Here is a 72,089-nt window from a genome sequence, read left to right on the forward strand (position 1 = left end):
AGAACCATTCTTTATGGAGATGGATACTTCGGAGGTCGGAGTAGGAGCTGTATTTTCTCAGGGGCCCAAAACTCTGCACAAACTGCAGCCATGTGCATTTTTTTCTAGAAAATTTCTGTTAAAAGTAATTATGATGTTAGTAATCGTGTTGATCAATATTAAATTAGTATTTGAGGAATGGAGATATTTTTTCGAGGCACCGGTTCATATTTTGGATTTGGGTGTTACCTTTTAAGTCATGTGGCAAGGGTCATTAGAGTGTCGATACTGACTTTTAGGATTCCTAGTTTCAATAAGTGGCACTAGAGTTCTAGTCCTCTTCCTCTCTGAAGAGAAAATTTGCATATTTCCCAGAGAAGCATTGCAAGGCTTAAAAGTCTCCTCACCTTGGCATGTCAGGCTTGACATGTCACTTTTCGCAAGGAGAAAAGTTACCCCTTGGATTAAAGTTATGTGAGAAACCTATATTTCCAACCTTGATGCCAGAGTAGGCATGCAGGATTCAGTGCTGAATTCCCATTCCTACCAGTTGCAATACATCTCAGACATGTTGGACAAAGCAGAAAGAGGAAGGTGAAATAACATTGGGGAGCAGGGGCTCACTGATATTGTGTAAAAAAGGCAACTTGATGGTAAACTCAGAGCCATTTTCAAATCTACACTTGGGACTAGGGTTGAGCGACTTTTACTTTTATAGGATCGGGTCGGGTTTCACGAAACCCGACTTTTTCAAAAGTCGGGTCGAGTGAAATCGGCCGATCCTATAAAAAAGTCGGGGTCGGGGTCGGCCGAAACTCGAAACCCAATGCAGTGCATTGGGTTTCCAATGGTTCCCAGGGTCTGAAGGAGAGGAAACTCTCCTTCAGGCCCTGCGATCCATATTTAAGTGTAAAATAAAAAATTTAAATAAAAAATATCGCTATACTCACCCTCGGACGCACCCTGGTACTAACCGGGAACCTTCCTTCCTTCGAATCAGCGCTTGCAGGACCTTGCGGTGACGTCGTGGCTTGTGATTGGTCGCGCGACCGCCCATGTAGTATACCTAATAGGAATATACTCACCCTCGGACGCGCCCTGCTTCTTTCTGGCAGCCTTCCTTCCTTCGAATCAGCGCTTGCAGGACCTTGCGGTGACGTCGCGGCTTGTGATTGGTCGCGCGAGCGGTCACATGGGCAGTCGCGCGACCAATCACAAGCCGTGACGTCACCGCAAGGTCCTGCAAGCGCTGATTCGAAGGAAGAAAGGCTGCCGGTTAGTACCAGGGCGCGTCAGAGGGTAAGTATAGCAATATTTTTTATTTTTATTCTTTATTTTACACTTAAATCTGAATTCCGATACCAATTCCCGATATCTTAAACATATCAGGAATCGGTATCGGAATTCCGATTCCAGATTCAGAAGATCGCCGACTTCATGGCCGACCCCACACAGGGGTCGGGTCGGGTTTCATGAAACCCGACTTTGCCAAAAGTCGGCGACTTCTGAAAATAGCAAAGAAGAAAAAAAGCCAGCTCATCGAGTAGCCACCGCAGGAGCACGGAACCCAACGCTGATCCACGCGGTCATCATATGGAGGAAAGAAAAAATCGTTCCAGCTCCAAATAGTAAAATCCAAATTCTAACTTTATTTCGCCAATGTAAAAACAACGGTGGACATATGCTCTACATGTGCATATCAGGACACGAGCGACGCGTTTCGATCCTACACGGATCTTTATCAAAGCTGCATGTGAAATGGTCATCAATCAATATATAGACCCTATACACCAATAGCATTCAAATGAACGGTCACATGACCGTGTAGAAGGTCCTTCACATATACACATAATAGTGGCAAAACAAAAATGATGAAAACACACTGTGATAAAACAAATCTGTGATAAAAAACATAACAACAACAAATATAAACACATTCTAATAATGAAACATTAATTCGTTACGTCTATTCAAACCTGTAGGAGACCGAGTGTTGAGATGGTAAATGCAAAAGGCCTCACGAGTATGAGGCAACGAATAGTGTCTCCACCCCGTAGAGGCTTATTAACACGTTCAATCCCGTATGCCCGAAAAAATTTGGTGCTACGAGCATGAGCAATCACAAAATGTTTGGAAGCCGCTGATAAGGTACGTGTAGATTCACCCGTATAACCTATATCATAAAGATGTTCATTGATACGAATTTTCAACTTTCGTGAAGTACAACCAACATAAGAGAGCTGACATGCAATGCAATCGATTTTATAAATAACACATTTGGTATTGCAGTTAATATACTGCTTGATATTAAAACATTGCGTGTTATTGTGATTAGAAATTTTTTAGTGATAATAGCATGTGCGCATGTTTTACAGTTATTAGTACCGCACTTGAAAAAACCATTGCACTCTAACCATGTTTTATTTCTTTTCTTATCCGTGCAAAATAAACTCGGTGAGACTCTGTTGCCTATAGACGGTGCTTTTCTTGCAACAACGTTAACACCAGTTTTCAAAATTTCTGCTAAATTTACATCCTCATATATGGGAAGGAATTTATTTATGATCCCTTTAATTTGATAAAATTGTTGGCTGAATTGAAAGCACACATAGGGCTTTCTATATGTAGGAGATGTCGGTGTTAATATTTTCTTTTCCTTCCGTGCAATGAGATCTTCACGATTTTTGTTATCAAGAATCTTTTTAGCTCTTTTAAGCGTCCAATCTGGATAGTTGCGATGTTTCAATTTGCTAGAAACCAAATCTATCTCCGCATTTAAATCACGCTGATCGCTACAATTACGTTTGATTCTAACAAACTCACCAACCGGCACAGACCGGATGGTGTGTCTGGGGTGGCCGCTACTAGCATGTAGTACAGTATTTCCACTTAATGATTTATGGTATGTGCTAGTGGAAATGAAACAATTACTTATACCCTTTAATTTTAAATCCAAAAAATTGAATATGAACCGGATCTTGCCTATATGTAAAACAAATATTGTATTGGTTAGAATTTAAATATTCGATAAATTTCGGTATGGCAGATACATCGGACCCCCAAATCATAAGTAGGTCATCAATATATCTACCATACCATATCAAACATGACAGAAAAGGATTTGATGCTGAAAAAATAAATTCGTACTCCCAAAAGGCCATAACGAGGTTGGCTAGAGACGGTGAAAATTTAGCGCCCATAGCCACGCCTGATTTTTGCAAAAAAAAATTACCATTGAAAGAAAAAAATTATGTGTCATCAGAAAAAAAATTGCCTGTAAAATGAAATTTTTCAAATCAAACGAATAATTACTGAAATGATCCAAGTGAAATTGAATAGCACACATAGCCAATTTATGTGGAATACATGTGTATAATGAAATGACATCGCAACATAGCCATGAATAGTTGGGCAACCATAATTTGTCGGAAAAGACCTTTAGTACCTCTTTGGAATCTCTCAGATAGCCAGGAATTCTACGTACCAGAGGCTGCAATACTGAGTCCACCCATTCACACAGGTGCTCATTCGCTGAGCCAATGCCTGAAACTATTGGCCTCATGGGTGGAATCACATCGCTCTTATGGACTTCGGGGAGACCATGAAGGATTGGGCACACAGGATTGTCTACAATCATATACTCCTTTTGTTTCACAGATAATACACCAATGCCATGCCCTTCCTCAATAATTTTGTCCACCTTTTCTTTAAACTTAACCGAAGGGTCACAACTCAGTTTGTCATACACTAGTGTATCAGAAAGCAATTCCATGATTTTAGAACAATAATCTGTAGAATTTAATACAACCACCAATCCACCTTTATCTGACATTTTTATCACAAGATCATCCATTTCTTTAAGTTCATGCAGCGCTTTACGTTGTCTATGAGAGAAATTGCCAGACTGGCAATTTCGATTGACAGAAGTAAGATTGTCACTCAACTTTTTTAGTTCTCTCTCCACAATCTCCTGAAATCTATCCATGCAGTCAGATCTAGCATGGACAGGATAAAAATATGGATTTTTCGTTATAAAACCAGGGGAATGATCTGTAATAACATTATCAACCCGATTTTCCATATCAAGAGACTGTAAAGAAACTAAAGCGACTTGCTCTGAAAAATTCATACCCAAGAACTCATTAACCAAACCTGTGTCACGGCAGATATGCTCATCAGGATTAATACCATCTGTATTGTCCGTATTATTCAAAAAATGTTTTTTCACAGTAAGGTTTCGGACGAACTTGTTGATATCTAAGATGGTAGAAAATAAGTCGAAGTTCTGATTGGGCACAAAATTGAGACCCAAAGAAAGAACCTCTAGTTGATCTTGTGTCAGAGTCCTTGATGATAAATTCAAAACATTGTTATTAGCCGTGGTATTTATTTGAACAGACGTTTCTTCCGACGAGTCACAATTCCATACGCTTCTGTGGTGCTTCCTGCCACCACGCCTTTTGCGTTTTTTGAGTGACAGAAAAACTTTTTTTTAGCTCCAAACACAGATTCTCCCGATGACACATCTGACAGGCTGGGATTGTTGTCCGATGACTAATTGATAATGTTATAACAGATCATTCCCCTGGTTTTATAACGAAACATCCATATTTTTATCCTGTCCATGCTAGATCTGACTGCATGGATAGATTTCAGGAGATTGTGGAGAGAGAACTAAAAAAGTTGAGTGACAATCTTACTTCTGTCAATCGAAATTGCCAGTCTGGCAATTTCTCTCATAGACAACGTAAAGCGCTGCATGAACTTAAAGAAATGGATGATCTTGTGATAAAAATGTCAGATAAAGGTGGATTGGTGGTTGTATTAAATTCTACAGATTATTGTTCTAAAATCATGGAATTGCTTTCTGATACACTAGTGTATGACAAACTGAGTTGTGACCCTTCGGTTAAGTTTAAAGAAAAGGTGGACAAAATTATTGAGGAAGGGCATGGCATTGGTGTATTATCTGTGAAACAAAAGGAGTATATGATTGTAGACGATCCTGTGTGCCCAATCCTTCATGGTCTCCCCAAAGTCCATAAGAGCGATGTGATTCCACCCATGAGGCCAATAGTTTCAGGCATTGGCTCAGCGAATGAGCACCTGTGTGAATGGGTGGACTCAGTATTGCAGCCTCTGGTACGTAGAATTCCTGGCTATCTGAGAGATTCCAAAGAGGTACTAAAGGTCTTTTCCGACAAATTATGGTTGCCCAACTATTCATGGCTATGTTGCGATGTCATTTCATTATACACATATATTCCACATAAATTGGCTATGTGTGCTATTCAATTTCACTTGGATCATTTCAGTAATTATTCGTTTGATTTGAAAAATTTCATTTTAGAGGAAATTTTTTTTCTGATGACACATAATTTTTTTTCTTTCAATGGTAATTTTTTTTTGCAAAAATCAGGCGTGGCTATGGGCGCTAAATTTTCACCGTCTCTAGCCAACCTCGTTATGGCCTTTTGGGAGTACAAATTTATTTTTTCAGCATCAAATCCTTTTCTGTCATGTTTGATATGGTATGGTAGATATATTGATGACCTACTTATGATTTGGGGGTCCGATGTATCTGCCATACCGAAATTTATCGAATATTTAAATTCTAACCAATACAATATTCGTTTTACATATAGGCAAGATCCGGTTCATATTCAATTTTTGGATTTAAAATTAAAGGGTATAAGTAATTGTTTCATTTCCACTAGCACATACCATAAATCGTTAAGTGGAAATACTGTACTACATGCTAGTAGCGGCCACCCCAGACACACCATCCGGTCTGTGCCGGTTGGTGAGTTTGTTAGAATCAAACGTAATTGTAGCGATCAGCGTGATTTAAATGCGGAGATAGATTTGGTTTCTAGCAAATTGAAACGTCGCAACTATCCAGATTGGACGCTTATAAGAGCTAAAAAGATTCTTGATAACAAAAATCGTGAAGATCTCATTGCACGGAAGGAAAAGAAAATATTAACACCGACATCTCCTACATATAGAAAGCCCTATGTGTGCTTTCAATTCAGCCAACAATTTTATCAAATTAAAGGGATCATAAATAAATTCCTTCCCATATTATATGAGGATGTAAATTTAGCAGAAATTTTGAAAACTGGTGTTAACGTTGTTGCAAGAAAAGCACCGTCTATAGGCAACAGAGTCTCACCGAGTTTATTTTGCACGGATAAGAAAAGAAATAAAACATGGTTAGAGTGCAATGGTTTTTTCAAGTGCGGTACTAATAACTGTAAAACATGCGCACATGCTATTATCACTAAAAAAATTTCTAATCACAATAACACGCAATGTTTTAATATCAAGCAGTATATTAACTGCAATACCAAATGTGTTATTTATAAAATCGATTGCATTGTATGTCAGCTCTCTTATGTTGGTTGTACTTCACGAAAGTTGAAAATTCGTATCAATGAACATCTTTATGATATATGTTATACGGGTGAATCTACACGTACCTTATCAGCGGCTTCCAAACATTTTGTGATTGCTCATGCTCGCAGCACCAAATTTTTTCGGGCATACAGGATTGAACGTGTTAATAAGCCTCTACGGGATGGAGACACTATTCGTTACCTCCATACTCGTGAGGCCTTTTGGATTTACCATCTCAACACTCGGTCTCCTACAGGTTTGAATAGACACAGGAAAACATGGGCTACTTGCACAGTGAACAAGTCTGTATGATCATGTTCACACACCACCAAGAAACCTGAAGACACAAAAGAGAATAGTAAAACCAAAAACACTCAGTTTGAAAAAATGTTGCAGTAATCCGCAAGTGCTAGTAAAAGATGTAAAAAACAGGGTATTTGGTTGATACGTTTTTTGCAAAAAATGTATACTAAGCTGCTCTACCAATCTTCACGGTATACCCTTATCAGAGCAGTCCTAACTAATGTATGCAATCCCTATCTGATGTATTTAAAAACCTGATCATCTGTATATAACTTGTTCACTGTGCAAGTAGCCCATGTGTTCCTGTTTCCATAATTGTTCTCTTGTGTCTACAAGACTGGGGAGTTCCACCACTCCTCTTGGGCTATCTGCACAAAAGCTGTTCTACCCTGTATGCACACATGGATTTTTCCTCTCTGAACCCTGTTCACACAGGTTATATACAGATGATCAGGTTTTTAAATACATCAGATAGGGATTGCATACATTAGTTAGGACTGCTCTGATAAGGGTATACCGTGAAGATTGGTAGAGCAGCTTAGTATACATTTTTTGCAAAAAACGTATCAACCAAATACCCTGTTTTTTACATCTTTTACTAGCACTTGCGGATTACTGCAACATTTTTTCAAACTGAGTGTTTTTGGTTTTACTATTCTCTTTTGTGTCTTCAGGTTTCTTGGTGGTGTGTGAACATGATCATACAGACTTGTTCACTGTGCAAGTAGCCCATGTGTTCCTGTTTCCATAATTGTTCTCTTGTGTCTACAAGACTGGGGAGTTCCACCACTCCTCTTGGGCTATCTGCACAAAAGCTGTTCTACCCTGTATGCACACATGGATTTTTCCTCTCTGAACCCTGTTCACACAGGTTATATACAGATGATCAGGTTTTTAAATACATCAGATAGGGATTGCATACATTAGTTAGGACTGCTCTGATAAGGGTATACCGTGAAGATTGGTAGAGCAGCTTAGTATACATTTTTTGCAAAAAACGTATCAACCAAATACCCTGTTTTTTACATCTTTTACTAGCACTTGCGGATTACTGCAACATTTTTTCAAACTGAGTGTTTTTGGTTTTACTATTCTCTTTTGTGTCTTCAGGTTTCTTGGTGGTGTGTGAACATGATCATACAGACTTGTTCACTGTGCAAGTAGCCCATGTGTTCCTGTTTCCATAATTGTTCTCTTGTGACTACAAGACTGGGGAGTTCCACCACTCCTCTTGGGCTATCTGCACAAAAGCTGTTCTACCCTGTATGCACACATGGATTTTTCCTCTCTGAACCCTGTTCACACAGGTTATATACAGATGATCAGGTTTTTAAATACATCAGATAGGGATTGCATACATTAGTTAGGACTGCTCTGATAAGGGTATACCGTGAAGATTGGTAGAGCAGCTTAGTATACAATTTTTGCAAAAAACGTATCAACCAAATACCCTGTTTTTTACATCTTTTACTAGCACTTGCGGATTACTGCAACATTTTTTCAAACTGAGTGTTTTTGGTTTTACTATTCTCTTTTGTGTCTTCAGGTTTCTTGGTGGTGTGTGAACATGATCATACAGACTTGTTCACTGTGCAAGTAGCCCATGTGTTCCTGTTTCCATAATTGTTCTCTTGTGTCTACAAGACTGGGGAGTTCCACCACTCCTCTTGGGCTATCTGCACAAAAGCTGTTCTACCCTGTATGCACACATGGATTTTTCCTCTCTGAACCCTGTTCACACAGGTTATATACAGATGATCAGGTTTTTAAATACATCAGATAGGGATTGCATACATTAGTTAGGACTGCTCTGATAAGGGTATACCGTGAAGATTGGTAGAGCAGCTTAGTATACATTTTTTGCAAAAAACGTATCAACCAAATACCCTGTTTTTTACATCTTTTACTAGCACTTGCGGATTACTGCAACATTTTTTCAAACTGAGTGTTTTTGGTTTTACTATTCTCTTTTGTGTCTTCAGGTTTCTTGGTGGTGTGTGAACATGATCATACAGACTTGTTCACTGTGCAAGTAGCCCATGTGTTCCTGTTTCCATAATTGTTCTCTTGTGTCTACAAGACTGGGGAGTTCCACCACTCCTCTTGGGCTATCTGCACAAAAGCTGTTCTACCCTGTATGCACACATGGATTTTTCCTCTCTGAACCCTGTTCACACAGGTTATATACAGATGATCAGGTTTTTAAATACATCAGATAGGGATTGCATACATTAGTTAGGACTGCTCTGATAAGGGTATACCGTGAAGATTGGTAGAGCAGCTTAGTATACATTTTTTGCAAAAAACGTATCAACCAAATACCCTGTTTTTTACATCTTTTACTAGCACTTGCGGATTACTGCAACATTTTTTCAAACTGAGTGTTTTTGGTTTTACTATTCTCTTTTGTGTCTTCAGGTTTCTTGGTGGTGTGTGAACATGATCATACAGACTTGTTCACTGTGCAAGTAGCCCATGTGTTCCTGTTTCCATAATTGTTCTCTTGTGTCTACAAGACTGGGGAGTTCCACCACTCCTCTTGGGCTATCTGCACAAAAGCTGTTCTACCCTGTATGCACACATGGATTTTTCCTCTCTGAACCCTGTTCACACAGGTTATATACAGATGATCAGGTTTTTAAATACATCAGATAGGGATTGCATACATTAGTTAGGACTGCTCTGATAAGGGTATACCGTGAAGATTGGTAGAGCAGCTTAGTATACATTTTTTGCAAAAAACGTATCAACCAAATACCCTGTTTTTTACATCTTTTACTAGCACTTGCGGATTACTGCAACATTTTTTCAAACTGAGTGTTTTTGGTTTTACTATTCTCTTTTGTGTCTTCAGGTTTCTTGGTGGTGTGTGAACATGATCATACAGACTTGTTCACTGTGCAAGTAGCCCATGTGTTCCTGTTTCCATAATTGTTCTCTTGTGTCTACAAGACTGGGGAGTTCCACCACTCCTCTTGGGCTATCTGCACAAAAGCTGTTCTACCCTGTATGCACACATGGATTTTTCCTCTCTGAACCCTGTTCACACAGGTTATATACAGATGATCAGGTTTTTAAATACATCAGATAGGGATTGCATACATTAGTTAGGACTGCTCTGATAAGGGTATACCGTGAAGATTGGTAGAGCAGCTTAGTATACATTTTTTGCAAAAAACGTATCAACCAAATACCCTGTTTTTTACATCTTTTACTAGCACTTGCGGATTACTGCAACATTTTTTCAAACTGAGTGTTTTTGGTTTTACTATTCTCTTTTGTGTCTTCAGGTTTCTTGGTGGTGTGTGAACATGATCATACAGACTTGTTCACTGTGCAAGTAGCCCATGTGTTCCTGTTTCCATAATTGTTCTCTTGTGTCTACAAGACTGGGGAGTTCCACCACTCCTCTTGGGCTATCTGCACAAAAGCTGTTCTACCCTGTATGCACACATGGATTTTTCCTCTCTGAACCCTGTTCACACAGGTTATATACAGATGATCAGGTTTTTAAATACATCAGATAGGGATTGCATACATTAGTTAGGACTGCTCTGATAAGGGTATACCGTGAAGATTGGTAGAGCAGCTTAGTATACATTTTTTGCAAAAAACGTATCAACCAAATACCCTGTTTTTTACATCTTTTACTAGCACTTGCGGATTACTGCAACATTTTTTCAAACTGAGTGTTTTTGGTTTTACTATTCTCTTTTGTGTCTTCAGGTTTCTTGGTGGTGTGTGAACATGATCATACAGACTTGTTCACTGTGCAAGTAGCCCATGTGTTCCTGTTTCCATAATTGTTCTCTTGTGTCTACAAGACTGGGGAGTTCCACCACTCCTCTTGGGCTATCTGCACAAAAGCTGTTCTACCCTGTATGCACACATGGATTTTTCCTCTCTGAACCCTGTTCACACAGGTTATATACAGATGATCAGGTTTTTAAATACATCAGATAGGGATTGCATACATTAGTTAGGACTGCTCTGATAAGGGTATACCGTGAAGATTGGTAGAGCAGCTTAGTATACATTTTTTGCAAAAAACGTATCAACCAAATACCCTGTTTTTTACATCTTTTACTAGCACTTGCGGATTACTGCAACATTTTTTCAAACTGAGTGTTTTTGGTTTTACTATTCTCTTTTGTGTCTTCAGGTTTCTTGGTGGTGTGTGAACATGATCATACAGACTTGTTCACTGTGCAAGTAGCCCATGTGTTCCTGTTTCCATAATTGTTCTCTTGTGTCTACAAGACTGGGGAGTTCCACCACTCCTCTTGGGCTATCTGCACAAAAGCTGTTCTACCCTGTATGCACACATGGATTTTTCCTCTCTGAACCCTGTTCACACAGGTTATATACAGATGATCAGGTTTTTAAATACATCAGATAGGGATTGCATACATTAGTTAGGACTGCTCTGATAAGGGTATACCGTGAAGATTGGTAGAGCAGCTTAGTATACATTTTTTGCAAAAAACGTATCAACCAAATACCCTGTTTTTTACATCTTTTACTAGCACTTGCGGATTACTGCAACATTTTTTCAAACTGAGTGTTTTTGGTTTTACTATTCTCTTTTGTGTCTTCAGGTTTCTTGGTGGTGTGTGAACATGATCATACAGACTTGTTCACTGTGCAAGTAGCCCATGTGTTCCTGTTTCCATAATTGTTCTCTTGTGTCTACAAGACTGGGGAGTTCCACCACTCCTCTTGGGCTATCTGCACAAAAGCTGTTCTACCCTGTATGCACACATGGATTTTTCCTCTCTGAACCCTGTTCACACAGGTTATATACAGATGATCAGGTTTTTAAATACATCAGATAGGGATTGCATACATTAGTTAGGACTGCTCTGATAAGGGTATACCGTGAAGATTGGTAGAGCAGCTTAGTATACATTTTTTGCAAAAAACGTATCAACCAAATACCCTGTTTTTTACATCTTTTACTAGCACTTGCGGATTACTGCAACATTTTTTCAAACTGAGTGTTTTTGGTTTTACTATTCTCTTTTGTGTCTTCAGGTTTCTTGGTGGTGTGTGAACATGATCATACAGACTTGTTCACTGTGCAAGTAGCCCATGTGTTCCTGTTTCCATAATTGTTCTCTTGTGTCTACAAGACTGGGGAGTTCCACCACTCCTCTTGGGCTATCTGCACAAAAGCTGTTCTACCCTGTATGCACACATGGATTTTTCCTCTCTGAACCCTGTTCACACAGGTTATATACAGATGATCAGGTTTTTAAATACATCAGATAGGGATTGCATACATTAGTTAGGACTGCTCTGATAAGGGTATACCGTGAAGATTGGTAGAGCAGCTTAGTATACATTTTTTGCAAAAAACGTATCAACCAAATACCCTGTTTTTTACATCTTTTACTAGCACTTGCGGATTACTGCAACATTTTTTCAAACTGAGTGTTTTTGGTTTTACTATTCTCTTTTGTGTCTTCAGGTTTGAATAGACGTAACGAGTTAATGTTTCATTATTAGAATGTGTTTATATTTGTTGTTGTTATGTTTTTTATCACAGATTTGTTTTATCACAGTGTGTTTTCATCATTTTTGTTTTGCCACTATTATGTGTATATGTGAAGGACCTTCTACACGGTCATGTGACCGTTCATTTGAATGCTATTGGTGTATAGACTTCTGAAAATGGCCGACCCGTTTCGCTCAAGCCTACTTGGGACAACTGATACATCATTGGAACTAGGTCATTTATCTTTAAAATCACAATTTACTTCTGGATACCCTCATTCTGGCTCCCCCTTGGGACTCACAAACCTTGATCTATAATAACTAGTGTGCTCCAGAAATATATTGCTCTCTGTGGCCTCCATATTATAGTCAAAGTAACTAAATGTTGCTGCTGAAGGCGTCCATAGTGTTCTACTCCCTAACCATTAGATGCTAGGTATGTACATTGTGGTAATGTCCAACTATCAACCACATTCCTTCAGACGGAACCTGAAAACCCACCTCTTCAGGAAAGCTTACAGCCTGCACTGACCTCGCTGCCTCCACACCACTACTGGATCTACGCCTCGCCAACTCCGGAGCTGCTGCAACCCCCCAACCTACGGTCTCCTTCCCCACCATCCTGTAGAATGTAAGCCCGCAAGGGCAGGGTCCTCTCCCCTCTATATAAGCCTGTTTTCTATTAGTTTGTTTACTGTAAGTGATATCTGAAATTTGTATGTAACCCCTTCTCATGTACAGCACCATGGAATCAATAGTGCAATATAAATAAATAATGATAATGTCTTTCTTACCTTTCTTGGAGTCTTGAAGACCTAATATTCAGAGAAGACGGGGGGTTTGCACCTCTTGAACGATCATAAGAGAGAATTTGCTAGTCTGAATTATTTCAATTACTCCCTATTTATGTACCACAATGTATATACAGTATACTAGCTTAACAATTACAGACATGTATAAAACACATATTTCAGAGGACATGTTAGTTTAGGTTATTGATGCTTTTATTTTGGTATTGTGAAATTACACTTCATATTACATTTGTTGGCCAGGAATATGTACTAAATTAACTAATCCCATAATCACATCCCAGATTAAAAGATTTCACTGGAAATACATTTACCAGGGTAGCATGCAACAATTCGTCATAGAACATGGTTGTACATGCAAACGACTGTACCTAGTAGCAAAACTCATTTGGAAAGTGACTTTTACAAGTATGTGTGACAAAATAAATGCCTTCCAAATCATTCATCTTAATGGTTTTTTAGAGTAAAAATGTAATGAAAGGCAAACTTTTAAGTCTGTTACCATAGTGACAATGTTTTTCATAATCACATACTTCATTTTCCAGAAATGTCAACTTGGGAGAAATACTGAAACATTACGGAATATGTGCAAATATTGCATGTTTTTTTGAAGTGACCATGGCTTACAGGGAACCTGTCAGGTGAGATTTCCTTATCTAAGATAGGTCACTTGACTGATGACCTGCTATGCAAATTCTTAGGCTGAGTGGGATGTCAATCAAATGATCAGCGGGCATGATTGGAGCACAGATGGGACTGCTCAGTGCTACACCCGCCCCAATGACTATAGAAGATCAGGCGCAGTGTGATTATAATTGCGCAGTTAGTGCGAACGGCCATCATTTCCCAGCCAGTGATTCGGTGCCGGAAATTTCCCTTTCTGCAAGTTTCATCAAAATACACAGCCCTACTCGTTTTCTTGGGAATGGTGTCTGATCTCCCTGATGCTTCATTCACAGGGACTGCAACACGGAGGGTGCAGACCTCTATTTTCAAGATATGTGCTAATACCAGAGTTTGCACCCAAAGATCAAAATACCTGTTGTTAGAACTGTGTCACTTTAGCCAGTCTATAACTGAGACAAGACAGCAAATTTCTAGTAATGGGTGGTGCATGATCAGGATGGAGATGACCACTGCTCATCGAAATGCATCAAAAAGACTGGGAATGCATTTAGTAGGCGGTGGACTTCGAAACTCTTCATTTTCACAGCATCATTCTATCCGTGCCTGATGAAGGGCAATATGAAACCTGAAAACGTTACTTAAAATAACCTTAACTCAGTAGTGGCATTAAATTGATCAAAGAATAAAGTGTGATGAAAATTACTTGAGACAAACCAAAGTGCCACATAGTATAGAGATTTCCCTTTCAGTCATTCCTTATGGTCAGTTCACAGATCTTTAATGGATCTCAGTGGAAAATCAGATGAGATCATTAATCTTTCTTCATTCCATAATAGATAATTTATAGTAAAGGACACTAGACATTCATCTTCCTCTGATCCTTATAAGCTGAATAGCAGCCTAAGAACTTTAACCTGATGTGTGAGTGTGTTTGGAATTTTGGAGTTCTTCAGAATTTTGTGGTTGTCTCTCTATGTAATTACAAGGGTTTTCCAACAATCTGTAAGTATCCTGAAACAACTGAAAAAGAAGGGCTTAGCCATGAATAACATATTGATAACTTATCCATTGGGTAAGTCATCAATATGAGATTGGTCAGGATCTGACATCTAGCACCCCCAAAATCAGCTAATATCTGCTCTAGCAGATCTAATACAGGTTGAATTCAAAATGGTTGGAAAGGGGTTAAAAAACGAAAACACATCCAGTCCTCACCAGCCTTCATCAGTTCAGTCACTTGGCCATCTTCAGCATCTTCAGTGCCTGCCTTCTTTGGTGTCTCATGCACTGACTAGGCAACACCACGCAATATGCAATGTCATGAAATTAATTGTGTGACATCATAATGGTGTGGCTTAGTCTTTGCAGAAGATGCCAATGATGATGAATGCTGGAAGATGCCAGAGATTATCTGGTGAAGATGGTACAGGTGACCAGACAGAAAAATACTCGAGTAGTGCAATGCAGTAAAGGTAGGTGCGTATACACGTTTATTATAATGTATAATCTAGGGAAAGCTTAAAGCAGAAGTTGGGAACTTTTATCTTGCCAAAGGCTATCTGGATATTTTAAACATTATTGAGGACTGTACAAAATAACCAACTTGAAAATTATCCTGCTTTAGTTGGTCAAACAATTAATATTTAACTCCCCTGTAATGTGATGGCGGGAGCTACTTCTCTTTGGTGCAGCTGTTATGTTAGAGTTTGAGAGTCTTACCCCCCAGTGTATGAGGATTACCCCGTTACAGACTCCAGACATCCAAAACTCCTTCCTCCTACAAATACAAGATCTCTTGCGAGAGAAAGTAATTTCTAGAGTACCCCATCAGGAGATACAGTAAGTAGAGGCCATTACTCTCGCCTGTTTCTCATAAGAAAAGCCTCCGTGAAATGCAGGGTCATTATAAACTTAAAACCCCTAAACCAGTTCATCAAATACCGGAGGTTCAAGATGGAGTCGATCAAGACAGCAATCCCTCTAATTGGAAAAAACTGGGTGATGGCTACAATAGACCTGAGGGACACTTACTACCACGTTCCGATCCATCCGGATCACAGGAAGTTCCTCAGGTTCGCAGTCGCCCACAACCAAGGGATCCCCCATTTCCAATTCAACACACTACCATTCGGCGTCTCCTCGGCACCGAGGTGTCGTTCCTTATTTGGACGGCTTCCTCATAGTTGCGCCATCGACATCTCGGTTGAACCAGGATGTATCAAAAACCCTGGAGATCCTCGAATCTCTAGGCTGGATCCCAAACCTTCAAAAATCAGGCCCCCACCCTTCCCCAAGGAATAAATTTCTGGGGATCCTCCTAGACTCGGAATAAAGGACATCCTTCCTTCCCGAGGATAGTCAACACGACCTTCGCCAGAGAATCTCAAAGTTCAAACAGCTGAGATCACCAACATTGAGGGAATCCATTCTGGGATCGCTGACCTCATGTATCCAGGCAGTATCCTGGACTCAAGCGCACACTCGAACCCTCCAATACCACGTTCTTCTATACTCTCGAAGGTACCACAACGTGCTGTCCAGAAGAATTCCGCTTCCCAGACATGTGAAGTCGGCTCTCTCCTGGTGGCTGAATTGCCAAAACCTGCGGAGGGGGTGAGCTGGGATCAGCTCCCCCTAAAGATTCTTTGTACAGATGCCAGCTGAAGGGGTTGGGGAGCTGTGGTGGAGGAAACATATCTTCAGGGATTATGGCCCCTGAACATATGATCCAGATCTTCGAACTTGAGGGAGCTAAAGGCAGTGGAGAAAGCACTGATAGCTGCCTCACCTCTTATTCAAAATCATCATGTTCGAGTCTACTCCGACAACGTAACGACAGTAGCCTACCTTCGACATCAAGGGGGCACGAAGTATGCCAGCCTAAAACTAATCGCGGAAAGAATATTTTTCTGGGCAGAGAAACACCTGTTGTCTATCTCGGCAACACATCTCAAGGGTTCAGACAATGCTCATGTTCATCCCGGAGAATGGTGCCTGAACCAAGCGGTCTTCCTATCCTTGACTGCGAGATGGGGAGCCCAGATGTCGATTTGTTTGCAAATACTTAGAATGCAAAAACAAAAACTTTTTTCTCTCTCAGTCCGGCGTATGGAGCTCAGGGGTAGATGCTTTCGGCCTTCCATGGAATTTCAACCTGGCCTATACCTTCCCGCTTATCCTTATGTTGGTGGAAACACTGCAGAAGATCCGATTGGACCAGGTCACAACGATCCTAATTGCTCCAATGTGGGCAGGGCACAGCAGGTACAGCGCACTTATGGACATGGCTTTGGAGGGTCCCTTACTTCTACCCCAGACCTCCGACCTACTTTACCAGGGTCCCCTACCTTACTCAGGCTTGAACAGACTGAACCTAGCAGCTTGGTTACTGAAGCCAGCATCCTAAAAGCCAAAGGTCTCTCGGACAGGGAAATCCAAGCGCTCCAAAAGAGCAGGAAACGAATGACGAATGCCATGTATGGAAAAAGTTATCTTGGTGCCTTCCCAATGTCCCTGATCCTTTTCACCCCAACATTGCTCAGATCCTGAACTTCCTCCAGAAGGGTTTGGAGCTAGGTCTCTCCCCAAGCACTCTGAAAGTTCAGATTTCTGCTCTTAGTTCTTTTTTACACCAAGACCTGGCGAGCCACCGCTGGATTAAATGATTTATAACCTCTGTGTTAGGTGTCGAGTTCCCGCCTCTGCACAGGGGGAATCTCGAACCATCTCTGCTGCGGTCTCCCATTCTTCTCCAGCCACAGTGGAGTCTGCTCAGCGGAGATGTCGTTCCCAGCGTCTTGCTCAGTCTCACACTGTGCATAGGATTACTGCTGCTTTGCCTGCTTCTGCCATTTAAGCCAGTGCTGGGCAGCGGCGAGCAGATGCTTTTGGGATCTAAGTCCTGCTTTTTCCCTTCTGAGCATGCCCAGGGTGAGATCTCCCATTGGAGATCGAGGGTCACATGCTCAGATGCTGCAGCGGTTCCCATTGGTCCTTTATTGGAAGGTCCTGAACGTGCTGCAGCTATATAAGCTGCGCATGACCGCACGGCCATGCGCTAGTGTACATTTGTAAACGTGTGTGTGTTGTGAGTGAAAGTCGTTCATTAAAATCCCCTCCCTATTGGATGACTGTTCGCGGAAGGTGGGTGATTGCTATCTAGCGCCCGACTTAGCTACCAGCACGTTACACACCATACAGCGTCTAATTGCTGTGACCACAAGTGCGGCGCCATGCTCTTTCACAACGCTTTCCTGACCCAAGCCTGGGTGGTTAGTGGCGTCCGCCAGTGTGGCACCGCATGCACTCTCGTGCATCTTTTATTATTACTTTGGTTACACTGACACCCCATTAGCGGTGTCGAGCGCAAGTAGTCTAGTCGGACTCGGATCCCAAGTCTTGGGACTGAGCTTGGTGACTCCTTGCTTGCGCTCTTGTGTGCAGTACCGCGGCCCTGTGACTTAACAGGGTTCGCTTCCTTCACACAGGGTGAAGTTAACCCGTGTGTGTATTCACATTGTACCGCCATATAGTCCGTCATTACTTGGCAGCAGGTTCCATCTCTGCATGGTGGACCCCGGGCTGCGAACGCACCTTAATCTATCTTATTATTTGGTGCGTTCCGCTTGCCCTAACATTACACTAGCGCCAGGGCCTGGCTAGTAATGACGGACATACAGTAATCCTTGTGGTATATCCAGCAGCTGGAGGGTAGGTTGGCAGCTCTCGAGAGCTCAACCTCAGCTGTGGATGTTACCGCAGTTGCTGTACAGGCTGCTAGCGTGGCTGCAGCAACATTGTCCACTGCCACCTCTGTTCCGACATTATCCCGCCTCCCGCTGCCAGAAAATTTTTCTGGAGATAGCAAATCTTGTAGGGGATTCGTGAGTCAGTGCTCTATTCACCTCGAGCTCCTGGCTGCACGTTTTCCCACAGAGCGGGCTAAGGTGAGATTTATTGTCTCTCTCTTGTCAGACAGTTGGAATGGGCTACGCCGCTGTGGGAGCATGGTGATCATGTGGTGCAGAGTGCTCCTCTGTTTCTGAGCACTCTCAGTCACCCATGATACTGCGCTCCAACTGCTGGCATTAACTCAGGGTGAGTTCTTGGTCAGCCATTTTGCCGTCCACTTCCGCACTTTAGCTTCTGAGCTGGAGTGGTCGGATAAAGCCCTTATCCCCATATTTTGGAAGGGGCTGGCTGATCACGTGAAGGACGCTCTGGCCACTAGGGAGATTCCTGCCACACTGGGGGAGTTAATAACTATCTCTACTCGTATTGACCTCTGTTTTAATGAGCGGAGGTTAGAACGAGCCCAGTGTAGGCAGAGGTTTCGGCTGGCTCCTTCCTTCGCCAAACCTCTGGAATCTCCGGTCCTGGTTCCTGAGTCACATGAGGCCATGGAAGTGTCACGAGGGGATCTAAGTCCCGGACCGCTTGTGCACTCAAGGTCTGTCATGTTTGCCAGCAGTCAGGACATCTTGCCACCAGATGTCCCCAGCGGTCGAGGAAACGTCAGCGTCTAGTGGTAGTGGGTGGAGGTACACTAGACACGGCGATGTTTTCCTCCAAATTGTCCTTTAAGGGGACAATTATTATAGGCTCATTCTCCCACTCGGTAGAGCTCTGCGTGGATTCTGGGGCGGAGGGCAATTTTATGTCTTCTGCTTTCGCCCAACGTCACGCAATAGCCCAGGTTATGCTAGCTCAACCAGTAATGGTACGAGTGGTGAATGGGTCGACACTGCCCTCACAGATAACACACCAGACCATCCCTTTTACTCTGTCCATGTCGCCATCCCATCAGGAGATTATATCTCTGCTCGTCATTCCTGAGGGAATTGATGAGGTCCTGTTGGGAATACCTTGGCTACGGTACCATTCTCCTCATATCGAGTGGTCCTCAGGCAGAATTCTGGGATGGGGTGAATCTTGTGGGGGTAGGTGTCTGAGGGAGTGCGTTCAGGTTGCTACTACAGAGGTACCCGCAGATCTTTCCTCTCTCCCCAAGCAATACTGGTCTTATGCAGACGTGTTCTCCAAAAAGGCGGCGGAGACCCTTCCGCTCCATCGCCCCTATGACTATCCTATTGATCTCTTGCCTGGTGCTGAGCCTCCCCGGGGGCGAGTCTATCCGTAATCTCTCCCGGAGACGGAGACAATGTCACAGTACATCCAGGAAAATCTGGCTAGAGGATTCATTAGGAAGTCAGTGTCACCTGCTGGGGCAGCGTTCTTCTTCGTGCAGAAGAAGAATGGGGAATTGCGTCCATGCATAGACTACAGGGGTCTTAACGCCATCACCGTTAAGAATAAGTATCCTTTGCCCTTGATATCTGAGCTCTTCGATAGGCTTCGGGGAGCAAGGGTATTTACTGAATTAGATCTGCGGGGTGCTTACAACCTGATTCGCATCCGTGAGGGGGACGAATGGAAGACAGCTTTTAACACCAGGAATGGGCACTATGAATATCTGGTGATGTCCTTCTGGCTCAGTAATGCCCCAGCCGTCTTCCAAGACTTTGTGAACAACTGTTGTGAATTCCGCTCTTGGGCTCCCTCCGGTGGTTGTAAGTGGCACTTTTGTGAGTTCTGCTCTTGGGCTCCCTCCGGTGGTTTTAAGTGGTATGGCTGCTCCTTGGATTTAGCAGCCTGCAGCTGCTTCCACTGATTGTCTTTCTGCTCGGCTATTTATGCCTGGCTCTTCCCTTCAGCCAGTGCCACTTGTCAATGGTTCCTGGTTGGATTCACATCTCTCTTGGATTTCCCTGATATCCTGACCAGTTCAGCAAAGATAAGTCCTTTCCCTCTCCACTCACAGTCATTACTTGTGGGGGGCTAGCTATCCTTTGGGGATTTTCTCTGAGGCAAGATAGTTTTCCTGTTTCTATCTTTAGGGGTAGTTAGTTCTCAGGCTGTGACGAGGTGCCTAGGGAGTGACAGGAGCATCCCACGGCTACTTCTAGTGTTGTGTTGAGCTTAGGGACTGCGGTCAGTACAGGTACCACCTCCTTCAGAGCTCGTCCCATGTTGCTCCTAAACCACCAGTTCATAACAGTACAAGTAGCCAAAAATAAATTAAATGCATCTCAAAAGAAGGAAAAAAAAATTCTGAGCCATTTTTTTTCTGTGCTCTGTTTTGTCTTTTTTTTTCTCTTGATCTCTGCGTGGTTCAGGATTTATGCTCTGGCATGGATGTTCAGGGTTTGTTTTCTCGTGTGGATCAACTTGCTGCAAGAGTACAGAGTATCCAAGATTATGTTGTCCAGACTCCGGCTTTGGAGCCTAGAATTCCTACTCCTGATTTGTTTTTTGGGGACAGATCCAAGTTTTTGAACTTTAAAAATAACTGCAAATTGTTTTTTGCTTTGAAACCCCGTTCTTCTGGTGATCCCATTCAGCACGTTAAAATCATCATATCCTTGCTGCGTGGTGACCCTCAGGACTGGGCATTCTCCCTAGAATCAGGGGATCCGGCATTGCTGAATGTAGACGCATTTTTTCAAGCGCTCGGATTATTGTATGACTAACCTAATTCTGTGGATCATGCAGAAAAAAACCCTGTTGGCCCTGTGTCAAGGTCAGGAAGCGGCAGAATTATACTGCCAGAAATTTAGGAAATGGTCTGTGCTCACTAAATGGAATGAGGATGTTCTGGCTGCTATTTTCAGAAAAGGTCTTTCTGATGCCCTTAAAGATGTTATGGTGGGCTTCCCTACGCCTGCTGGTTTGGCTAATGGCCAAAACAGACATTGAGGGTTCGCTCCAGTTACTACCTGTGCCTCCGAAGAGTGTCCTCCCATTGGGCTGCTTCTGTGAAGGAGCATACTACATAGATCGCTGTTTGCCCCTGGGGTGCCCCATATTCTTCTCACTATTTGAGGCGTTTAGTTGCTTCCTTGCTCGAATGTATCATCATGGACATTTGTAAGGCGGCACATATTATCCATTACCTCGATGACTTCTTATGCCTGGGCCCAAAAGATTCGCCACAGTGTGAAAACACGCGGTAGTCCACCTGTGAGAAGAAGAGAGCTGGAGGGAGAGTGGACACCCCAGAGCCGAGGGGTTAGATTGAGAAAGAAAGAAGGTGGTGTAGCTTGCTTCATGGGTGGGGTACTCTGCTGAGTGGCAGAAATTGCTACTTGGCCCAAAAGGATTTCCGGAGCCAAATGCCGTTAAAAAATAGTACTTAGGTAAACAGGCGGTGTAGCTTGCTTCATGGGTGGGGTACTGTGCTGAGTAGCACAAAATGCTATTAGGTACAAAACGATTTCCTGGGCTAGATGCAGTTAAAAATTAGTAATTAGATTAACAGGCGATGTAGCTTGCTTCATGGGTAGGGAACGCTGCTGAGTAGCACTAAATTCTACTAGGCCCAAAAGGATTTCCTGGGCTAGATGCTGTTACAAAATAGTAGTTAGGTAAACAGGCGGTGTAGCTTGCTTCATGGGTGGAGTACGCTGCTGAGTAGCACCAAATTCTACTAGGCTCAAAAGGATTTCCTGGATTAGATGGCATTACAAAATAGTACTTAGGTAAACAGGCGGTGTAGCTTGCTTCATGGGTGGGGTACGCTGCTGAGTAGCACCAAATTCTACTAGACCCAAAAGGATTTCCTGGGCCAGATGCCGTTAAAAAATAGTACTTAGGTAAACAGGTGGTGTAGCTTGCTTCATGGGTGGGGTACTGTACTGAGTAGCACAAAATGCTATTAGGTACAAAACGATTTTCCTTGGCTAGATGCAGTTAAAAATTAGTAATTAGATCAACAGGCGGTGTAGCTTGCTTCATGGGTGGGGTACGCTGCTGAGTAGCACTAAATTCTACTAGGCCCAAAAGGATTTCCTGGGCTAGATGCCGTTACAAAATAGTAGTTAGGTAAACAGGCGGTATAGCTTGCTTCATGGGTGAAGTATGCTGCTGAGTAGCACCAAATTCTACTATGCCCAAAAGGATTTCCTGGGCCAGATGGCGTTACAAAATAGTAGTTAGCTAAACAGGCAGTGTAGCTTGCTTCATGGGTGGGGTACGCTGCTGAGTTGCACCAAATTCTACTAGGCCTAAAAGGATTTCCTGGGCTAGATGCAGTTAAAAAATAATACTTAGGTAAACAGGCGGTGTAGCTTACTTCATGGGTGGGGTACGCTGCTGAGTAGCACCAAATTCTACTAGGCCCAAAAGGATTTCCTGGGCTAGATGGCGATACAAAATAGTAGTTAATTAAACAGGCAGTGTAGCTTGCTTCATGGGTGGGGTACGCTGCTGAGTTGCACCAAATTCTACTAGGCCTAAAAGGATTTCCTGGGCTAGATGCAGTTAAAAAATAATACTTAGGTAAACAGGCGGTGTAGCTTACTTCATGGGTGGGGTACGCTGCTGAGTAGCACCAAATTCTACTAGGCCCAAAAGGATTTCCTGGGCTAGATGGCGATACAAAATAGTAGTTAATTAAACAGGCAGTGTAGCTTGCTTCATGGGTGGGGTACGCTGCTGAGTTGCACCAAATTCTACTAGGCCCAAAAGGATTTCCTGGGCCAGATGGCGTTACAAAATAGTACGTAGTTAAACAGGCGGTGTAGCTTGCTTCATGGGTGGGGTACTGTGCTGAGTAGCACAAAATGCTATTAGGTACAAAATGATTTCCTGGGCTAGATGCAGTTAAAAATTAGTAATTAGATCAAAAGGCGGTGTAGCTTGCTTCATGGGTGGGGTACTCTGCTGAGTAGCACTAAATTCTACTAGGCCCAAAAGGATTTCCTGGGCTAGATGCCATTACAAAATAGTAGTTAGGTAAACAGGCGGTGTAGCTTGCTTCATGGGTGGAGTACGCTGCTGAGTAGCACCAAATTCTACTGCCGTTAAAAATAGTACTTAGGTTAACAGGCGGTGGGTGGCTGGGCTACTCTGCTGACTAGCAGACACTGAAGCTTTGGAGAAGACCTCTGAATCCCAGGCCATAGTATGAGTAAACAACTCTGCAGACGACCCCACCCACCTGGAATTCACGATGGCAACGTCTTGTAAAACTCAGCAAGGGGACTAAATAAAAGAGTCTCCATTTTTTCCAAAAATTCAGCCACAGACACCCCTTAAGTGGCATCAATTTGGCCAGAGTTTTTAGAACGGTTGGTGAGGTGATTTTCAAAAATCATCAAGCTTTTATTCTCCCCAAGATGACACAGGGGTAGAAAAGTCCTTGCAGATCCAGGATTTGTTCATCTTGATGAACGTTAGTCTGTCTACATTGTCACTCGACAGCCGCGTGCGCTTATCTGTCAGCACACCACCAGCAGCGCTGAACACACGTTCAGAGAGAATGCTGGCTGCGGAGCACAACAAGATCTCCAAGGCGTGAGTGGCGAGCTCAGGCCATTTTTCAAGATTGGAAGTCCAAAATTAGCAAAATGAGTGAAAATAGAGATACACAGGCGGTGTAGTTAGTTTCACAGGCGTGCTACTCTGCTGACGTGCAGACACTGCTCCTAGGCCCAAAACTATTAACTGGATTAGATGCAGTGAAAATAGAGATACACAGGCGGTATAGTTTGTTTCACAGGCGGGCTACTCTGCTGATGTGCAGACACTGCTCCTAGGCCCCAAACTATTAACTGGATTAGATGCAGTGAAAATTGAGATACACAGGCGGTGTAGTTAGTTTCACAGGCGGGCTACTCTGCTGACGTGCAGACACTGCTCCTAGGCCCAAAACTATTAACTGGGTTAGATGCAGTAAAAATTGAGATACACAGGCTGTGTAGCTAGCTTCACAGGCTGGCTACTCAGATGACTATCAGACAATGCTACTAGCCCAAAAAGATTGGCTGAGCTAGATTACACCAAATGCTGTGACAAACACTTGCACAGCACTGGCACAGACCTGCCTGGCAAACAGTGCTATGAACTGCTGTAACCTACCCTGAAAAGGGCTGATATTACAACTAGTCCCGACTCTTCCCGACTCCCTAAACCTATCTCTCTGACAATTCGCTCCAAAAAAACACTCTTACTCTGTATAGCGCCCACAGCAGCAGCAGTGCTGTCTAACACTAAGCTGCAATATCATCGGCCATGGCTGGAAACACTAATGTGCCCCCACCCCACCGATCGCCCCCCCAGCCCTCCGATCTGTCCGGTACACTGCTCCGGCTCCCCTCCGTCCTGTCCTCCGCTCCCCCCGTGCCCTTGTCCGCCCCCCCCCCCCGTGCTCCAATCACCCCCCCGTGCTCCAATCACCCCCCTGCACTCCGATCCACCCCCCGTGCTCCGTTCCACCCCCCGTGCTCCGTTCCACCACCCCCGTGCTCTGTTCCACCCCCCTGTGCTCCGTTCCACGCCTCCCGCGCTCCAGTCCACCCCCCCATGCTCCGATCCCCCCCGTGCTCCCCCCAACCCCATCATACTTACCGATCCTGCCGGGGTCCGTCCATCTTCTCCCTGGGCGCCGCCATCTTCCAAAATGGCGGGCGCAGTGCGCCCGCCGAATCTGCCAGCCGGCAGATTCGTTTCAAAGTGCATTTTGATCACTGAGATAGATTATATCTCAGGGATCAAAATAAAAAAAATAATAAATGACCCCCCCCCCTTTGTCACCCCCATAGGTAGGGACAATAAAAAAATAAAGAATTTTTTTTTCCCACTAATGTTAGAATAGGGTTAGGGTTAGGGGTAGGGTTAGGGTTAGGGCTAGGGTTAGGGGTAGGGTTAGGGGTAGGGGTAGGGTTAGGGTTAGGGCTAGGGGTAGGGGTAGGGTTAGGGCTAGGGTTAGGGGTAGGGGTAGGGTTAGGGATTCGGTATGTGCACACGTATTCTGGTCCTCTGCGGATTTTTCCGCAGCGGATTTGATAAATCCTCAGTGCTAAACCGCTGCGGATTTATGGCGGATTTACCGCGTTTTTTCTGCGCATTTCACTGCGGTTTTACAACTGCGATTTTCTATTTGAGCAGTTGTAAAACCGCGGCGGAATCCGCACAAAGAAGTGACATGCTGCGGAATGTAAACCGCTGCGTTTCCGTGCAGTTTTTCCGCAGCATGTGTACAGCGATTTTTGTTTCCCATAGGTTTACATTGAACTGTAAACTCATGGGAAACTGCTGCGGATCTGCAGCGTTTTCCGCAGTGTGTGCACATACCTTTAGAATTAGGCTATGTGCACACGGTGCGGATTTGACTGCGGATCCGCAGCGGATTGGCCGCTGCGGATTCGCAGCAGTGTTCCATCAGGTTTACAGTACCATGTAAACCTATGGAAAACCAAATCCGCTGTGCCCATGGTGCGGAAAATACCACGCGGAAACGCTGCGTTGTATTTTCCGCAGCATGTCAATTCTTTGTGCGGATTCCGCAGCGTTTTACACCTATTCCTCAATAGGAATCCGCAGGTGAAATCCGCACAAAAAACACTGGAAATCCGCGGAAAATCCGCAGGTAAAACGCAGTGCCTTTTACACGCGGATTTTTCAAAAATGATGCTGAAAAATCTCACACAAATCCGCAACTTGGGCACATAGCCTTAGGGTTAGGGTTGGAATTAGGGTTGTGATTAGGGTTATGGCTACAGTTGGGATTAGGGTTAGGGGTGTGGGGGGGTTAGTGTTGGAGGTAGAATTGAGGGGTTTCCACTGTTTAGGCACATCAGGGGTCTCCAAACGCAACATGGCGCCACCATTGATTTCAGCCAATCTCGTATTCAAAAAGTCAAATGGTGCTCCCTCAATTCCGAGCCCCGACGTGTGCCCAAACAGTGGTTTACCCCCACATATGGGGTACCAGCATACTCAGGATAAACTGCACAACAATTATTGGGGTCCAATTTCTCCTGTTACCCTTGTGAAAATAAAAAAAATGCTTGCTAAAACATCATTTTTGAGGAAACAAAAATTATTTTTTATTTTCACGGCTCTGTGTTGAAAACGTCTGTGAAGCACTTGGGGGTTCAAAGTGCTCACCACATATCTAGATAAGTTCCTTGGGGGGTCTAGTTTCTAAAATGGGGTCACTTGTGGGGGGTTTCTACTGTTTAGGCACACCAGGGGCTCTGCAAACGCAACGTGACGCCCGCAGAGCATTCCATCAAAGTTTGCATTTCAAAAGTCACTACTTCCCTTCTGAGCCCCGACGTGTGCCCAAACAGTGGTTTACCTCCACACATGGGGTATCAGCGTACTCAGGAGAAACTGGACAACAACTTTTGGGGTCCAATTTCTCCTGTAACCCTTGGGAAAATAAAAAATTCTGGGCTAAATAATTATTTTTGAGGAAAGAAAACGTATTTATTATTTTCACAGCTCTGCATTATAAACTTCTGTGAAGCACTTGGGGGTTCAAAGTGCTCACCACACATCTAGATAAGTTCCTTTCGGGGACTAGTTTCCAAAATGGGGTCACTTGTGGGGGGTTTCTACTGTTTAGCCACATCAGGGGCTCTGCAAACGCAACGTGATGCCCACAGAGCATTCCATCAAAGTCTGCATTTCAAAACGTCACTACTTCACTTCCGAGCCCCACCATGTGTCCAAACAGTGGTTTACCCCCACATATGGGGTATCAGCGTACTCAGGAGAAACTGGACAACAACTTTTGGGGTCAAATTTCTCCTGTTACCCTTGGGAAAATAAAAAATTGCAGGCTAAAATATCATTTTTGAGAAAATAATTATTTTTTTTTATTTTCATGGCTCTGCGTTATAAACTTCTTTGAAGCACTTGGGGGTTCAAAGTCCTCACCACACATCTAGATTAGTTCCTTTGGGTGTCTAGGTTCCAAAATGCGGTCATTTCTGGGGGATCTCCAATGTTTAGGCACACAGGGTGTTAGGGCTAGCGGAACGCACCGAGTAGAAATAGATATTTATTATAAATGGTGCGTTCGCAGCCCGGGGTCCACCGTGCAGGGAGAACCTGCTGCTAGTGAATGGTGGCACTGTTTGGCAGTATAGACTAGCTCTGTTACCTCACAGAGCAGCCGCGAGAGGAAAGCACTGCGCCCTGTTAGCCTCACAGGAGCACAAGCTTACTGCCAAGCTGATAGCAGTCTGTGGTTATACAACATGCAATCTCCTCACCGGAGAAGCCGGTATTCTAGGGGCTTATTTCAGCCGGGTCTCTGAACACTCTCATACAATCTCCTCACCGGAGGTGCCGGTATTCTAAGGGCTTATTTCAGCCGGGTCCCTGAACACACTTATGCATAACCACACTGGCGCAAAGCACATATGACTTGATACTAGCGCATGGCCGTGCGGCCATGCGAGCCTTAAATAGTTGCAGCATGTTTAGGACCTTACAAAGAAGGACCAATGGAGTGCTGCAGCACCTGAGCATGTGACCCTGGATCTCCACTGAGAGATCTCGCCCTGGGCATGCTCAGAGTGCAAAGCAGGATTTAGTCCTAGCAGCTACAAGGACCTTAGCTGCAGTATCTGATCATGTGACCCTCGATCTCCACTGAGAGATCTTACTCAGGGCATGCTCAGAATGTGAAAAGCAGGACTTAGCCCCAGAAGCGTCCGCTCGCTGCTGCCCAGCACTGACTTCAATGGGAGAAGCAGGAAACGCAGCAGTAAGTCTTAGCACAGAGTCAGACTGAGCGAGACGCTGGGATCGACGTCTCCGCTGAGCAGGCTCCACTGCGGTAGGAGAAGAATGGGAGACCGCAGCGGAGATGGCCCGAGATTCCCCCTGTGCAGAGGCAGGAACTCGACCCCTAACATTACCCCCCCTCCTAGGGCCCCCCCTCCTTGGGCCTCGCTACGTTCGAAGGCAGCAATGAGCTGAGGAGCCCGAATGTGCTCAACAGGCTCCCAGGACCTATCCTCAGGGCCGTAACCCTTCCAGTCCACCAAATAAAATTTTTTGCCACGTACCACCTTGCACCCCAAAATAGCGTTTACCTCGTAATCGTCCGTAGACGTACCCGATGTCCCAGCAGATGACTCTGAAAACCGGGACATACAGTTAGGGCCAGAAATATTTGGACAGTGACACAAGTTTTGTTATTTTAGCTGTTTACAAAAACATGTTCAGAAATACAATTATATATATAATATGGGCTGAAAGTGCACACTCCCAGCTGCAATATGATAGTTTCCACATCCAAATCGGAGAAAGGGTTTAGGAATCATAGCTCTGTAATGCATAGCGTCCTCTTTTTCAAGGGACCAAAAGAAATTGGACAATGGACTCTAAGGGCTGCAATTAACTCTGAAGGCGTCTCCCTCGTTAACCTGTAATCAATGAAGTAGTTAAAAGGTCAGGGGTGGATTCCAGGTGTGTGGTTTTGCATTTGGAAGCTGTTGCTGTGAGCAGACAACATGCGGTCAAAGGAACTCTCAATTGAGGTGAAGCAGAACATCCTGAGGCTGAAAAAAAAAAGAAAAAATCCATCAGAGAGATAGCAGACATGCTTGGAGTAGCAAAATCAACAGTTGGGTACATTCTGAGAAAAAAGGAATTGACTGGTGAGCTTGGGAACTCAAAATGGCCTGGGCGTCCACGGATGACAACAGTGGTGGATGATCGCCGCATACTTAATTTGGTGAAGAAGAACCCGTTCACAACATCAACTGAAGTCCAGAACACTCTCAGTGAAGTAGGTGTATCTGTCTCTAAGTCAACAGTAAAGAGAAGACTCCATGACAGTAAATACAAAGGGTTCACATCTAGATGCAAACCATTCATCAATACCAAAAATAGACAGGCCAGAGTTAAATTTGCAGATAAACACCTCAAGAAGCCAGCTCAGTTCTGGAAAAGTATTCTATGGACAGATGAGACAAAGATCAACCTGTACCAGAATGATGGGAAGAAAAAAGTTTGGAGAAGAAAGGGAACGGCACATGATCCAAGGCACACCACATCCTCTGTAAAACATGGTGGAGGCAACGTGATGGCATGGGCATGCATGGCTTTCAATGGCACTGGGTCACTTGTGTTTATTGATGACATAAGAGCAGACAAGAGTAGCCGGATGAATTCTGAAGTGTACCGGGATATACTTTCAGCCCAGATTCAGCCAAATGCTGCAAAGTTGATTGGACGGCGCTTCATAGTACAGATGGACAATGACCCCAAGCATACAGCCAAAGCTACCCAGGAGTTCATGAGTGCCAAAAAGTGGAACATTCTGCAATGGCCAAGTCAATCTCCAGATCTAAACCCAATTGAGCATGCATTTCACTTGCTCAAATCCAGACTTAAGACGGAAAGACCCACAAACAAGCAAGACCTGAAGGCTGTGGCTGTAAAGGCCTGGCAAAGCATTAAGAAGGAGGAAACCCAGCGTTTGGTGATGTCCATGGGTTCCAGACTTAAGGCAGTGATTGCCTCCAAAGGATTTGCAACAAAATATTGAAAATAAAAATATTTTGTTTGGGTTATGTTTATTTGTCCAATTACTTTTGACCTCCTAAAATGTGGAGTGTTTGTAAAGAAATGTGTACAATTCCTACATTTTCTATCAGATATTTTTGTTCAACCCTTCAAATTAAACGTTACAATCTGCACTTGAATTCTGTTGTAGAGGTTTCATTTCAAATCCAATGTGGTGGCATGCAGAGCCCAACTCGCGAAAATTGTGTCACTGTCCAAATATTTCTGGCCCTAACTGTATACACGGGTTTCAAGAGAGACACATGAAAGGTGTCGGTGATACCCAGGCGTGGCGGAAGGGCTAAACGATAGACCACAGGATTAACCTGTTCGAGGACCCTGAATGGACCCAAGTAGCGAGGAGCAAACTTAGTGGACTCAACTCGCAGCCTGGTGTTACGGGCGGAGAGCCACACCAAGTCGCCAGGAGCAAAGGTCGGAGCGGGGCGCCGATGTGCATCGGCGGAGGACCTCATTCTCTCCTTGGAGGCCCGAATGGCATCCTGAGTGCGGTCCCAAATATCCCGTGCCTCCACAGCCCAGTCTGCCACCCTGAAGTCGGCGGAAGACACGGTCATAGGCACAGGTACCCGCGGATGCTGACCATAGTTGAGGAGGAATGGCGTTTGTCCAGTGGAGTCAGCTACGGCATTGTTCAGTGCAAACTCTGCCCATGATAGCAAGGATGCCCAGTCATCCTGCCTGGCTGAAACAAAATGTCGCAGGTATGTGACCAAGGTCTGGTTGGCCCTCTCTACCAACCCATTCGTCTCGGGATGATATGCGGAAGAGAGATTCAACTCAATGCTGAGAAGACGACAAAGCTCTCTCCAGAACCGAGACGCAAACTGGGGACCCCGGTCACTGACAATTTTGTCTGGCATACCATGTAGGCGGAAGATGTGTTTTATGAACAACGCTGCCAAGGCCCGTGCAGAAGGTAACCGTGGTAGCGGCACCAAATGCACCATTTTTGATAAATGATCGGTGATGACCCAAATGATGGTACAGCCGCGAGACTTGGGTAAACCCACAACAAAGTCCATCCCGACCATCTCCCAGGGCCTATCTGCCACCGGCAAGGGATAGAGTAACCCAGCTGGCCTTTGACGAGGAGATTTATTTTTGGCGCAGGAGACACACGCTTGAATATAATCTCTGACATCCCGGACCATATGTGGCCACCAGTACGTCCTCGCCAGTAGCTCAGATGTCCTCTTTGTCCCAAAGTGTCCACCCCCCTGGACGAATGAGTCCAAGAGAGAACCTCCGGTCGCAAATTAATGGGCACAAAAGTCTTGCCGGGAGGCACAGACTCAAGCGAAACCGGCGCTACGGTTCTCAGGCTCTCTGAAGGGACAATAAGCCGAGGCTCCCCCTCCTCCTCCTCAGATGACACAACAGAGCGAGAGAGAGCGTCTGCACGAATGTTCTTCTCCCCAGCGAGATAATGAAGGGTGAAGTGGAACCGGGAGAAGAACAAGGACCATCTGGCCTGGCGAGAATTTAGCCGCTGGGCTGTTTGCAGGTATAACAAATTTTTGTGGTCCGTGAAGACCTGAAAGGGAAAACGAGCCCCCTCCTAGAGATGTCTCCACTCCGAGAAAGCCAGCTTCATCGCTAGCAACTCCCTGTCACAAATGGAATAATTCCTCTCCGCAGGTGTGAAGGTCTTGGAGGAGAAGAAGCACGGATGCTTCCGACCTTGAGCATCCTTTTGGAAGAGGACTGCTCCTGCACCAACGGAAGAGGCATCCACCTCCATTATGAACGGCTTATCAACATCGGGACGATGCAAGATGGGAGCGCTAGCAAAACGGGATTTAACAGAAGAAAAGGCCCTGGAGACCTCTTCAGACCACAATTTGGGATTCGCTCCCTTCTTGTTGAGGGCTACCAAGGGAGCTACCAAAGTTGAGAAGTGGGGAATAAACTGGCGGTAATAATTAATGAACCCCATAAAGCGCTGCACCGCTTTAAGAGAATGGGGTTCTTGCCAGTCCATCACAGCCTGTAGTTTGGCAGGATCCATAGCCAGACCCTGGGCGGAGATGATATAGCCCAGGAAAGGTAAAGACTCCTGCTCAAACATACACTTCTCCAACTTTGCGTAGAGAGAATTTGCCCGTAAGAGGTCGAAGACTCTGCCAACATCTCTCCGGTGGGAGTCAATATCTGGAGAAAAGATGAGAATATCATCCAGATAGACTACGACCGAGGTGGAAAGCATATCCCGGAAGATGTCGTTGACAAAGTCTTGGAAAACGGCTGGGGCATTACAGAGCCCAAAGGGCATCACCAGATACTCATAGTGCCCATCTCTGGTGTTAAACGCCGTCTTCCATTCGTCCCCCTCACGGATGCGAATCAGGTTATAAGCACCCCGCAGATCCAATTTGGTAAATACCTTAGCTCCCCTTAGCCTATCAAAAAGCTCAGAAATCAGGGGCAGCGGATACTTATTTTTAACGGTGATGGCGTTAAGACCCCTGTAATCTATGCAAGGACGTAATTCTCCATTCTTCTTCTGCACGAAGAAGAACCCTGCCCCTGCTGGTGACACTGACTTCCTAATGAACCCTCTTGCCAAATTCTCCTGGATGTATTGGGACATGGCCTCCGTTTCCGGAAGAGAGAGGGGATAGACACGTCCCCGAGGAGGTTCTGCTCCAGGCAAGAGATCTATAGGACAGTCATAGGGGCGGTGAGGTGGAAGGGTCTCCGCAGCCTTTTTGGAGAAGACATCTGCATAGGACCAATAGTATTTGGGGAGAGAAGAGAGATCTGCGGGTATCTCAGTGGTGGAAACCTGAACGCACTCTTTCACACATCTGCCCTTAAAAGATTCACTCCAACCCAATATCCTTCCAGAGGACCACTCAATATGTGGGGAGTGGAAACGGAGCCAGGGTATTCCCAGCAGAATCTCATCCATTCCCTCGGGAAGGACAAGAAGGGATACTATCTCCTGGTGGGATGGGGACATAGCTAGCGTGAAAGGGACAGTCTGGTGTGTGATCTGAGATGGAAGTGTTGACCCGTTCACTACTCTGACAGTCACCGGTTTGGCGAGCATCACCAGAGGTATTGCATGGCGCAGAGCAAAAGCCGAGGACATGAAATTCCCCTCAGCTCCGGAGTCCACACAAAGCTCGACTGTCAGAGAGTGAGAGCCTAATATGATTGTCCCCTTGAAGGACAGCTTGGAGGAAAAAGCCGCTGTGTCTAGAGAACCTCCTCCAAGGGTCACTAGACACGGTCGTTTACCCAACCGCCGTGGACATTTATTGGCATAATGTCCCTCTTGTTGGCAATTTCTGCAAACCATGGGTACTCGAGCGGTCCGAGACTTAGGTCCCGCTCGAGAGACCTCCATGGCCTCATGGGAGTCGGACGCCTGAACGGAAGATTCTAGAGGTCTGGCAAAGGTGGGAGCCAGCCGAAACCTCTGCCTACACTGGGCCCGCTCCAACCTCCGCTCGTTAAAACGGAGGTCGATGCGGGTAGATAGAGAAATAAGCTCCTCCAGTGTGGCGGGAATCTCCCTGGTGGCCAAGGCGTCCTTCACATGGTCTGCCAGTCCTCTCCAGAACACCGGAATAAGGACTTTATCCGGCCACTCCAGCTCCAAGACCAGAGTCCGGAATTGAACGGCGAACTGGCTGACCATGGATGAACCCTGGGTTGTAGCCAACAATTGGAGCGCGGTATCGTGGGTGACACGAGGTCCCAAAAAGACCTGTTTCAGAGCGTCCAAGAAGAGAGGAGCACTCTGTACCACACGATCATTGCGCTCCCATAGCGGCGTTGCCCACTCCAACGCCCTGCCCGATAAAAGGGATAAAATAAATCCCACTTTCGCCCGTTCCGTAGGAAAACGTGCAGCCAGAAGCTCAAGATGTATGGAGCACTGACCCACGAATCCCCGACATTGTTTACTGTCACCAGCAAACTTGTCTGGAAGCGGGAGACGGGATAAAGTCACTGCTATTCACTGATATTCACTGCTAGTGAATGGTGGCACTGTTTGGCGGTATAGACTAGCTCTGTTACCTCACAGAGCAGCTGCGAGAGGAAAGCACTGCGCCCTGTTAGCCTCACAGGAGCACAAGCTTACTGCCAAGCTGATAGCAGTCTGTGGTTATACAACATGCAATCTCCTCACCGGAGAAGCCGGTATTCTAGGGGCTTATTTCAGCCGGGTCCCTGAACACTCTCATACAATCTCCTCACCGGAGGTGCCGGTATTCTAAGGGCTTATTTCAGCCGGGTCCCTGAACACACTTATGCATAACCACACTGGCGCAAAGCACATATGACTTGATACTAGCGCATGGCCGTGCGGCCATGCGAGCCTTAAATAGTTGCAGCATGTTTAGGACCTTACAAAGAAGGACCAATGGAGTGCTGCAGCACCTGAGCATGTGACCCTGGATCTCCACTGAGAGATCTCGCCCTGGGCATGCTCAGAGTGCAAAGCAGGATTTAGTCCTAGCAGCTACAAGGACCTTAGCTGCAGTATTTGATCATGTGACCCTCGATCTCCACTGAGAGATCTTACTCAGGGCATGCTCAGAATGTGAAAAGCAGGACTTAGCCCCAGAAGCGTCCGCTCGCTGCTGCCCAGCACTGACTTCAATGGGAGAAGCAGGAAACGCAGCAGTAAGTCTTAGCACAGAGTCAGACTGAGCGAGACGCTGGGATCGACGTCTCCGCTGAGCAGGCTCCACTGCGGTAGGAGAAGAATGGGAGGCCGCAGCGGAGATGGCCCGAGATTCCCCATGTGCAGAGGCAGGAACTCGACCCCTAACACAGGGGCTCTCCAAACGTGACATGGTGTCCGCTAATGATTGGAGCTAATTTTCCATTTAAAAAGCCAAATGACGTGCCTTCCCTTCCGAGCCCTGCCATGTGCCCAAACAGTGGTTTACCCCCACATATGGGGTATCAGCACACTCAGGACAAACTGGAAAACAACATTTGGGGTCCAATTTCTCCTATTACCCTTGGCAAAATAGGAAATTCCAGGCTAAAAAATCATTTTTGAGGAAAGAAAAATTATTTTTTATTTTCATGGCTCTGCGTTATAAACTTCTGTGAAGCACCTGGGGGTTTAAAGTGCTCAATATGCATCTAGATAAGTTCCTTGGGGGGTCTAGTTTCCAAAATGGGGTCACTTGTGGGGGTGCTCCAATGTTTAGGCACACAGGGGCTCTCCAAACGCGACATGGTGTCCGCTAACAATTGGAGCTAATTTTCCATTCAAAAAGTCAAATGGCGCGCCTTCCCTTCCGAGCCCTGCCGTGTGCCCAAACAGTGGTTTACCCCCACATATGAGGTATCGGCGTACTCGGGAGAAATTGCCCAACAAATTTTATGATCCATTTTATCCTATTGCCCATGTGAAAATGAAAAAATTGAGGCAAAAATAATTTTTTGGTGAAAAAAAAGTACTTTTTCATTTTTACAGATCAATTTGTGAAGCACCTGAGGGTTTAAAGTGCTCACTAGGCATCTAGATAAGTTCCTCGGGGGGTCTAGTTTCCAAAATGGGGTCATTTGTGGGGGAGCGCCAATGTTTAGGCACACAGGGGCTCTCCAAACGCGACACGGTGTCCGCTAACGATGGAGATAATTTTTCATTCAAAAAGTCAAATGGCGCTCCTTGCCTTCCGAGCCTTACCATGTGCCCAAACAGTGGTTTACCCCCACATGTGAGGTATTGGTGTACTCAGGAGAAATTGACCAACAAATTTTAGGATCCATTTTATCCTGTTTCCCATGTGAAAATGAAAAAATTGAGGCTAAAAGAATTTTTTTGTGAAAAAAAAGTACTTTTTCATTTTTACGGATCAATTTGTGAAGCACCTGGGGGTTCAAAGTGCTCACTATGCATCTAGATAACTTCCTTGGGGTGTCTAGTTTCCAAAATGGGGTCACTTGTGGGGGAGCTCCAATTTTTAGGCACACGGGGGCTCTCCAAACGTGACATGGTGTCCGCTAAAGAGGAGCCAATTTTTCATTCAAAAAGTCAAATGGCGCTCCTTCCCTTCCAAGCCCTGCCGTGCGCCCAAACAATGGTTTACCCCCACATATAAGGTATCAGCGTACTCAGGACAAATTGGACAACAACTTTCGTGGTTCAGTTTCTCCTTTTACCTTTGGGAAAATAAAAAAATTGTTGCTAAAAGATAATTTTTGTGACTAAAAAGTTAAATGTTCATTTTTTCCTTCCATGTTGCTTCTGCTGCTGTGAAGCACCTGAAGGGTTAATAAACTTCTTGAATGTGGTTTTGAGTACCTTGAGGGGTGCAGTTTTTAGAATGGTGTCACGTTTGGGTATTTTCAGCCATATAGACCCCTCAAACTGACTTCAAATGTGAGGTGGTCCCTAAAAAAAATGGTTTTGTAAATTTCGTTGTAAAAATGAGAAATCGCTGGTCAAATTTTAACCCTTATAACTTCCTAGCAAAAAAAAATTTTGTTTCCAAAATTGTGCTGATGTAAAGTAAACATGTGGGAAATGTTATTTATTAACTATTTTATGTCACATAACTCTCTGGTTTAACAGAATAAAAATTCAGAATGTGAAAATTGCGAAATTTTCAAAATTTTCGCCAAATTTCCGTTTTTATCACAAATAAACGCAGAATTTATTGACCTAAATTTACCACTAACATGAAGCCCAATATGTCACGAAAAAACAATCTCAGAACCGCTAGGATCCGTTGAAGCATTCCTGAGTTTTTACCTCATAAAGGGACACTGGTCAGAATTGCAAAAAACGGCAAGGTCTTTAAGGTCAAAATAGGCTGGGTCATGAAGGGGTTAACAATGATAAACAGTTTAATGTGCAAATCAAGCTAGGCTTTTGGTGAATGAACAGTTATCGAACAGAAAGTCGAACAGCCGAATTTTAAGCAAATTGTTCGGGTTCGTCGAACGACTCGAACACCGCCCAAAACAGCTCGAATTTGAAATTGGCGAACAGTTCGACTCGAACACTGCTCATCTCTAATTGTAAGCCCAAGATTTAATCCTTCAAAACACCCAGCTGCTTCTCATTTAAGAAACTGAACATACATTATGGTTCCAAAGTTTAGGGTCACCCAGACCCAGACAATATTGTGTCTTCCATAAAAACTCATACTTTTATTAATCAAATGAGTTGCCAAATGAATTGAAAATCTAGTCCATACATTGACAAGGTTCGAAAAAAAGATTTTTATTTGAAATAATCATTTTCTCTTTCAAACTTTGCTGTCGTCAAAGAATGCTCCATTTGCAGAAATTACAGCATTGCAGACCTTTGGCATTCTAGCAGTTAATTTGCTGAGGTAATCTGGAGAAATTTTACCCCATGCTTCCAGAAGCCCCTCCCTCAAGTTGGTTTGGCTTGATGAGCACTTTTTGCGTACCATACGGTCAAGCTGCTCCCACAACAGCTCAATGGGGTTGAAATCTGGTGACTGCACTGGCCGCTCCATTACAGATAGAATATCAGCTGCCTGTTTCTTCCCTAAATAGTTCTTGCATAATTTGGAGGTGTGCTTTGGGTCACTGTCCTGTTGTAAGATGAAATTGGGTCCAAGCAAGCGCTGTCCACAGGGTATGGCATGGCATTGCAAAATGGAGTGATAGCCTTCCTTATTCAAAATCCCTTTTACCTTGAACAAATCTCCCACTTTAACAGCACCAAGCAATCCCAGACCATCACATTATCTCCACCATGCTTGACAGATGGCGTCAGGCACTCTTCCAGCATCTTTTCAGTTGTTCTGCGTCTCACAAATGTTCTTATGTGTGATCCAAACACCTCAAACTTGGATTCGTCTGTCCATAACACTTTTATCCAATCTTCCGCTGTTCAATGTCTGTGTTCTTTTGCCCATATTATTTTTTTCCTTTTATTAGCCAGTCTCAGATATGGCTTTTTCTTTGCCACTCTGCCCTGAAGGCCAGCATCCCGGAGTTGCCTCTTCACTGTGGACATTGACACTAGCGTTTTACGTTTACTATTTAATGAAGCTGCCAGTTGAGGACCTGTGAGGCGTTGATTTCTCAAACTACAGACTCTAATGTACTTGTCTTGTTGCTCAGTTGTGCAGCGGGGCCTCCCCCTTCTCCTTCTACTCTGGTTAGAGCATGTTTGTGCTCTCCTCTGAAGGGAGTGGTACACACCGTTGTAGGAAATCTTCAGTTTCTTGGCAATTTCTCACATGGAATAGCCTTCGTTTGCATGAACAAGAATAGACTGTCGAGTTTCCCATGAAAGTTCTTTTTTTCTGGCCATTTTGAGAGTTTAATGAAACTAACAAATGTAATGCTCCAGATTCTCAACTAGCTCAAAGGAAGGTCAGGTTTATAGGTTCTCTAATCAGCCAAACTGTTTTCAGCTGTGCTAACATACTTTTACAAGGGTTTTCAAAGGTATTCCAACTATCCATTAGCCCTCTTACACACTTAGCAAACAAAAAGTACCATAAGAACACTGGAGTGATGGTTGTTGGAAATGAGCCTCTCTACACCTATAAAGATTTTGCATTACAAAACAGACATTTGCAGCTAGAATAGTCATTTACCACATTAACAATGTATAGAGTGTATATCTGATTTACCTTTCTGAGCAGATGTACAGAGTCTATACGTAGTGACTGATGAAGACCTCAATATAATTAGCCTCCTATAGCTTGTGATGGCAATAAATACATCATGGATAGTTTGGTAAAATATACTCCAATAAAAAATGATTGACAATGATTATTAACAGCAAAACAGGTCATCCAATTTCCAAATTGACTCAATTGGCAACTGAAATATAATGCCAAGATAAACTTGTTGTTTTGGATTATACATATAATTTAATGCACCGGGTAATTTCTGTGTGCGTAGGCAGAGAAATTGCCTGGGGTATGACATTGTCATAAGCCATTTAAAACCATTTGTGCAAATTACGTTTGTGATACAGGTTAACAAAAGACCAGGCTTTGCAAAGTAAAGAAAAATTACAGGTCACCGTGACTAATCATTTTGAGACTCATCAAAGCTGGGAACTGAGTGGAGCTGCATAGCAGTATTACTCATAGGTTCCTGTAGGAAGAGATAAGCTGTGAAGTGTTGTAATTATTCTTGTCTATCAAGCGTCAGACGGTGCTTAGCAGATCATAATTCGAAACCAGCTTAACAACATATTCATCCAATTCTTCCATTTATAACAAACAAGTACATACATTGATGAACTGATAAATAAGCACTTATCTTCTAGATGCACTTGTTTAATTAAAATAAAAAACATAGAAGGGAAACTTCATTATTTTTAAGAACATACTTTTTTCATGTTCATTACTGAAGTTGGCTCTTTGAAAGGTATGGTAATTTGTACACTTATCAAGAACAATTTGTTTAAATTGTCTTTGAGAAGTAATAAGTACTATTTAAGGGCTAAATTGCCTCTCTTATTTAGCGTATTTCCATGATAAAAACGACCTGCTAACGGAATAAAATGGCATGTCAGTTAGGACCCATGCAAAAGAAATGCCAGTATAGACAATGTATATTGGGGTATAGAGTCCATGATATCATATATAGTACATCTGTGAGGGTCTGTATTCTCCTCTAGAAAAAATTGCCTCTAGAAAAGAATGGATGTGTTTTATAGTATCTGATGAACCCCTGTTAGCCATGTTACAACATGTTATGACATGCACCACAGTGGCACAGGGAGAAGTCATCAGAGCTGGAATCCTCAGACTGGAGTGAAGAGTGACAGCGAAGGGGACAAGAAGAGGTATTGAGGATTACATAGCAAGTCGCAGTAGTGGTACAACACATGAGCCGTGAGGTGAATAAATATATATATATATATACATATATATTCACCTCACGGCTCATGCCGTAGAAGGCTAGGCAAATTGTAACATATATATATATATATATGTATACATACATATATATATTTATATATATATATATATATGTTACAATTTGCCTAGCCTTATACGGGCCACAGAAGGCTGCCATTTTGCTGACTTTATGTCAAGTGAGTTGGAAAAAAAACATTTTCTGGAGAAAGCAAATTTTTATAAAATTAAAAGAGAAATAAATTCCACTGGAATAAATTTGCTAATTTCTTAGACTATTTGAGACTCTGATGGTAAAAACTAACAGTGACCAAACTGATGAAACTCTGACCAGAATCACTGATCAAAATGAGACAGTTTTTCTCGTACAAGAAAATTCACCGATGTCTGTGAAGAGGGGGCCAGGGCTGGTTTGCTGTTGGCCAGAACTGAGTTCTCTTTGTCCTGAAACCTTTCTTCTAAACAGGAGACTGATTGGTGTGTGTTGTGCAATGGATTTTGTTCTTTACTCACTTGTCATTCGGGAATCCTTGTTACCTACCCATCCATGGATCCGGATCCGGCTACAGACAAGATAGTAGACATTGGGTCCAGTTTAAAAGATTCAGCTTCACTGTGCAATTCCGTTACACATGACTTCAGCATACAGATTCACATCAGTTCCTTCTTGCCACAACGTCTTCAGTCACCCCGCTACATCTGAATGAGCCCTAAGACTTGGAAAGTAACTACCACTCCACAAAAAAGACCCTGTGAGCTGCAGAGTGATCATGTGAGCCAAAACAGGACCAGAACCAGGAAAGATGGCAATCAGCAAGTAATTTAATACCCTCATACACAGTAATACATAATTAGGACAGATTACAAAATAAACATTTTGATGAGACTTCTTTAAATGCAAGGTGATAAGATGATCACACCAGTCTGATCCCATTCATTTGCTGTAAGCTATAGCATAACGGCAGGCTTTGAATTCTACCGCAGTTCTACGACAGAGGAAGTAACGCAATACATAATTTCCTTTAAAATCAATGGCCTGTTTATGTAACGCAGAGCAGGTAGTATTCCTAAAAGATTAGGGTGCTGAGTGGGGAATCTCTTCCATTGATTTAGACTTCCCTATATGAACAGTTGTTATAGTCATATGGTATGTGGAGAGCATTCCCCTTTAAACTGATTCCACAATTACCCTTTTAATTAACAATCTATATATATATATATATTTGCAGAAACTGTAGCTAATCTTGGCTCCACACTGTCTCCAGAAGAAAGAAGACACAAATGCATCTCCTGTTTCCTGCAAATACTATTGATTACTATGCTGGGATGTTTTATTATCAATCATTAGTGTGATCAGATAATTGGAAACAACAGAACATTGTATGAGGACATTTGCATAACCTTTATAAAATATGAATACTGTGCCCAAGTAATTAGTAAGCAGTAGCCCTTATATAATATGAAGACATTTCATGCGTAATGGAAAAAAGGAACACTGATGTGCAAAGTTCTGTAACCGAAATAATGTTTTCTTATTGTACGATATACAAAATGAAGACTATTATATGTAGAGACATCAAACAGGCCGTGCTATGTGCAAACTGTAGAGCTGTGTGCCAAGAGGTCCAATGAACTACATATGCTACAATACTGGCTCCATTAAAGCACCACTCCAGCAATTTTTTATGGTAGCGCTGGAGTGGTGCTTCTAATTTGAGGTCCCTGAAACTAATCTTAGGCTATGTGCACACGTTGTGGATTAGGCTTAGGAATTTCAGGTGCAGATTCTGCCTTTCCTGCGGTTCCGCAGCGTTTTTTGTGCGGTTCCGCAGCATTTTTTGAGCGTTTTGGATGCGGTTTTCCTGCGGATTTGCTGCGGTTTTTACCCCTGCGGTTTTCTATAATGGAATGGGAACAAAATGCTGCAGATTCACAAAAAAGAAGTGACATGCTACTTTTTTTAAACCTCAGCGTTTCCGCAGCGGATTTTTCGCAAAAGTGTGCACAGCATTTTTTTTTCTCATTGATTTACATTGTACTGTACATCAATTGCGGATCTGCAGCGTTTCTGCACCTCAAAAAATGCTGCGGATCCGCAGACAATCCGCAACGTGTGCACATACCCTTATAGTTACTCTCCTCCGTCTTCACCTTGTATCAGCTACGCTACAGTCAGTCTTCATAACTGGAGGTCACTTTTCAATGTAAATCTATGACAGCCTTGTTCTGGCTCTCATATACTTACGTTGAGGGTATGTGCACAAGTTCAGGTTTTTTCCGTGTTTTTTCGCGATAAAAATGCGATAAAGCCGCATTAGAAACCGCAGACATATGCATCCTATCATTGAGAATGCATTCTGCAATTTTTCTGCACATGATGCGCTTTTTTCCACGTAAAAAAAGCAGCATGTTCATTAATTTTGCGTTTTTTTCACTTTTTTCCCTGCTATTCTATGCATTTGGGAAAAACGCACAAAAAACACACCATAAACGCATCAAAAACGCGTCAAAACGCATGAAAAACGCGAAAAAAACCGCATGTGGATTTCTGGCAAAAATGTCAGGTTTTTGTCAGGAAAATTTCTGCCTGAAATCCTGACGTGTGCACAAACCATGAGAGTTCATCATGATTATCTCTGATATCCGGTCAGTCAAAAGTTGCGGTCATAAGATGGCGTCTTGGAACTGGAGATGGTGAAGAAGGCGACTGGTAAGTATAAGACTGGGGGCAGAGAACTTAGATTTGAAGCACCACACCTGCGCTGCAATGAAAAAAACGCTGGATTGGTGCTTTAACTAGCAAAGGAGCTATCACTTTTGGATATTGTGCAAAATAGGAAATTTACAGATGTACACTAAAGGCCCCGAAAAACAGCCTTGTTACAGCTCTATAGGAAACAAACAAGATATAATACGACAGTGTACATGATGCCTAAGTGATAGTAACATTTAAGTGATTAAATCCAATATGTATAATATATTATATCAGAAAAGTGCAACATAAGCAATTCTCTAATATAATGGTATAAAAATCATATCTTAACTTATTACAGCTTTAAGAAAAAGTATTCACCTAATTTATTCTGTTCTTGCACTTCGGTACCCTTACACTGTTTCTCATTTTAAAGCAGAATTTTGAGTCAATGACAGCCTAATTACAGTGTCATTGAAAATAATTGCCTGATTTATTCTATTTTTAAAGTTTGACACACTGACAAGAATTGTTTCGGATTTCTAAGCTGAATCTCATGTCAACAACTGCCTGAAAAAGAACTTATAAAAAATGTGTTTAATGATCATTTAATTTATTAATGAAAAAAATGCTTTCAAACATCAACTAGTTCTAGGCGAAAAAGTAATTGCCACCCTAAATTTAACACTGAAATACCTGGGTAGTCGAGTAGGATGCTATTAGTAATGTTTTCAAACACAATAACTGTAACCAGTTGCTTTCCTCAATTGGAGAACCATTTTTCAAATCGACAAAGGGTATGTTTCCACAGTCAGGAAACGCTGCAGACTGGACGCTGCATACAGCCGCAGTGTCCAATCCGCAGTGGCCAGATGTTACAGCATAGTGGAGTGGATTTTATGAAATCCCATCTTCACCATGCGTTCAAGGACACAGGTGGCAGACCTGCGTAACTGGACGTACGGCGCGTCTTTATAGACCGCAGCATATCTATTTATCTTGTGGAGACGCTCAGTTTCTGCAAGATAAATTACACAGTCTATGTATAGGATGTGGTGATTCTGCATGCTTTCAATGAAAACATGCGGAATCACCACGCGTACAAATGCCGGCAGCGCTTTGGACGGAGCACTTATCTGCTTGGTCCAAAGCACTGCCATTCCGGACCATGGACACGTACACGTACACTGAGGCTGACGTGTCTTTATAGACATCCTTTAAACCTTTTCAGGACTCGGACATCTGTTGTTTTTTGTACTTTTGCGTTTTCCTTTTGATTTTCCAAGAACTCTGATGTTTTTATTCTTCCATTCGTACTGAAACCAGGAAAAAAAAATTAAGTGGGGAGAAATTATTTTGTTTTACAGCATTTACTTTTCTGAAAAAAATATACTGGCAACGCGATTCTTCACGTCATTATGATTATGGCAATCACAAACTTATGAAGTTTTTGTACTTAAATTTTACAAGCATACATGCTAAACATGTTTGTTTTTCTTTTTTTTCTTTTTTTTGTTAATGGGATAGCTTTGAATAAAACTTGTACATGTTTTTATTGTAATATATTTTAAAAACATTTATTAATTTAATTTTAGCTTCTAGTCCTCAGGAACTTGAACCAGTGATCCCTTTACTATACAGTGGGTGCGGAAAATATTTAGACCCTTTAAAAAATGTTCACTCTTTGTTTCATTGCAACTATTGGGTAAATTCAAAAAAAGTTCATTTTTTTCTCATTAACCCCTCTCTGACCTTAGACATACTATCCCATCGAGGTGACCTGGGCCTATCTAACCCTCGATGGGATAGTACGTCAGAGCGATCGGCCGCGCTCACGGGGGGAGCGCGGCCGATCGTGGCCGGGTGTCAGCTGACTATCGCAGCTGACATCCGGCACTATGTGCCAGGAGGGGTCACGGACCGCCCCCGGCACATTAACCCCTGGCACACTGCGATCAAACATGATCGCAGTGTTCCGGTGGTATAGGGAAGCATCACGCAGGGAGGGAGCTCCCTGCGGGCTTCCCTGAGACCCCCGGAGCAATGCGATGTGATCGCGTTGCTCCGAGGGTCTCCTACCTTCCTCCCTGCAGCAGGCCCAGATCCAAAGTGGCCGCGGGGCTGCATCCGATTCCTGCAGGGAGGTAGCTTCACAGCGCCTGCTCAGAGCAGGCGTCGGGAAGCCTCCAGGAATGCACGATAGATCGCTGATCTGACACAGTGCACAGCAAAGTGTCAGATCAGCGATCTTACACTATCACATGATGTAACCCCCCCCGGGGCAATGTTATAGTGTAAAAAAAATATTCACATGTGTAAAAAAAAAATTTAAAAAAATTCCTAAATAAAATATATATATATTGTTCCTATAAATACATTTCTTTATCTAAATAATAGAAAAAAAACAATAAAAGTACACATATTTAGTATCGCCGCGTCCGTAACGACCTGACATATAAAACTGTCCCACTATTTAACCCCTTCACTTAACACCATAAAAAAAAAAACAAAAAAAACGAGGCAAAAAACGTTTATTATCATACCACCGAACAAAGTGGAATAACACGCGATCAAAAAGACGGAAATAAATAACCATGGTACCGCTGAAAACGTCATCTTGTCCCGCAAAAAACAAGCTGCCATACCTCATCATCAGTGAAAAAATAAAAAAGTTATAGTCCTCAGAATAAAGTGATGCAAAAATAATTATTTTTTCTATAAAATAGTTTTTATCGTATAAAAGCACCAAAACATAAAAAAATGATATAAATGAGGTATCGCTGTAATCGTACTGACCCGAAGAATAAAACTGCTTTATTCATTTTACCAAATGCGGAATGGTATAAACGCTTCCACCAAAAGAAATTCATGAATAGCTGGTTTTTGGTCATTCTGCCTCACAAAAATCGGAACAAAAGCGATCAAAAAATGTCACGTGCCCGAAAATGTTACCAATAAAAACGTCAACTCGTCCCACAAAACACAAGACCTTACATGACTCTGTGGACCAAAATATGGAAAAATTATAGCTCTCAAAATGTGGTAACGCCAAAAATATTTTTTGCAAAAAAAGGGTCTTTCAGTGTGTGACGGCTTCAATCATAAAAATCCACTAAAAAACCTGCACTAAAAGTAAATCACACCCCCATCATCACCCCCTTAGTTAGGGATTAATTAAAAAAATGTATTTATTTCCATTTTCCCATTAGGGTTAGGGCTAAGGTTAGGGCTAGGGTTAGGGCTAGGGTTGGGGCTAGGGTTAAGGCTACAGTTAGGGTTGGGGCTAATGTTAGGGTTAGGGTTGGGGCTAAAGTTAGGGTTAGGGTTTGGATTACATTTATGGTTGGGAATAGGGTTGGTATTAGGGTTAGGGGTGTATCAAGGTTAGGGGTGTGGTTAGGGTTACCGTTAAGATTAGGGTTAGGGATGTGTTTGGAATAGGGTTTCAGTTATAATTGGGGAGTTTCCACTGCTTAGGCACATCAGGGGCTCTCCAAACGCGACATGGCGTCCGATCTCAATTCCAGCCAATTCTGCGTTGAAAAAGTAAAACAGTGCTCTTTCCCTTCTGAGCTCTGCCATGCGCTCAAATGGTGGTTCCCCCCCCACATATGGGGTATCAGCATACTCAGGACACATTGGACAACAACTTTTGGGGTTCAATTTATCCTGTTACCCTTGAGAAAATACAAAACTAGGGGCTAAAAAATAATTTTTGTGATAAAAAAAAGATTTTTATTTTCACAGCTCTGCATTATAAACTGTAGTGAAACACTTGGGGGTTTAAAGTTCTCACAACACATCTAAATAAGTTACTTGGGGGGTCTAGTTTCCAATATGGGGTCACTTGTGGGGGGTTTCTACTGTTTAGGTACATTATATGCTCTGCAAATGCAATGTGACGCCTGCAGACCAATCCATCTAAGTCTGCATTCCAAATGGCACTCCTTTCCTTCTGAGCTTTGCCATGCGCCCAAATGGTGGTTTCCCCTCACATATGGGGCATCAGTGTACTCAGGACAAATTGGACAACAACTTTTGGGGTCCAATTTATCCTGTTACCCTTGAGAAAATACAAAACTGGGGGCTAAAAAATAATTTTTGTGGAAAATTTTTTTTTTATTTTCACGGCTCTGCGTTATAAACTGTAGTGAAACACTTGGGGGTTCAAAGCTCTCACAACACATCTAGATGAGTTCCTTAGGGGGTCTACATTCCAAAATGGTGTCACTTGTGGGGGGTTTCAATGTTTAGGCACATCAGGGGCTCTCCAAACGCAACATGGTGTCCCATCTCAATTCCAGTCAATTTTTCATTGAAAAGTCAAATGGCGCTCCTTCGCTTCCGAGCTCTGCCATGCACCCAAACAGTGTTTTACCCCCATATATGGGGTATCGGCGTACTCAGGACAAATTGTACAACAACTTTTGGAGGGTCCATTTTCTCCTGTTACCCTTGGTAAAATAAAACAAATTGGAGCTGAAGTAAATTTTTTGTGAAAAAAAGTTAAATGTTCATTTTTATTTAAACATTCCAAAAATTCCTGTGAAACACCTGAAGGGTTAATAAACTTCTTGAATGTGGTTTTCAGCACCTTGGGGGGTGTAGTTTTTAGAATGGTGTCAAACTTGGTTATTTTCTATCATATAGATCCCTCAAAATGACTTCAAATGAGATGTGGTCCCTAAAAAAAAATGGTGTTGTAAAAATGAGAAATTGCTGGTCAACTTTTAACCCTTATAACTCCCTAACAAAAAAAAATTTGGTTCCAAAATTGTGCTGATGTAAAGTAGATATGTGGGAAATGTTACTTTTTATTAATATATATATTACTTAAGTATTTTGTGTGACATATCTGTGATTTAATTGCATAAAAATTAAAGGTTGAAAAATTGCAAATTTTCAAAATTTTCACCAAATTTCCATTTTTTAACAAATAAACGCAGGTAATATCAAAGAAATTTTACCACTAACATGAAGTACAATATGCCATGAGAAAACATTGTCAGAATCCCCAGGATCCATTGAAGCGTTCCAGAGTTATAACCTCATAAAGTGACAGTGGTCAGAATTGTAAAAATTGGCCTGGTCATTAACGTGCAAACCACCCTTGGGGGTAAAGGGGTTAATGAACACTCTGCACCCCGTCTTGACTGAAAAAAATTGAAATTTAGAAATTTTTGCAAATTTATTACAATAGAAAAAACGAAATATCACATGGTCTTCAGACGCTTTGCTCAGACACCCATATTTAAGTCACATGATGTACAGTTCCTTGTGATCCTCCTTGAGATGATTCTACTCCTTCATTATAGTCCAGCTGTGTTTAATTAAACTAATAGGACTTGATTTGGAAAGGTACACACCTGTCTATATAAGACCTCACAGTGCATGTCAGACCAAATGAGAATTATGAGGTTGAAGGAACTAGCCAAGGAGCTGAGAGACAGAATTGTGGCAAGGCACAGATATGGCCAAGGTTACAACAGACTTTCTGCAGTACTCAAGGTTCCTAAGAGCACAGTGGCCTCGATAATCCTTAAATGAAAGAAGTTTGGGACCACCAGAAGTCTTCCTAGATTTGGCAGTCCAACCAAACTGAACAATTATGGGAGAAGAGCTTTGGTGAGAGAGGTAAAGAAGAACCCCAAGATCACCATGGCTGAGTTCCAGAGATAGAGTAGGGAGATGGGAGAAAGTATGGCAAAGTGGCCCAAATGAAGCCTCTCCTCAGTGCAAGACATATGAAAGCCCGCATAGAGTTTGTTAAAAACAAATGAAGGACTTCCAGACTATTAGAAATAAAATTCTCTGGTCTGATGAGACAAAGATAGACCTTTTTGGTGATAATTCTAAGCGGTATGTGTGGAGAAAGCAAGGCACTGCTCATCACCTGCCCAATACAATTCCAACAGTGAAACATGGTGAGCAGCATCATGCTATGGGGGTGTTTTTCAGCTGCAGGGATGGGATGACTGATTGCCATTGAAGGAAACATGAATGCGGCCAAGTACAGAGATATCCTGGATGAAAACCTCTTCCAGAGTGCTCTGGACCCCAGACTTGGCCAAAAGTTCACCTTCCAACAAGAGAATGACCCTGAGCACACAGCTAAAATAACAAAGGAGTGGCTTCAGAACAACTCTGTGACCATTCTTGACTGGCCCAGCCAGAGTCCTGACCTAAACCCAATTGAGCATCTCTAGAGAGACCTGAAAATGGCTGTCCTCCAACGTTCACCATCCAACCTGATGGAACTGGAGAGGATCTGTAAGAAAGAATGGCAGAGGATCTCCAAATTCAGGTGTGAAAAACTTGTTGCATCATTCCCAAGAAGCCTGTACTAGCTCAAAGGGGTGCTTCTGCTCAATACTGAGCAAAGGGTCTGAATACTTATGACCATGTGATATTTCAGTTTTTCTTTTTTAATCAATTTTCAAAATTACTACATTTCTATTTATGAATTTACCAAATGGCTGCAATGAATCAAAGATCAAAATTCAAAAACAGCCACTATTCTCTTTTATAAAGCAAGAAATGACAATACCGCACAATGCACATTTATATTTAAAAAATAAATCAATTTTATTAAATATTAATTTCATTTAAAGCACTATTAGTTTACATAAAAAGAATTACCTCCAATGTGATCAGACCCAAAATTTACATGGCAAAAGGATTCCAATTTTCAAACCTAAATATAGGGTTCAGGTGCCCCCTGAAGAAATGTGGACGAAACGCGCATCGGGGTGGAGGAACGAGTGTATATGTGATATCACACACCATGTAAGTCAGTTACTTTTAATTACCGTATATATGTGAGCTTTAGTGAGCTGGGCACATAGTAACGCCTTTTTTACATGGGGCAATAATCTATTGACTGTATACTGTTTCACATAGCACAAGATAGATTGGTGGTAATCACCCTATATTTAGGTTTGAAAATTGGAATCATCTTGCCATGTAAATTTTGGGTCTATGCTATAAGCTCTGCCAGCAATGTTTTCACTGCAACTCATGATTACTGCAGGTGTATATGTTGTTAATCCTTGTAACTTGTGTTCCTCACATTGGAGGTAATTCTTTGTATGTAAACTAATAGTGTTTTAATTGAAATTAATATTTAATGAAATTGATTTTTTTGAATATATATGTGCCTTGTGCGGCATTGTCATTTTCTGATTTATAAAAGCGAATAGTGGCTGTTTTTGGATTTTGATAGTTTAATTATAGCACAATGGTAATTGTGGGATCATAAAACCGTTGGATTAAATGAATCAAAGAGTGAAAATTTAAAGGGGTCTGAATACTTTCCATACCCACTGTATGTTGCAATACCATAGTTTTCCAGAATATAGTGAAATTGTTGATCTGCTATGAAGCCTAGTCACAGGTTTGGCTTCATGGAAGTATCTAGATTGTAGTGTCGGGGCCATTCAATTAGCTCGTCGCAGCCATGGCAACCCATCAGCATCATATGATAGCATCATGAAGGCGATAGGTGCCTGTACATGAGTGTATCTGCAACCAATCCTTTTACTGCACATTTACAGAATACACAAAGGGGTTATTTAAGGCACATAGGAGGGATATTGAATATGGATTGAAGAATTAAAATACATCATCACAAGGATAATGCCAAATCACTCCCTGATTATTTTTTTATGCTGAGCATGCAGAGATGGTCTTTGAATTCTTGTCCTACTGCATCATACACATTTTAAGCTATTATATTAAATTTAGTTTCAAGGTCTGAAAAAAAAATCCATCTGCTCCCCAGATAGATCTTCTTTTTGTTAACATAATACCTAATAATGTCCTGGCCCCTAACAGCCGTGGATGGAATCGCGTTCCAACCGCAGCTGATAACACATTAAATGCTGCTGTCCATCTCTGACAGCGGCATTTAACATGAGCGAGCTGGAAGCGCATCACAAAACACACCCATTGGTACCCCTGTCATGTGATCATGGGGTGCTGATGGATTGGCATGACAATCCGGGGTTTGCTATTATTATATCCGCGCTGCCAGACATTTCAGAATACAAAATATGGTTAAAGGATGATGGTGGTTTACTCTACGCGTTTCGAAGTCATCATGACTTCTTCAGGAAATACGACAAAGACAGGGGGTTTGCAGGAGACCCCTATGCTTGTCATTGCAGATCTGCTATGAACAACGCCCTGTGGTTGACCATTCCAGATGATGATTTTTGCTACACATAGCAGGGCTTCAGTCCTGCTATATGTTGCCCAAGCGATCAGAAGATCACAGCTTCAAGTCTTCTAAGGAGACTATTGACGCAAGCCGTAACAAAGCAAGCCGTAGAAAAAGTTTTCAAAATATTTAAAAAATTAAAAGAATACAAAAGTCTAAATCACCCCTTTTTGCCCCATTCAAAATAAAACAATTTAAAAAAATACACATATTTGGTATCGCTATGTTCAAAACATAAAGTAAAGTAATCCAATCGGTAAATGGCATAAAGATAAAAAAATGAAAAGGCCAGAATTACAGTGTTTTGATCTCTGCAACATTGCAATAAAATGCAATAATAGGAGATCAAAACATCGCATCTACCCCAATATGATATCAATGAAAACGTCAGATCGGCATGAAAATAATTAGTCCAAGCCCAGCCCCAGGTCCTAAAAAATGGAGACCGTACGGGTCTTGGAAAATGGCACCATTTTTAAGTAAACTTTGGATATTTTTTCAACAGATAAATAAAAAAGAACCTATACTTGTTTGGCATCTGCAAACTCATAATGACCTGGAAAATCATAATGGCAGGTCAGTTTTAGCATTTAGTGAACGTGGTAAAAAAAAAAAAAAAACAATTGGGGAATTGCACTTTTGTTGAACAGAGCCCTATACAGGACTTTATTGTGCACACATACAGTGGGGCAAAAAAGTATTTAGTCAGTCAGCAATAGTGCAAGTTCCACCACTTAAAAAGATGAGAGGCGTCTGTAATTTACATCATAGGTAGACCTCAACTATGGGAGACAAACTGTGAAAAAAAAATCCAGAAAATCACATTGTCTGTTTTTTTAACATTTTTTTTTGCATATTATGGTGGAAAATAAGTATTTGGTCAGAAACAAACAATCAAGATTTCTGGCTCTCACAGACCTGTAACTTCTTCTTTAAGAGTCTCCTCTTTCCTCCACTCATTACCTGTAGTAATGGCACCTGTTTAAACTTGTTATCAGTATAAAAAGACACCTGTGCACACCCTCAAACAGTCTGACTCCAAACTCCACTATGGTGAAGACCAAAGAGCTGTCAAAGGACACCAGAAACAAAATTGTAGCCCTGCACCAGGCTGGGAAGACTGAATCTGCAATAGCCAACCAGCTTGGAGTGAAGAAATCAACAGTGGGAGCAATAATTAGAAAATGGAAGACATACAAGACCACTGATAATCTCCCTCGATCTGGGGCTCCACGCAAAATCCCACCCCGTGGGGTCAGAATGATCACAAGAACGGTGAGCAAAAATCCCAGAACCATGCGGGGGGACCTAGTGAATGAACTGCAGAAAGCTGGGACCAATGTAACAAGGCCTACCATAAGTAACACACTACGCCACCATGGACTCAGATCCTGCAGTGCCAGACGTGTCCCACTGCTTAAGCCAGTACATGTCCGGGCCCGTCTGAAGTTTGCTAGAGAGCATTTGGATGATCCAGAGGAGTTTTGGGAGAATGTCCTTTGGTCTGATGAAACCAAACTGGAACTGTTTGGTAGAAACACAACTTGTCGTGTTTGGAGGAAAAAGAATACTGAGTTGCATCCATCAAACACCATACCTACTGTAAAGCATGGTGGTGGAAACATCATGCTTTGGGGCTGTTTCTCTGCAAAGGGGCCAGGATGACTGATCCGGGTACATGAAAGAATGAATGGGGCCATGTATCGTGAGATTTTGAGTGCAAACCTCCTTCCATCAGCAAGGGCATTGAAGATGAAACGTGGCTGGGTCTTTCAACATGACAATGATCCAAAGCACACCGCCAGGGCAACGAAGGAGTGGCTTCGTAAGAAGCATTTCAAGGTTCTGGAGTGGCCTAGCCAGTCTCCAGATCTCAACCCTATAGAAAACCTTTTGGAGGGAGTTGAAAGTCCGTGTTGCCAAGCGAAAAGCCAAAAACATCACTGCTCTAGAGGAGATCTGTATGGAGGAATGGGCCAACATACCAACAACAGTGTGTGGCAACCTTGTGAAGACTTACAGAAAACGTTTGACCTCTGTCATTGCCAACAAAGGATATATTACAAAGTATTGAGATGAAATTTTGTTTCTGACCAAATACTTATTTTCCACCATAATATGCAAATAAAATGTTAAAAAAACAGACAATGTGATTTTCTGGATTTTTTTTTCTCAGTTTATCTCCCATAGTTGAGGTCTACCTATGATGTAAATTACAGACGCCTCTCATCTTTTTAAGTGGTGGAACTTGCACTATTGCTGACTGACTAAATACTTTTTTGCCCCACTGTATACTAAGCAATCACCCCCTCCATTAACTGGTAGGCTGTGAGTGGCCATCTAATTAGTATTTTGCACCTGTGTTGCCAACATCTTGCTAAATGGACTGGCTGCATCCTGTAGTGCCTTTGTTCAGATACCTGGGCTGCCCATTTTCCAGCTGTATTTTTTAATTTTTGGAGGATTTTCAGTCCTGTTTTTTGGCTTTGCTACTAAAGGGTGGGCCATTTATATGGATACACCTGGGTGGGCCATTTATAAAGTTGGATCCAAAATAGCTGACTACAAAATGGCCAACATGGTCACCACCCATCTTGAAAAGTTTTCCCCTCCCATATACTAATGTGTCACAAACAGGAAGTAGATATCACCAACCATTCCCATTTTATTTAGGTGTATCCATATACAGGGCCGGACTGGGACCAAAAAGCAGCCCTGGCACAAAAAAAATTAACCAGCCCACATACAATGAATTACATACACTTCATATATGATGTACACCGCACACATGCTGGACAACACAAGCTCATTACATACACATCAAATAGTCACACAGACACACACAAGTATTAGGCTAGGTTCACATTGCGTTAGTGGCAGTCCGCTAACGGAATCCGTTACATAGCGCCACTAACGCAATGTAACGGATCCATTAGCGCACTCATTGACCGCAATGTATCTAACGCATAGCTAATGTATGCCATTTTTGGCATGCGTTAGCGATGTCCCGTTATTTTCTGACGGACCTCGAACGCTGCTTGCAGCGTTTTTGGGTCCGTTCTCGCTAGCGCAGATCGGGCATCTGCGCTAGTGGGATCGCTAAACGCAATCCCTTTTTGTACATTGCGTTAGCACATTCCGTTAGCGTATGCGCTAAACGGATTGCACTAACGCAATGTGAACCTAACCTTAACACACACACATGTATTACACACAAACACACAAGTATTACACACACGCAAACACTACAGATACCACACACATTACACACACACTACAGATACTGCACACACAAGTATTACACTACAGATACCACACACACATTACACACTCACACTACAGATAACTCACACACATTACACACACTACAGATACCGCACACATATTAAATACACACACTACAGATACCGCACACACAAGCATTACACTACAGATACCGCACACACATTACACACACACTACAGATACTGCACACACATTACACACTCACACTACAGAGAACTCATACACATTACACACACTACAGATACCACACACATATTAAACACACACACTACAGATACTGCACACACAAGCATTACACTACAGATACCGCACACACATTACACACACACTACAGATACCGCACACACATTACACACTCACACTACAGATAACTCACACACATTAAACAAACTACAGATACCGCACACGTATTAAACACACACACTACAGATACCACACACACAAGCATTACACTACAGATACTGCACACACATTACACACACACTACAGATACTTCACACACAAGTATTACACTACAGATACCGCACACATATTACACACACACACACTACAGATACCGCACACATTACACACACACTACAGATACCGCACACACAAGCATTACACTACAGATACCGCACACACATTACACACACACTACAGATACCATACTCATGTACCACACACACACACACACACACGCACACTTCTGTGGTGCAGAGCAGGCTGATGTCCATGTGCAGCTCTTCAGGTCCTCCTGCTCTCAGACAGCAGCAGCAGCAGCTCTGTCCCAGCACCTCCCCCCCTCCAGGTCTCTCCTTCTCTGCCAGGAATGAAAGCAGATCAGAGCAGGAGATAATGTCACCGAGGCCACTCTGTGTGCTTCCAGTGAGAGCTAAGGAAGCAGTTTCGCAGGCAGGCATTACCTTTCAGCTTGCTTGCTGCTGTTCTCTGCCACTGTTCTCTGACGCTGGTACTTGCCACTCAGCCAGCATGCGCCGATCGAGTGGCCCACTACAAGCACCGACCCTTCTGGAATTTGCCTGAAGCGCCCGATGCTCAGTCCGGCCCTGTCCATATACATGGCCCACCCAGATGTATCCATATACATGGCCCACCCTGTATTTTAAAACCAATGGTGTCATTCAAAATTGAATTGAAAAGAATCTCTAACACTGCCATATTGACGAAAAAATAAAAAAGTTATGGCTCTCGGAAGAAGTGAGCAAAAAGCAAAAACATAATAACAGAAAATCCCATAGTGGCGAAGGGGTTAAAGTGCAGCCTAAGCATCTCAATTCAGGTCACTACAAAGCAATTCATTTCTGCTGAACATTGCAGTGAACTGTAAATTTTTGTCTTGCTGTACAACCCACTATTTAGGTTGTATTATGGTATGGAAATTTGGTTAGGATAAATCTATCCCTGTGTGTGTTACGGCCATTCCCAATTAGACTGATTATTTTGAGTGCTCAAGAATGACTCACTCTCCAAAATCCCTGAAGGGGAGCTTGCTCATCTTCTCTTCAAATCACACCTCACCACTTGTGCACTTGACCCCATCCCATCCCACCTCCTCCCCAACCTCACCACCACACTAACCCATCTCTTCAACCTATCACTAACTTCTGGTACCTTCCCCTCTGCCTTCAGTCATGCCACAATCACATCTATCCTCAAAAAGCCATCCCTTGACCCAAGCTCTATGTCCAGCTATAGCCCCATATCTTTGCTCCCATTTGCTTCCAAACTCCTTGAGCAGCACATCCATGCTGAACTTTCCTCTCACTTTGCATCTAACTCTCTCTTCGACAACCTACAATCTGGCTTCCGTCCCCAGCATTCCACTGAGACTGCCCTGACCAAAATTACTAACGACTTACTTACAGCCAAAGCTAACAGACAATTTTCTATACACCTCCTCCAACACCTGTCCTCTGCCTTTGACACAGTTAAGCACTGCCTCCTACTACAGATCCTCTCTTCCTTTGGGATCAAAGACCTTGCCCTATCTTGGATCTCCTCATACCTTACCAACTGCACATTTAGCATTTCCAACTCGCATACTACCTCTTCATCTTGCACCCTCTCTGTTGGTGTCCCCCAAGGCTCTGTCCTAGGACCCTTACTCTTTTTAATCTGTACACTCGGCCTGGTACAACTCATAAGGTCCTATGGCTTTCAGTACCATCTATATGCTGATGACACACAGATGTACCTCTCTGGCCCAGATGTCACCTCTCTGCTCTCCAGAATCCCAGAGTGTCTATCAGCCATATTCTCCTTCTTCTCCTCTCGCTTCCTCAAGCTCAATGTGGACAAATCTGAACTCATTATCTTTCCTCCATCACGCATATCTTCCCTACCTGATCTATCTATCAAAATAAATGAAATCGCACTTTCTCCTGTCCCCAAAATCCGCTGCCTTGGAGTAACCCTTGACTCTGCCCTGTCCTTCAAACCACACATCCAAGCTGTCGCCTTCAGCTCAAAAATATTTCCAGAATCCGTCCTTTCCTCAACCCACACTCTACCAAAATGCTCGTGCATGCCCTAATCATCTCCCGCCTCGACTACTGCAACATCCTCCTCTGTGGCCTACCTTCTTATACTCTCGCACCCCTCCAGTCCGTCCTTAACTCTGCTGCCCGACTAATTAATCTCTCTCCTCGCTACATTCCTGCTTCCCCTCTTTGCAAATCCCTTCACTGGCACCCAATTTCCCAGCGTATCCAGTTTAAATTACTAACACTGATCTACAAAGCCATCCATAACCTTTCTCCTCCGTATATTTCCATACTAATCTCTCAATATCTTCCCTCACGTAATCTCCGGTCCTCCCAAGACCTCCTCCTCTCCTCCACGCTTATTCGCTCCTCACCCAATTGCCTCGAAGACTTCTCCCGAATATCCCCCATCCTCTGGAATTCTGTGCCCCAAAACATCCGGTTATCCACTACTTTTGGATCCTTCAAAAGAAACCTGAAAACCCACCTCTTCAAAAAAGTTTACAGCCTGTAAAGTCCACACGGCCATCTCAACACCAGTGGAGCTACTGCAACCCTTGACCTACTGTGTCCTTCCCCATAATCCTGTAGAATGTAAGCCCGCAAGGGCAGGGTCCTCACCCCTCTGTACCAGTCTGTCATTGTTACTTTTGTTTACTGTAAGTGATATTTGTGTTTTGATGTAACCCCTCCTCATGTACAGCACCATGGAATTAATGGTGCTATATAAATAAATAATAATAATAATAATGATAATAATAAAAATGACACTGTACACCTAAGTGACAGAATAACATTCCATCAATACTACTGGTTTATTGTATATACATGGCTTTATAATTGCATAAATAGAAAGGGGTGGTTAGTTAATTACCATGTGGTCAACCTCCTCTGTTATTGGTTATCTAAATATATATGGAATATTTTGATTAATGCACATATGAATGCTGATTAAACAACTAAAGTGTAACTGTCACCTTTTCTGCAATTAGAACAAAGTTGAGACATCTACTCATCACTTAGTACATCTGGTGTTGTTCCACTTTTTTGCCTGGAAAGTTCCAATACATGTCTGGTTTGCAGTGGCCATTTTAAGCAATTCATTATAGTGTGTATGCAAGTGAGATATATATGATATATACATATTTCCATCACAGTTTAACTTATATTTCATTTTTTACTCAATATTGGGTGTGAAAAATATGCTAAAATCCTCTAATTTTCCATTTGGTTCAAAAAATTTTCTTCCTAGGGCTCGCTAACATGACCATATTTTTGGTCCGAATGCTGCATGTGGAAAACACGGACAGCATTTGGAGCAATGTTAATCAATGGGACAGTGCAGACGAGAACTTTTTTCACTAAAAGAATCTACATGTGACAAAAATAGCAGCATGCATCAGTTTCTTTCGGAAATTGAATGAGACTCACCCATTCGATTCTATAAAAAAAAGGATGCCGTATGGAGCCACAGTAACAGCATCTGATTTTTATGGATACATTGCAATTCTGTAACATAGGAAAAATCGTCCCACTTTTCTGCACAAAATTTTTTTTTATACACTTGAGTGAACCTACCCTTACTGTTATACTATGGCTTCAGAGAGGCACGGAGCCACTCACCAGTCAAATTTGAATCACAGCATTAAGCCTCATGCAGACATCTGTTTTTCTCGCATACGAGAAAAACGGCCCGATTATTTTAATCAGTCTTTGATCAGAGTTTGATCAGAGTGTTGTCCGAGTTTAATCAGTTTTTCTATTACATGTAGATAAAAAAAAGTTTCTCCAACTTCTCATTTCTGACAGTCCATGAAAAAATAGGATCACATTTGGATGACGTCCGAGTGCTGACCAATATTTTTTCATGGACCCATAAAGTTGACATTGGAAATGGGCAATGGAAACAGTGTGAAGGGGAAATTTGGCCTACATCTATTTCCGCGCTCCTAAACACCTTACATAGGGGTCCCTGAGCAGGGCCGCCATCAGGGCACTACAGCCGTGACTGGCGTAAGGGGCCCGGTGAGCAGAGGGGGCCCGCATCGGGCCCCCTCTTACCTGCTCACCGGGCCCCTACCGGCAGCCGCAGGCTGAACCGGGCCCTTAGCGGCGGCCGGCGCTACAGCTGTACGCTATTGACGTGCGGGCCCGCGCCCGCACGTCAATAGTTAACAGCCGCCAGCCGCAGCGTGCAGGTCGCCGGCGTCTGACGTCATTGTCAGTCGCCGGCGAGTGCACGGTGCAGCTGCGTGGAGAGAGGAGCGCGGCAGGTAAGTAGAACTTTTTTTTATTTTTATTGAGAGCGGCGATCGGGGGGTGGGGGGGGTTTGGGCAGAAGGCTGGACACAGGGGGGGCAGAAGGCCGCTGGACACAGGGGGGGCAGAAGGCCGCTGGACACAGGGGGGGCAGAAGGCCGCTGGACACAGGGGGGGCAGAAGGCCGCTGGACACAGGGGGGCAGTAAAGCTGGACACAGAGGGGGCAGAAGGCCGCTGGACACAGGGGGGCAGTAAAGCTGGACACAGGGGGGGCAGAAGGCTGGACACAGAGGGGGCAGAAGGCCGCTGGACACAGGGGGGCAGTAAAGCTGGACACAGAGTGGGCAGAAGGCCGCTGGACACAGGGGGGCAGTAAAGCTGGACACAGGGGGGGCAGAAGGCTGGACACAGAGGGGGCAGAAGGCCGCTAGACACAGGGGGGCAGTAAAGCTGGACACAGGGGGGGCAGAAGGCCGCTGGACACAGGGGGGCAGTAAAGCTGGACACAGGGGGGGCAGAAGGCTGGACACAGAGGGGGCAGTAAAGCTGGACACAGGGGGCAGTAAAGCTGGACACAGAGGGGGCAGTAAAGCTGGACACGGGGGCAGAAGGCCGCTGGAGACGGGGGCAGTAAAGCTGGACACAGGGGGGGCAGAAGGCCGCTGGACACAGGGGGGCAGTAAAGCTGGACACAGGGGGGGCAGAAGGCTGGACACAGAGGGGGCAGAAGGCCGCTGGACACAGGGGGGCAGTAAAGCTGGACACAGAGGGGGCAGAAGGCCGCTGGACACAGGGGGGCAGTAAAGCTGGACACAGAGGGGGCAGAAGGCCGCTGGACACAGGGGGGCAGTAAAGCTGGACACAGAGGGGGCAGAAGGCCGCTGGACACAGGGGGGCAGTAAAGCTGGACACAGGGGGGGCAGAAGGCTGGACACAGAGGGGGCAGAAGGCCGCTGGACACAGGGGGCAGTAAAGCTGGACACAGGGGGGGCAGAAGGCCGCTGGACACAGGGGGGCAGTAAAGCTGGACACGGGGGGCAGAAGGCTGGACACAGGGGGCAGTAAAGCTGGACACAGAGGGGGCAGTAAAGCTGGACACGGGGGCAGAAGGCCGCAGGACACAGGGGGGCAGTAAAGCTGGACACAGGGGGGCAGTAAAGCTGGACACGGGGGGCAGAAGGCTGGACACAGAGGGGGCAGTAAAGCTGGACACAGGGGGGCAGAAGGCCGCTGGACACAGTGGGGCAGTAAAGCTGGACACAAGGGGGGGCAGAAGGCTGGACACAGGGGGCAGTAAAGCTGGACACAGGGGGGGCAGAAGGCTGGACACAGAGGGGGCAGTAAAGCTGGACACAGGGGGGGCAGAAGGCCGCTGGACACAGGGGGGCAGTAAAGCTGGACACAGAGGGGGCAGTAAAGCTGGACACAGAGGGGGCAGAAAGCTGGACACGGGGGGGGGCAGAAAGCTGGACACATGGGGGGCAGAAAGCTGGACAGAGATGGGGCAGAGTGCTGGACAGAGATGGGGCAGAGTGCTGGACAGAGATGGGGCAGAGTGCTGGACAGAGATGGGGCAGAGTGCTGGACAGAGATGGGGCAGAGTGCTGGACAGAGATGGGGCAGAGTGCTGGACAGAGATGGGGCAGAGTGCTGGGCAGAGTGCTGTACACAGATGGGGCAGAGTGCTGGACATAAATGGGGCAGGATTGGAAACAGATGGGGCAGAATGGAGACAGATGGGGCAGGATGGATACGATGGAGACAGATGGGGCAGGATGGGGAGATCATATGGGGCAGAATGGATACTCATGAGGGCAGGATGGGAGAACATATGGCTGGAGCCTGGAATGAGACACATGGGGGCTAGGATGGCGAATATTACCATAGGGGCTAACTAAGGGATATTATTATTGCAGTGATGTATTTATTTTATTTTTTGAGTATACTGTTTTAAATGGGGGGGCGGTCCTGTTACTGTGTAGAGTGATACTATGTTGCCTTCTTCATGTGGTGTAATGTAGAAGTTGGGAAAATTACGTAATGTGTTCTACAAGCGGAACTCGAGATAACTGTTTTATTTCCTGCAGAGACGAGTCCTGGCTGGATGAAGTGATGGCGGTCTGTGCTGGATGAAAGATGAAGGACTTCACCTAGAGACGTCACTGGTGAGTCAGTGTTACCTATACACTGACACTATACACTGTATACTATATACAGAGGTCCTGTGTACAATGTCACCAGTGATCACTGTATTACCTATATATTATATACAGAGCTCCTGTGTGTAATGTCACCAGTGATCACTGTATTACCTGTACACAGACACTGCTTACTAATTACAGATCTCCTGTGCATAATGGCACTGATGGTGATAGTATTGTGGTTTTTTTTTTTTATTACTGATCAGTATTGTAGTATTCAGTCATTGTTGGTTATATGCGGTCTGGTCATGGTGTAGCGGTATTTGTTCATTGTATGTGATATTATTCGATCACTGTGGTGGTAATATGTCATCTGGTCATAGTGCTGTGGTATTTGTTCCTTGTTTGTAGTATTATAGGTCATTTTAAAAATTGAAAAATAAATAAAAATATACCTAAATTGTATTGCATATTTTAACAAATATTTTGTAGGTTACAGTAGAGTAGGGCCCGGCCAAAAGTGTCTACCGTGTTATGGTGGCGGCTTAAAAAATCTTTTGGCCAAAACAAAAGCTGCCGGCTATATGTGTGATCTGGTGATGGGAACTGTCAATGTGTGATAGGTGAGAAGTGGAGATTTTCCAAGAGAGAGCGGTGGGACTGTGGACAGTTCATGGGGTGGAGCCTGGAGGCGGGGATGGGGTGGAGCCTGGGCGGAGTCTCAAGGGGGCCCCGAAAATTTTGCCAGTATGGGGCCCCGAAATTTCTAGTGGCAGCCCTGTCCCTGAGTGTGGACACCCATGTTTGCTGCATCAACTATTACTCTCATTCTCTTATTTTGGTGCAATTGGGGACCTTTGTTTCCATGAAGGAGAAGCCAAACATGGTTGATAAAATAAATTCAGATTTACTGTTGGTTAAAACTATATACCGTATATACTCGAGTATAAGCCGAGATTTTCAGCCCAAATTTTTGAGCTGAAAGTGTCCCTCTCGGCTTATACTCGAGTCACGGTGGGCGGCAGGGTCGGCGGGTGAGGGGGAGAGGGCACTGAGGCATACTCACCTAGTCCCGGCGATCCTGGCGCTGTCCCTGCAGTGCCACGGTCTTCGGGTGCCACAGCTCTTCCCCTGTTCAGCGGTCACGTGGGACCGCTCATTAAAGTTATGAATATGGACTCCACTCCCATAGGGGTGGAGCCGCATATTCATTTCTCTAATCAGCGATAACGGTGACCGCTGATAGAGGAAGAGGCTGTGGCACCGAAGACCAGCTGTCCGGGGGAAGGAGCGGGACTTCGGGAGCAGGTAAGTATCGCATATTCACCTATCCCCGTTCCACACGCTGGGCGCCGCTCCATCTTCCCGGCGTCTCTCCGCACTGACTGTTCAGGTCAGAGGGCGCGATGACGCATATAGTGTGCGCGCCGCCCTCTGCCTGAACAGTCAGAGTGGAGAGACGTCGGGACGAGACGCCGGGACGAGACGCCGGGAGCTGCAAGCAAGAGAGGTGAGTATGGCATTTTTTTTATTGCAGCATTATATATACAGGTAGCACAGCTTTATAAGGAGCATCTATGGGGCACAAATGAACGGTGCAGAGCACTATATGGCAGAGCTCTATAAGGAGCATCTATGGGGCACAAATGAACGGTGCAGAGCACTATATGGCAGAGCTTTATAAGGAGATAATGAACGGTGCAGAGCACTATATGGCACAGTTTTATATGGCACATCTATGGGGCAATGATAAACGGTGCAGAGCACTATATGGCACCGCTTTATATGGCACATCTATGGGGCAATAATGAACGGTGCAGAGCACTATATGGCAGAGCTTTATAAGGAGATAATGAACGGTGCAGAGCACTATATGGCACAGTTTTATATGGCACATCTATGGGGCAATGATAAACGGTGCAGAGCACTATATGGCACAGCTTTATATGGCACATCTATGGGGCAATAATGAACGGTGCAGAGCATATATGTGGCACAGCTTTATATGGAGCTTCTATGGGGCAATAATGAACGGTGCAGAGCATATATGGGGCACAGCTTTATATGGAGCTTCTATGGGGCAATAATGAACAATATGGAGCATTATATGTGGCACAGCTTGATACAGAGCATCTATGGGGCAATAATGAACGGTATGCAGCATTATATGGGGCACAGCTTTATATGGAGCATCTTATGGGGCAATAATGAACGGTATGGAGCATCTATTTTTAATTTTGAAATTCACCCGTAACTGCTGCATTTCCTACCCTAGGCTTATACTCAAGTCAATAAGTTTTCCCAGTTTTTTGTGGCAAAAGTGGGGGGGTCGGCTTATACTCAGGTCGGCTTATACTCGAGTATATACGGTACATTAGGTAGCAGGTGAAATATTTGTATTCTTTATATTCTGCACAATACAGAAACACCTTCTTAGTGGTTTTAGATGGCAGCACAATACTTATGATGAGCTTCACCCAAGGCACTTTGTGTTAACAGTGTAAGGGAGCTCTAACAAGTTACCACATTATGAACATGTCTCAGACTGGCTGATTCCATATTCCTTTACTGCTTATCTCCAGGTCTGGCTAACACTGATAACTAGAGATGAGCGGTGTTCGAGTCGAACTGTTCGCCAATTTCAAATTCGAGCTGTTTTGGACGGTGTTCGAGTCGTTCGACGAACCCAAAAAATTTGCTTAAAATTTGGCTGTTCGAGTTTCTGTTCGATAACTGTTCGTTCACCAAAAGCCTAGCTTGATTTGCACATTAAAACTGTTTATCATTGTTAATAGACTGTTTCAGTGTATAGTGGGCGGGGGGGGGAGGGGCTGCGGGGGATAGATCTGTGCTGAAATAACACCGATCTCCTTTTTTTTTTCTTTCCCACATTTACAGTGGGGCGGTGCAGTCTCTCAGCCTATCAGCAGTGCACACACACACACAGCAATGTGCATGTGATGCACACAAGCAAGGGCATGTGTCATTGGCTGTGTATGTCACATGTCCTTGCCCTATAAGAACCAGCCATTTGCCCCGTCACCACCATTTCCTCACTGCTGCAGCTTAGAGTTAGACGGCACCGCTGTTGCTGTGGGCGCTATACAGACTAAGAGTGTTTTTTTGGAGCGAATTGTCAGATAGATAGGTTTAGGGAGTCAGGAGGAGTCGGGACTAGTTATAATATCAACCCTTCTCAGGGTAGGTTAGAGCAGTTCATAGCACTGTTTGCCAGGCAGGTCTGTGCCAGTGCTGTGCAAGTGTTTGTCACAGCATTTGTTGTAATCTAGCTCATCCAATCCTTTTGGGCTAGTAGCATTGTCTGATAGTCATCTGAGTAGCCAGCCTGTGAAGCTAGCTACACCGCCTGTGTATCTCAATTTTTACTGCATCTAACCCAGTTAATAGTTTAGGGCCTAGGAGCAGTGTCTGCACGTCAGCAGAGTAGCCCGCCTGTGAAACAAACTATACCGCCTGTGTATCTCAATTTTTACTGCATCTAATCAAGTTAATATTTAGGGCCTAGGAGCAGTGTCTGCACGTCAGCAGAGTAGCCCGCCTGTGAAACAAACTATACCGCCTGTGTATCTCAATTTTCACTGCATCTAATCCAGTTATTAGTTTTGGGCCTAGGAGCAGTGTCTGCATGTCAGCAGAGTAGGCCGCCTGTGAAACTAACTACACCGCCTGTGTTTCTCTGTTTTCACTGCATCTAATCCAGTTAATAGTTTAGGGCCTAGGAGCAGTGTCTGCACGTCAGCAGAGTAGCCCGCCTGTGAAACTAACTACACCGCCTGTGTATCTCTATTTTCACTGCATCTAATCCAGTTAATAGTTTAGGGCCTAGGAGCAGTGTCTGCACGTCAGCAGAGTGGCCCGCCTGTGAAACTAACTGCGCCGCCTGTGTATCTCAATTTTCACTGCATCTAATCCAGTTAATAGTTTAGGGCCTAGGAGCAGTGTCTGCACGTCAGCAGAGTAGCCCGCCTGTGAAACAAACTACACCGCCTGTGTATCTCTATTTTCACTGCATCTAATCCAGTTAATAGTTTAGTGCCTAGGAGCAGTGTCTGCACGTCAGCAGAGTAGCCCGCCTGTGAAACAAACTATACCGCCTGTGTATCTCAAATTTCACTGCATCTAATCCAGTTAATAGTTTAGGGCCTAGGAGCAGTGTCTGCACGTCAGCAAAGTAGCCCACCTGTGAAACAAGCTATACCGCCTGTGTATCTCAATTTTTACTGCATCTAACCCAGTTAATAGTTTAGGGCCTAGGAGCAGTGTCTGCACGTCAGCAGAGTAGCCCGCCTGTGAAACAAACTATACCGCCTGTGTATCTCAATATTCACTGCATCTAATCAAGTTAATATTTAGGGCCTAGGAGCAGTGTCTGCACGTCAGCAGAGTAGCCCGCCTGTGAAATAAACTATACCGCCTGTGTATCTCAATTTTCACTGCATCTAATCCAGTTATTAGTTTTGGGCCTAGGAGCAGTGTCTGCACGTCAGCAGAGTGGCCCGCCTGTGAAACTAACTGCGCCGCCTGTGTATCTCAATTTTCACTGCATCTAATCCAGTTAATAGTTTAGGGCCTAGGAGCAGTGTCTGCACGTCAGCAGAGTAGCCCGCCTGTGAAACAAACTACACCGCCTGTGTATCTCTATTTTCACTGCATCTAATCCAGTTAATAGTTTAGTGCCTAGGAGCAGTGTCTGCACGTCAGCAGAGTAGCCCGCCTGTGAAACAAACTATACCGCCTGTGTATCTCAAATTTCACTGCATCTAATCCAGTTAATAGTTTAGGGCCTAGGAGCAGTGTCTGCACGTCAGCAAAGTAGCCCGCCTGTGAAACAAGCTATACCGCCTGTGTATCTCTATTTTCACGGCATCAAATCCAGTTAATAGTTTTGGGCCTAGGAGCAGTGTCTGCACGTCGGCAGAGTAGCTCGCCTGTGAAACTAACTACACCGCCTGTGTATCTCAATTTTCACTGCATCTAATCCAGTTAATAGTTTAGGGCCTAGGAGCAGTGTATGCATGTCAGCAGAGTAGCCCGCCTGTGAAACTAACTACACCGCCTGTGTATCTCAATTTTCACTGCATCTAATCCAGTTAATAGTTTAGGGCCTAGGAGCAGTGTCTGCACGTCAGCAAAGTAGCCCACCTGTGAAACAAGCTATACAGCCTGTGTATCTCTATTTTCACTGCATCTAATCCTCTTAATAGTTTTTGGCCTAGGAGCAGTGTCTGCACGTCAGCAGAGTAGCCCACCTGTTAAACTAACTACACTGCCTGTGTATCTCTATTTTCACTGCATCTAATCCAGTTAATAGTTTAGGGCCTAGGAGCAGTGTCTGCACATCAGCTGAGTAGTCCGCCTGTGAAACTAACTACACCGCCTGTGTATCTCTATTTTCACTGCATCTAATCCAGTTAATAGTTTTTGGCCTAGGAGCAGTGTCAGCATGTCAGCAGAGTAGCCCGCCTGTGAAACTAACTACACTGCCTGTGTATCTCTATTTTCACTGCATCTAATCCAATTAATTGTTTAGGGCCTAGGAGCAGTGTCTGCACGTCAGCAGTGTAGCCCGCCTGTGAAGTTAATAGTTTTGGGCCTAGTACCACAGTTTGGCCACTCAGTTCTGCACGGTTTTCATCCATCGGTTGTTGTGCCAACAACTACAGATACAGAGTTGCCAATTAGTTAAACACTAAATTGAGTGGCAAAAGGCCTGCTGCTGGTGGAAAGGGGAATAGGCGTGTTTGAAAGGGAAAAAAAGGTTGTGTCCGTGGGGTAGGTGGTAAAGCAACAGTAACATCTGCAGAAGAAAGACCATCTTCCAGCCAAAGTAAGATGTCTACTCTTTTCGTGGACAATTTGATATGATCCCTTTCTTACGACCATCGCTACAAGCATCGCCAAGAATTCCAGATGAGGCACAAAAACAGCAGGTGCTTGAACGGATATCAAGTGCTCGTTCAAGTGGGCTCTCCTCCATGTCAACTTCAACATCACAACTACTCCAGTCCTCAGAGTTGTCACCCCAATCACACTTGCTTCCTCATAGCTCCCAAGTCTCCAGCTGCCTGTCTGAGCATGGGATAACACATGGTTGAGTCTGTAGAGCTGTTTAGGCATACTATAGCCTGGGAATCAGAGGTCTGCTCCAGAGCTTCTCTGAATCCAGATGAGGAAATGATCTGCACTGATGCCCAGAATCTTTGTGAGTCGGATCCAGGCCCAGATGAAGAAGGTTCTGAGCATAATGTAGACCCTCGTTCCCAAACTGTAACTCCTGTTGGAGGAGACAATGAGGAAGATGATGATGGGACTGAGATACCTGATTGGAATGAAAACTTGACTTTTCGGTCGGGGCAGGAAGAGGTTGGCTCTGAGGACGACAGGTGTGAGAACACACAGGATGATGATGATGAGGTTGTAGACCCCACTTACTGTCAACCCTGAGTCCACCAGTCCATGAGGTCAGCAGAGGAGGTGGAGGAGGATGCTAGTGACGACGAGGTAACGGTGCGCCTTCCTGGACAGAGACGGAGTACTGGAAGCACGTCAACAACTGCATCTTCAACCCCAACTGTGCCTCAGACCAGAAGTCGTGGTGGCTCTTCAGGTCACACGGGCTCTAAGCCTTGCATAGCCTGGGCATTTTTTCACATCGCAAAGGATGACCCAACTCATGTTGTCTGTAAGATTTGTCAACAAAATCTCAGTAGAGGCCAAAAAATCACTAGCTTGAGTACTTCATGCATGAACCGTCACATGGATATGAGGCATAAGTTGCAGTGGGAAGCTCACTGTGCTACAATGCGGCCTAGTGGGCCGGGTCAACCACCGTCTGCCCCATCAAGTGCATCCACGTCCTCTTCATCCTCTGTTACTGTGGGGACAGCATCGCACATGGTTTTGGATGCAGACCTTTCACCTCTTTACCCGCAACTGCCAGTGTGATTGGCAGGTCGTCAGGACATTTGCAAGTGGAAACACCTGCTGGTGTTGAGCGCTCTCGGACATCGACACCACATTTTCATCACGGCAACATAACATCTCTGCCTGCACCTTCCTCCCAGAGCAGCAGTTTGCAAGGGGAGTTACATGTCGGTGACTGGGCACTGGGTAACTACGGCGACATCAGGAGAAGGGGCTGCTGTCCAAGTCTTGCCGTCTCCACGAGTTGCTCGTCAATCCTCTGTATCTAGAAGTTCCTCCACTGCTTCTGCCTCCTCAACCTCCTCTCGGTCCTCCACCTGCACCCAAAGCCTGTCTGGTAATGTCACCCACGTTGTAACTGCGCAGAAGGAATCCTGCACACCTCCTCACTATGCTGTCACCAGGGCTCAATGGTATCAGGCAGTGTTTACATTGAAATGTCTGGGAAATGTGAGTCACATAGCAGAGGAGTTGTGGTCAGCTCTGGAAACCGAGCTCCATCAATGGTTGTCTCCACTCAACCTGCAGCCAGGGCAGGCTGTCTGCGACAATGCTGCAAACCTGGGTGTGGCCCTTCGCCGGGGCAATGTCACACATGTGCCTTGTATGGCTCACGTTTTTAACCTGGTTGTCCAGCAATTTTTAACCCACTATCCCGGACTAGATGGGCTTCTGCAGAGGGCACAGTCGCTGTGTGCTCACTTCTGCCGTTCGCATCCCACAGCTCGACGACTTGCATCTCTACAGAAGTCGTTGGGCCTGCCAGTTCACCGGCTGAAATGCGATGTGCCCACATGGTGGAATTCAACTCTGCACCAGCAACTGTGGCATCAGCGACGAGCCCTGGTGCAATACGTTATGACGTATAGCCTGGGCCAATGAGATCAAGAGGTGGGGCAAATCACGCTGCAGGAGTGGTCTCAGATCAGGGATCTATGCACCCTTCTGCACTGTTTTGAAAAAGCAATGAAGATGTTTAGTACTGACGATGCCATTATCAGCATGACCATTCCGGTGATTTACATGCTGGAGCACACCTTACACAGTGTTCAGAGTCAGGTGGTGGAATAAGAGGAGGAGGAGGAGGAACAGGAGGAGTCGTATGCGGAAGGGATCATATCTCCAAGGTCAAGAAGTTTGGCAGCACCAAAGCGGCTGGCATTGGAGGCTGGGGAAGAGGGGTTACCGAGGGCGCATGGTAGCAGCCAAACTGTTGAGGAAGGTGCAGGAGGCGAGGAAGAAGTGGAGGACGAACTGGTGCTGGGCATGGAAGACTCATCAGATGAGGGAGACCTTGATCAAATTTCTGTTGTGCGAGGTTGGAGGGAGGGGGCAGACAAAGGAAGCATGATTCTCACCTCACCACCACCATGACAACAAGGACTTGGTCCTCCTGGATGAGCAAGACACATGAGTGCCTTCTTGCTGCACTACCTGCAACATGACCCTCGGATTGTCAGAATCCGAAGTAATGCCGAATAACTGAGTTACCACACTCTTAGATCCCCGGTACAAAAGCAAATTTGGTGAAATAATTCCTGCCATAGAAAGGGATCCATGCATGCAGGAGTATAAGCAGAGACTCTTACAGAATCTAACATTTGCTTTTCCACAAAACACCAGTGGTGCACGTAGTGAATCTCTGAGTTCTAACTTGCCAACTGTGGGACTATCGAGTCATCACTCAAACCGTAACAGTAACATCGTATCTGGTGGTAACAGCAATTTTTTCCAATCGTTTCAAGATTTTTTTAGACCATCCTTTGCAAGGCCACAGGAGACAAGAAGTCTGACGCACAGCCAACGCCTAGAGAGGATGGTACAAGAGTATCTCCAAGTTAACATTGATGCCATGACTGTGGAACTGGACCCTTGCTCATTTTGGGCTTCCAATCTTGAAAAATGGCCTGAGCTGACCACTCACGCCTTGGAGATCTTGTCGAGCCCCGCAGCCAGCGTTCTCTCTGAACGTGTGTTCAGCGCTGCTGGTGGTGTGCTGACTAGGGTTGAGCGAAACGGATCGTTCATTTTCATAAGTCGCCGATTTTTGGCAAAGTCGGGTTTCATGAAACCCAACCCGATCCCTGTGTGGGGTCGGCCATGCGGTACGCGACTTTCGTGCCAAAGTCGCGTTTCAATGACGCGAAAAGTGCCATTTCTCAGCCAATGAAGGTGGACGCAGAGTGTGGGCAGCGTGATGACATAGGTCTCTGTCCCCACCATCTTAGAGAAGGGCATTGCAGTGATTGGCTTGCTTTCTGCGGCGTCACAGGGGCTACAAAGGGGCGTGCACGCCGACCGCCATCTTACTGCTGCTGATCTGAGTATAGGGAGAGGTTGCTGCTGCTTCGTCAGAAGCAGGGATAGAGTTAGGCAGGGTACATTAACCCCCAAACCGCTTGTGCTGTAGCGATTTCCACTGTCCAACACCACCTTTTGTTTGCAGGGACAGTGGAGGCAAAAAAAATTTTTCCTCAGCGCTGTAGCTCATTGGGCTGCCCTAGAAGGCTCCCTGATAGCTGTATTGCTGTTTGTACGCCGCTGTGCAAACCAACTGCTTTTTTCAAAGCACAAATCCTGTTGCTCCTTCCTTTCTGCACAGCTATCTTGTTTGTTTGTCCACACTTTTGACTTTTTTGTGCAGCAGTCCACTCCTTGTTATTGCTGCCTGCCATACTTTGCTGATATTGGGCCAGATTTCTTTTAAATTCTCCCTGAAAAAAAAAATAGTGGGAGATTAAGATTGGCATTTCTGCTTTGGTGCCAGTGCTGTGTGTGGCATCTGTCTCTAATTTTGTGCCACAGAAACCCTAGTGTGTAATACTGGGCCAGATTAATTTCAAATTCTCCCTGGAAAAAAAAAATAGTGGGAGATTAAGATTGCCATTACTGCTTCGGTGCCATTCCTGTGTGTGCCACCTGTCTCTAATTTTGTGCCACATTAAACCTAGTGTGTAACACTGGGCCAGATTTCTTTTAAATTCTCCCTGAAAAAAAAAATTGTGGGAGATTAAGATTGGCATTTCTGCTTCGGTGCCAGTCCTGTGTGTGCCACCTGTCTCTAATTTTGTGCCACATTAAACCTAATGTGTAACACTGTGCCAGATTTCTTTTAAATTCTCCCGGAAAAAAAAAATAGTGGGAGATTAAGATTGGCATTTCTGCTTCGGTGCCAGTCCTGTGTGTGCCACCTGTCTCTAATTTTGTGCCACAGAAACCCTTGTGTGTAATACTGGGCCAGATTTTTTTTAACTTCTCCCAGGAAAAAAAAATAGTGGGAGATTAAGATTGGCATTTCTGCTTCAGTGCCAGTGCTGTGTGTGGCATCTGTTTCTAATTTTGTGCCACATTAAACCTAGTGTGTAACACTGTGCCAGATTTCTTTTACATTCTCCCTGAAAAAAAAAATAATGGGAGATTAAGATTGGCATTTCTGCTTCGGTGCCAGTGCTGTGTGTGGCATCTGTTTCTAATTTTGTGCCACATTAAACCTAGTGTGTAACACTGTGCCAGATTTCTTTTAAATTCTCCCTGAAAAAAAAAAATAGTGGGAGATTAAGATTGGCATTTCTGCTTCGGTGCCAGTCCTGTGTGTGCCACCTGTCTCTAATGTTGTGTCACATTAAACCTAGTGTGTAACAGTTGGCCAGATTTTTTTCAAATTCTCCCTGGAAAAAAAAAATAGTGGGTGATTAAGATTGGCATTACTGCTTCGGTGCCATTCCTGTGTGTGCCACCTGTCTCTAATTTTGTGCCACATTAAACCTAGTGTGTAACACGGGGCCAGATTTCTTTTAAATTCTCCCGGAAAAAAAACAAATAGTGGGAGATTAAGATTGGCATTTCTGCTTCGGTGCCAGTCCTGTGTGTGCCACCTGTCTCTAATTTTGTGCCACATTAAACCTAGTGTGTAACACTGGGCCAGATTTCTTTTAAATTCTCCCTGAAAAAAAAAATAGTGGGAGATTAAGATTGGCATTTCTGCTTCGGTGTCAGACCTGTGTGTGCCACCTATCTCTAATTTTGTGCCACAGAAAACCTAGTGTGTAACACTGGGCCAGATTTCTTTTAAATTCTCCTTGGAAAAAAAAATAGTGGGAGATTAAGATTGGCAATTCTGCCTCAGTGCCAGTGCTGTGTGTGGCATCTGTCTCTAATTTTGTGCCACAGAACATATACTGTATAAGAGTGGGCCACATTTCTTCAATATTCTCCCAGAA

This window comes from Ranitomeya imitator, chromosome 3, assembly GCF_032444005.1.
Source record: "Ranitomeya imitator isolate aRanImi1 chromosome 3, aRanImi1.pri, whole genome shotgun sequence".
Classification (NCBI taxonomy): domain Eukaryota; kingdom Metazoa; phylum Chordata; class Amphibia; order Anura; family Dendrobatidae; genus Ranitomeya; species Ranitomeya imitator.